General features: G+C 38.8%; 1 protein-coding gene and 1 long non-coding RNA gene across 2 annotated transcripts; one reads left to right on the top strand and one right to left on the bottom strand.

Annotated features, from left to right (window-relative positions):
• Positions 1-14,828: 14,828 nt before the first annotated feature.
• Positions 14,829-50,951, bottom strand: syndig1l (synapse differentiation inducing 1-like). Its single transcript, XM_044330043.1, has 4 exons — positions 50,520-50,951; positions 43,901-44,563; positions 25,790-25,927; positions 14,829-17,704 (listed from the first exon to the last, which is right to left on the bottom strand). The coding sequence occupies exons 2-4, from the start codon at positions 44,411-44,413 to the stop codon at positions 17,546-17,548; spliced, it is 810 nt and encodes a 269-aa protein (XP_044185978.1). The 5' UTR covers positions 44,414-44,563; positions 50,520-50,951; the 3' UTR covers positions 14,829-17,545.
• A 2,693-nt stretch (positions 50,952-53,644) lies between these two features.
• LOC122965389 lies at positions 53,645-61,329 on the top strand. The gene is made up of 3 exons (XR_006398218.1): positions 53,645-53,684; positions 58,725-58,852; positions 60,519-61,329. It is a non-coding gene; the product is annotated as an uncharacterized LOC122965389 (long non-coding RNA).
• The last annotated feature ends 10,760 nt before the right edge of the window (positions 61,330-72,089 follow it).

Raw genomic sequence — 72,089 nt, 5'->3', positions numbered from 1 at the left:
TGGGCATCCTTGGGTCCCCATTATGATACATGTTCATTTTAGAGAGCTTGTGTGATACAAAATAAAGTCTGACCTATTGTAGCTCTAGTTGATTACAGGCCCTCAGGTGGTGATTGCAGAAGGGGGTCATGGTGTTCCTTATAGGGCCAATGCGGGGGAAAGACTAACTACTTATGATTTGCTGTGCTAGCAAATATCATCAGTGCACTGTTTTTCTGTGGCAAAGCTTTAGATTTTGTTTTGGTTCATTAATATTTAATCGTGCACACACAAATTGCTTATGGCTGTGTGAGTATATGGACTTAAAATCAAAGCAAAATTTGTTTATATGTAGTTGTGTATGATATGCATGTTATGTGGATGTTCAATGTTATAATGGCTCCAGTTTGTATGTTTCATGGACCTCTGTCTCACAATATATTATAGCATATTCACTATGTATAGTATGAAGTTTTCAAAGGCTTTTGAAAGAGTCGCTTCTGAGAATTGTGGTGACTGAATATATAACTATCAATTTTATCCTGTATTGTCATAAAAAAGAACTTGCCCTTGATTTACTGTAATTGATCATCACAAGAAATATGGTTTGATCATATCGCCTCTGTTTCAAGGATGTGCAGTGTTATAGTGCTGCTCTTTATTAGATATGTGTAACAACTGGAGCAGGGGAGCAGACTTCTTCATTATTGTTCAACACTCAGTCAATTTCCATTAAAGAACTTCCCGCAGCATTAATAGATGAAACTCCTAGATTGTATCAAACCAATTATTTGAACAGAGTGTGGCTTTTAAAATAAATAAATCTACTTATTTTGCATTCAAATAAGTGCGAGATGCTGCGGGCTAGCCGGCAGACACATTGTAAACATTGAAACAAAACAGTGGTGACAGTGTGAGACAAAAACATAGGATTACGCATGTAAAAACAAAGCCTCTTAAATCGGGAAATGCTCAAAGCTTTTATCTCTACCACTTCTCCGAGTCCATATCTTTATTCCAACTGTTCCAAAAGGGCTTTCTGAACACTGTGAGAAGAGTTGGTGTTTGAGAGAAAATGAAAAGGAAATGGAAGAGAGCGAGAGAGAAAAGCAAATCCCACACCCCGCCCCCCCCCTTACCCTGATTAATTAGTTCCAGGTTATCCATGAAAGTAATACGCTGATAAGGCTTGGAACAAACAGAAGCCAATTACTAGCATTTCCCTGTGAGCTTAGAGCTCCTGCATACCAGCAGCACTGATGGAAAACATTTAAGGCTGGGTCTTGTGGGCTGACTGGACAGGTGTTGAGGGGTGTTTGCAACCACTTTCTATGCCTGGCAGCACACAGCGCGTCTTTTCATTATCGTGCCAAGTACACACCCTTATCAAGCTGTTTTCATCGATGATGGGAGATGAGACCTCGTATAAAAAAGCCATCTACAACAACAGCTGCGATTGAAGGAAACCTTGGGACCTAAGCTGTGCCTCAAGGACCACAAAAAGACTCACAGCACATAAAATACCACACACTCAAACATGCACACACTGTCTGGCTGAACATTTCCGCGTCTCTCTAATATCTTTATACTGCTGTGATCCTGCTGCTGCAACATCGTCAATACATCGATTCTGCTGCCACTATACTTCACAGGCACCCTTTGACCCGGGGTGAGAGTTTTTCTACAATATTGCTAACAGCTGGACAGCATGATTAAGAATTGATTATCAGCCGAGTGGTCTGCTAATGCATCATGTTCAATACCACAAAGTAGGGAGTTTTCAGCAGATCTCGTCTGTGTTTTTTTCTGTCCATTTCAGTTCTCTCAGAGTCTATAGAGTCTAAGAGTGTGCTTATTTTTTATTTAGAAACACCACAGCTATTTTAAATATCCATTATGTCCAACTTACATAACTCACTCAACACAGCTGGATGGTGCGCCTCCAAACACCGCATGACCTGACATTTTTTTAAAGAGCACATCCATTCTGGTCCTCCTTGCCATCATCATTATCCATTCATGCAAAACATAATAATCAAGTGCAATCACCCACCCTGCAATCAGCCTCTTTTACTCATTTAAAAGCAGCTTTTCTTTCTCTTGCAGTGCAGGTGTGTAGGCGTATATCTTCCCTGGGCTTCACTCATATGTTTTTTTCCATAATGGGGCTTTTTCCCTGATTTTTGGTGGGAAAAGGAAGGATGTCGACAAGCAGGATTGATTTGTCACCAGAGTCGAGGCGCGTAAACTTGGCCGTGCCCCGGGGATGTCAACAAAGCCTTCACGCAGACTGGCTCACCATTGGATGGGGCTGTCATCGGGAGATAATTGACTGTCAATTAGGGACAGAGACAACAACGTGAGAGTCGGCAGGAAGGGAGTAAATCACTACCTGTTTGTCAGACGGCCTTGGCTGCCCTGGTCTCATCTTCATTCGCTTCACTCTCTGTCTCCTTTTCTCTCTTATACGTAGTATCCCTCTCTTGCTCTTCCACTTCCTATTGTCTCATGCTGCTCACCCTGATGATATTTGCAGTACATACGGCGCCATTCTGTTTCTCCTCGCAACCTTTCCGAGGAGAGATCACTCCATTCACCAGGTCAAGACAACTGAGTGAGTGATCCTCATTTTAAAGGTCTCCCCCTGCCACCAGCTGATTGTAGCCACTCACATCTTGCTTTGCTTAAAGGCCAAACAGTCCCAGTAACATTCCCCAGGTTACACACATCGACTCATGTACTGTATGTTGCTAACCCCCCTTTTATCTCGTCATTGTGAGATCTAAGTGCACTCGTGGCACTGAAGCGGCCTTTATCCTGGTAAGCTCCATTGAGTGCTGGCTTTTGTCTGTGCTTACAAGCACAAACACAATGCTGTGAAGCAGTCAATAAGTTAAAGAGGCATTTAAATAAACCTGTTTATCCGCTTCAGGTGTAGCAACCACTCAAACACCTACAGTACAGGATGTCTCCCAGTTTGACCAGAATGAAGCTTGCTTTTGCACACAAAGCAGTGAATTCTTCCGTTTTTTTGTGCCGTATGAGTCCTAAATTACACCCAAGCAATTAGCCTCAAGCATAATCAGAGTGTTGATTCCAGCTAGAATATTGAGCATTGAGAGCAACCTCCTGCAAACAGTCTGTTTCCTGAGTTATGAGCTGCTAGAACAAGTCTACCTACATATTAATAAAAAGAAGAAATCTCAAACCTGAAACTAATCTTAAGAGTGTGACTGTACTGGTTCACCAGCACAGGATGAGCTGATAGAGTTGGCCATCTGAAACTTGCCAACACTACAGGGACACTCATGTTCCAAAGAGGAAACTATGACTCGAGAGTAGGAACAGGAGAAGTTGCAAGCGGTGGCAGCAGGGGGCATTCCTACAGAGCCGGGTGTATTGTTAAAGATAATGACAGCAGCAAGTGTGTGGGGGGCTGGTGCCATTATTCAAAGTGTTACTGTTTCCATTTCATGTTACCTATAGCTGCATGGCACTGTAGGCCTCATCTAGCCTGCAGAGAGAAACTGTAATGAAACTCCTGCCGAGATGCTGTTAACTCAATCAAGCGTGAGCACACCGAAGACAAGGAGATCCAAGGTTCATCTGAAATGCATCTTTTAGAAATCATTAATGTGACAGCTATCTGGCTGGAGTTACAGGAAGTGGACACATGAGAGCTTTGCATGTCACAATTCTTACCATTTAGTGACATTTTATGACTACCTTATTATAGAGATGAGAATCTCTAGCATGATCTCTTATCTGATTGGCTCACACACCACACTTAGAGCAATGTGTGAAAGTCATGTGAGAAAAGCAACAAAATAATTGACTTGTCTTCACTCAGTTGGGAATCGTATTCTGATAACCTTGGCATTTGAAAGTCAGTTTTGCCTCGTAGACATTCAGTTGCTCTCAATTAACGCAAATTGGCACTATACAGTCATAAAAGCAATGGATGCCCATATTTCCCCTGCAGTATATCGCTGCTTGAGGCAAACCTGCTGGTTTTGATTAGCAGCAGCTCTGTCATAACTCTGCCACTGTGAAAGGTCTAAGCCCTCTTAACCACTGTGCTAATTCCTTTTGTTTCAGTTAATGAAATAGCATTTTAATTCAACTTGTGAAACATCGAGGCTGGTGTGTCTATCACCCATGCTGGCATGACCGGCATTAATTTTGTGGACAGAAGGAAGAATCTAAATTCTGCCCACTTTATCACCAATGTGAAAGAGAAATAGGAGCTTTTGAAGGTTCATTAGGACTGGCATCTGTCACCAGACACCCACAGGTTTAGGTTCTTTTGAGTCATCCATTTTATTACGTTTCATCCGTACCCTGCTCCTCTTTGTCCTGAGGAGGATAGCTTTTGAATTTCATAGACTGTCATAACTCTGCTTGGAGCGAAAATGTTTATTAGGCAGACAACCCTGAACACACACAAAAGCCAATATGGAGGGAAAAAGAGATTAGTTTTCGCTCCTGCTAAAACATGAACTGATGTGCTTTTGCTACAGGCAACAGATTTAAATGTCTGTGTGTGTTTTGCCAGCTTGCATGTGTGAACAACAGTGTCAGAATGTAAATCAGTTGTATTTTAGATATAAATGATCTGACAATGTTAAAGTCTGTATTTTGTAGCATCTTTAGACTTTTTACTTACACTATATACAAGGGTACAGATTCATAAGGGAGGAGGACTGCACATGCGCAGACATGATAAGAAAAAGTTGTTCACAAGGTCGGAGGAAAAAGTAAATCTATCAAGTTAATACCAAATAATTCTGTGCTAAAATCAGTCTGATGTCTGTATACACTATGACTGATAAAGGAGACTGCTCCACACGGCGAGAGGAGAAAAGCTGAAAACAGCAACATCAACACCATTTTTGCAGAACTCAGGTTGCACAGTGATGAGTTTAAGATTCTTAAATCACAGTACCTCACTCAAGATTAATGGGCTGCAAATCTCCCTCGAAAAACTTTTGGACTATAAAGTGAAAAGTCTTGAGCGACTTATTGCTGAAAACCAAGAGGGGCTGAGAGCTGAGATGGACAATAAATTCAAGATAACCTTGATTTGGATATTGGACAGCTTTCTGCAACAATAGATAGGATGGAGGCAAAACTAGATGAGGCAAAGCGCCTGGCTTTCAAATTCCAGTTTTACTGTGAGACTTCTGTTTGTTGAAGAAATCCCTTTGGAGAGATTGAATTCTTTACTGTCTGAGGGGTAACATTATGATTCTATGCCAGTGATCGTTAATGTGGAGCAGATGAGGCCAAGGGACGGGGGCCAGGTGTAATCAAGGGGGAACTTTGAACCCAGCAAGACAAAGTGACTGTACTTTGTCTTAAGCAGAGTTTGAGGGATAATGAAAGATTCATTTTCATTCACTCTGCAAAGTCACACACGGAGAGGCTGATCAACTTATACTTAAGAACTCTTCTTAGTGAACTCCCATTTGGAAAGGAGATTTTCCTGACTGGTAGTGGGAGATTGTTGAGGAATGATCAGCTGGAGCGAGCGAACAGTGCCAGCCTGTAGCACAAGGACCCGTGGGTCGAGGAGAGTGAATCTGCAAAAACTGATCAGTAACTGCCCCACCAATCTTACTGTGTCGAATGTTGACAAAGTCACATTAGCACACTGGAACATAAACGGTTGGACCGTCTGGAACTGTGAACTCAGAAAAAAAACAAACTACTTGACCATAACTCTGATATTATTTCACTTAATGAAATGCATTTAATGTAGTTAACCTGTTAACTTAGGTTTGGGAGCAGAACCACGCCTCAACCACACCTCTAATCACCTGCCAAGCCTACTTATGCCGGGTCAACCCATCCTCCCCTGCTTGTCTCAGATTTCTCGACCCACCCTCCCCTTCCCTTCATCCATCAATCCTCCTACCTCATCCCTACCGTCATCCCTTCATCCCCTCATCCCTTCATCCCTTCCTTCCTATTCAATCCGGTGCATACCTCTCTCATGTCTCATTCCAGGCACTGTCTGGGGGCCAGTGATCAGCTCAGGTGGATATATATGCCTGAGACGGAACCCCCACACTGAGTCTCCCTCCACCCAGTCTTCAATACATTCTCCCAGACCAGCCTAACAGATGACATCTCCCTCTACCTCACCTACATCCATTCATCTATTCACAACATACAATAACTCCTGTATTCCATTAAACCTTTAAACGACATATCGTTGCGGCGTGGTTCTTGCTAGTGAAAAATGTAATAAAGCCATTGACTTACAGGCTTATACCTTGTTTGGTCACAACCGAACAACACACATAAAGGCAGTTAAAGGATCTGTAGGAGTTGGTTTTCTAGTTAACGACAAACTGTTTGAGTTTTATGAAGTTAAAGTAAAGGACAAATCAGTGGAAGGGATACTGGTTCATTGTTATTTTCACCTGCTATTTACCTCCAGAAGGATCCACAAGAACAACTAATTCTCATTCCTTTCTGGGGGTTTTAACAGCTCAAATGTTTAGTCTGTCTGATGTGGATGCTGTTTATCTATGTGGAGATTTCAATAATCGTATTGGTTATCTTGATGATTGTATAAATGATGTGGATAATGTTCTTACCAGAATTAATTTAGACAGCTCTGTTAATAACTGTGGGGAAATATTAATGGAGTTTTTGTAAAATGTTGTGTGCTCAGTGGTAGAATACCTTTGGGCAATGATAACTTCACTTAAGTTTCAGTTGAAGGAAAAGCGGTAGTAGAGTATATTATTGTTGCTCATGAAGGCTTAAATAATTGTGTTAGGTTCTGTGTTTTCATCCTTAATGAGTTCATTGAGAGATTAGGAAGAGAGAGCTTCTCATTACTGGGTGATAGATATAAATTACCTGACCATTCTTTACTGATGTTAAAGGTTCAAGTAAGAACTTATCTTGTTAAAGAGGATTCACATTTACAGTATACTAGAAAAAACTGTACCACAAAGGCAACTCCCAGATTCATTTTTGTCCTCTAGCCAATGTAACACCATATTGTTGGACTTTGCTGAGTAATTGGGATGTATTAAAAATAGCCAAAGGGATTTGGATGCTTAGTATGATAGATTGAGTGGCTGTGTCTATACAGCATTAAATAAATATGGTAAGAGGAAATGTAACTGCCATAAAGGTTTTAGAAAATCTTACAAACCCTACTGAAAAATCGAGATTTGCAGACTTTGTGGGACCATTTAAAAAACAGCAGAGAAAAAAATTCTAAGATGTAAAAACAAAAACTTGAGGGAAGGGCTGAAGATACAATTTCAGAAAATGCAAACCAAATTTGACAAGAGGTTACGCACTGTGAAATTCAATTTTAATAGAGGCCTTTCACTGCATATTGATTACTTACAAACTCATAATCCCCAACAGTTCTGGAAAGAAATTAATAGATTGGGTCCCAGAAAGTCTGGAGAAATACTGAGGTAAAACTAGAGAATGATGAATGTGGCTCTGTTTTAAGGGTTGCATTTGAAAAGTGTGGAAAAGGACTTTGCAGCTTTGTTTTCTGGTTGCAACAATCAAATTCATTTAATGAAGTTTTTTGAAGGAAATAACTAGTTTAAAAGACGCAATGGAAACTGAAATGAATGCTGATGTAAATAACTGTAACTGTTTTTGAATGCAAATTTTTCTATGAAAGAGGTAAATTTCCAATGAAGTCTTGAAGTTGCCGAAGTTGTTTAATGTGTTATTTGAATTGTTTCAGTCTTGTTCTGACAGTGGCATTATTCCTACACAGCGGCACAAGAGCGTTACTAAAGCTATTCCCAAAAAATGATCCCAAGCTACCACTCAGCTATAGGAATATAAGTCGTATTAGCTGTGTATATAAGTTGTATTCTTCACTTTTAAATTGCAGACTTGTAGACCACCTGGAGAGGACAGATTTGCTTTTAGGTGAGCGAAATGGATTCAGAAAAGCCAGAGCATGTATTGATCATTTATATGCAGTCACTTCCATTATACGTGCAAGAATTAAGGAGAATAGATCTACATTTGTTTATTTTATTGATTTTGAGAAGGCCTTTGACTGGATTAATAGGGAACTTCAATATAGGTTGTTCAATTCTGGTGCCAGTGGGAAGTTTTATTGTGCCATTAAGTCTCTTTATCAAGCTGTTGCCTGTGTTCAGGTTAATGAATGGTTTTCCCAACAGTTTGGTGTGAGCTAAGGAGATGTTTTGTCTCCAATGTTGTTTTTCATTGATGTTAAAGATTTAGCTCTTCAAATTAAAGCTTCTAGCTTTGGAGTTAAAGTTGATGATCAGATTGTGGGCATATTATATATGCGGATGACGTAGTCTTACTTGCTGAACATGAAAAAAATCTGCAGATTATGTTGAACATTGTTGCAGAATGGTGCGGGGAATGGAGACTAGTGGTAAATCAAGATAAATAGTACATTTACGACAAAAATCACTGGAGAGAAGTTCAGTTGTTTCTCATTTTGGTGCAATAGCGATACTGATCAGTATAAATATCTTGGCTTGAGGCTGGACGAGCACAAGACTTTTAAAGAAGCTGTCAGTGCTCTAGCTCAGTCAGCAGGTAGAGAGAGAAATAAGTTGAAATCCTTATTTTTTTGAACAAGTTGTCATTCATTTTCCAGAACAGGTTACTTTGTGATAATCAGGAGATTAGGAGTAAAATGTTTCTCATCTATAAAGAAAAATGGTCTGTTTTATGGTACAAACAAAAATTATGAACTTATGCAAAGTATTATTTAAACAGAAGACAAAAATCTTTTTGCCAATTATGTTCAGGAACATTACCATTACCCCTAGAAACTGGCAGGTTTAATGCCACTCCAGAGGAGGATAAACTTTGCTTATTGTATCAGGTGAAATTGAGAATGAGGTTGTTGTCCTGTCTACAAGGACATAAGGGATGTACTTCTTAGTAAAATGTCCTCCATTTATGTTGATTTCTTTGGGCTGGATGATTATGAAAAACTTGAGCTGTGCTTCAGGAAGGGAACCTATTTTGTAGCAGATTTTATTTGCTAGGCTTGGGAGAGAGGGCAGAATATTTTGTTTAAGGCCGAGTTGTATAATAATCTGCTACAAAATAGGTACATTTCATCACTGCAACTGTACTTTTGGTAATTTGTAAACCCATGAGGGTTGGGCACTTTGTGTGCATGACACGAAAATAAAAGAAAATTAAATCAATCAATCATAAAAAGTGTTCATTACTGTTGTATGTGTCTAAGGGCTAAATTTACTGAATGGCTGAATCAACCAGTATCACATTTAGTAGGCTAGAGCACCCAAGATTTGCAAACTGTGGGGAGACTACACATCTGTAAGACATTAGATTAAGCACTTTTTATTTGTACTAAATTTAATTTGATCATTATTGTTTGTCACACAGTGGTTAAAGAGGATGTATTATACACATTTACGGGTCTATATTTATATTCTGGGGATCTACTGGAATATCTTTGCATGATTTACAGTTCAAAAAACTCATTATCTATCTTATACTGACCCTTTACACGGCCCCTCAGTTCAGCCTTTGTCTGAAACAGGCCGTTTTAGCTCCTGTCTCTTTAAGACCCCCCTCCCGAGAAGCCCACTCTGATCTGATTGGTTAGCTTGTGGGAGTTGCGTCACAACCACTCGGGAGGCTAAGTCAACAATCTGAAACAAACTAAAGTAGTAGGATTTCACTACTTTGTCTTGTTCTTTACTTGAAATGTCAACTTCTGTAAAATGTTTGAGCCAAAATCTGATCTGAAATATGTAAGTGAACAACACAAACAACACAAATACCTTAGCAACAACCTTAGAAACCAAGGCTACGGAACGGACGGCCATTTATGGGCATGTGTGATGATCTGACATCAGCTTGTTGGCGGGGTAGAAAATCACAAAAAGCATAATATGGCCCCTTTAAGCATCAGATTAATGATGAACCTACAGAGAATTATCACACTTTGCAGCTCCCCTCGGCTTTACACAGCTTTATAGTAAGTTTCAGCTCATTATTTATCTGTCTGGCCTTCAACCATGCTGTTTTGGTTCACTCTCACCACTCCCGTAGCAACTGTAAACTACCTGCTCAGCACCAAACTCCAAACAGACACAGTTAGTGACTAGCTGATGAACACAGTGGAGCATTTATCAGCTAAAGATTCCCCTTAGGAGTTGATGGAGATCAAAAACAGAGCTAAAGGAGAGTGAATACTGGACTTACATTCACCAGGTGGTCAGAAACTCGACTCCAAATGACTGCTAATGTTGCTCTGTAACTGCTGGATGTGCAAATAAGCAACTGGTTGTTCAACATATCAATTTAAAGGGTGACTAAAAGGTGATGTTAAGTTATTTGCGTTCACAACTTGTTTTTTTCCGTTGCCCCCAAGTGGCCAAAAATCAGTTAATCCTGGTGTAAGGAATAGCTCGACATTTTGGAAAATATGTTTATAAATGTGAATTAGATGAGAAGATAAGAAAATATGAAGCTAAGCCAGCAGCTGGTTAGCTTTACTTATCATTAAGACTTGAAACAGACTTGAAATGCTTCTAAAGCTCATCATTAACAGTTGTTTAGGTGTTACAAATACAGAAGAGTAAAAACAACAAGCTGTGGTTTTCGATGTGGATTTTGTCACCTTTGGACAGAGCCAGGCTAGTTGTTTCCCCTTGTTTCTAGTCTTTATGCTGAGGTAAGCTAACCGGCTACTGGCTGCATCTATATATTTAGTGTACACACACAAGAGTTGTATTGATCTACTAATCTAAATCTGGGCAAGAAAGTGAATAAAGACTATTCAGACTATTCCTTGTAAAGCAAAGATGTCACAAATGTTTCTTTCTAAGCATAAACTGGCCCATAAAGCGGAATAATATGACTTGTAGTATAAAATTATCCACACTGATAACTGCTTAGTTCATGCTTTATTTGATCTTATCTTCCAAAAAGAAGACATATTTCCTCTAGCCACCCAGCTGCTTCCTGTGACAAACTTTGAATAGCTGTACATGCATAGACTCTTCTGTACAAGTTTACCCCTCTCCGACACCACTTCCCCTTGCTTGCTTTTGAGTTGATAAATAAATCTTTACAGAGGTATCTGGCTCTCTCCTGAGGGTTTCAAAATCCATAAAAATTAGTTCCATCTCTCCTCCTTTCTTCCCCTTGCTAACAGACAGACCGACAAGTGCAGAAGTGAGATAAAAGCTGGAGTTATGTGAAATCCTTCGCTTTCGCTGCATTTGAAAGGGCTTTCCTGGAAATGCACCGCCTATACTCTTACAGAGGTGTGCAGAGTCATGGATGGCGCACAGCAGAGCAGCAGCAGTAGGTTAAGGCTGTATCTTTCATAAAAGAGAGGTTTTTCTCAGTATGAGAGGTTCTTAGTCAGACCTGCATTATTCACTGGCTCTTCAACAGCACTAACATCCTGGATATCTGCCTGCATAAAGGGACAGCTGCTGCAAGGTAAACAATGATCCTGATGCTTCACTGAGAAATGAACAGTAAACATGTGCAAATAATTGCACAATTTAATTCAAGTGCTATTTCATGCCTCTCCTTTTGACTCAAACTGCCAAAGTTCATTTTTGTGCAGGCATACAGTAATAAGAAATCCCAGTCTAACAGTGAATAATTTCTCCTGGTGCCTGAAAACAAACTTACAGGTGTAATTTCTGGTTTTATCACTGTAACTGGGGATAGATTTCAGATTCTAAGTGTTTTGCTGACCTGAGAACAAAAAGCAGTACAAATTTTGCTGAGGTGTTTGCTAAACTGCTGCCAAACAAACTAGAGAGGATTTTTGATGCATGTCTCTCAATCTAGTGTAGCTATTTCTCATGAATAACTGACAAATACAGCACAGTCCTTTAATCAGTGTTGTTCTACAGGGACACAATTTTCTCCTCTCCATAGAGGTTTTCATATTGAAAGAGATAAGTAAAAGCAAATATATCCACAAGAATATCCAGTCTAAATATAGACACGAAGAATGTGGAGGGATAGGTAAAGCTCTACAGCAGTGTTCAGTGTGCAGATGGGAAAACGTTTGTACCAAAGGGTTTTTTCATGACCAGAATGCTTGTGTGATCTATAGCTATAACCTGAGGGACTGCTGTGGAAATGGAGCAGAAACAGCTTGGGGCTTGGCTAGTCCTGTCATCCAAGATGAGAACATTTAAAGTACCTAACATCTGCATGGCTTTTACATTTTTTTAATGGTTTGGAGCTTTTGAGACATTTACTTTCCTTTCAGCACCTTTCTTAGTCGCATCACAAATTCACAAGGTATGCTAAAAACCAGCACCTGTTCATTCTGCTATTTTTATCAAGTACATGAGTCATATAAGCTAAATGAGGCTCTTTGTCTGTGGCTGCAATCTGTCCACAAACCTTTTTAATGCCCCAATTCCTTTAAAAAACTGAAATTACATCTTTTTTCTCTTACTGTGAAGGAATTTTCCATATATCAGGTCAGCCAGCTGTCTTCTCTTCGGTCAGGTTGACCTCTCCTCATGGTTGTTCTCATGAGAACTGGTGCTGAAGTAAATAATCTTACAGCAAGGTCTCGGGTTATGTTTATGATTCAAGCTGAGGCTGTCTGGTAAATAAATCCTTATCTGGACTTTAACTAGGTGTTGCTCACCCTCTCCATTCAGACTTTGGGTAGCATCTCACAGTGTGCAATGACACTGTATTCAAATGTCTCCTTAAACAATTAAGTGTCAATAAATTATTTTGCTTTAGACATCCAAGGTTCCCTGGTACTTTCTGAATCACAGCTCCAGATTTCCATCACACTTACCAAATCAATAAAGAAAAACTAAGGCAACATCATGCATCAACTAACATCCAATAGGTTAACCAAGTATGGCTACCTGAAAAATGATTTGCATTGCTTCTTATGTTACAGCTTTGGGGAAACATTGCTTGGAGTGACTTCGGTGGGTGGAGGCTACTTGCTTGCTTTTCATTTTCCATTTTTCTCAACTTTCTCCCTAGTATGAAATCCTCAAAGGGTGCCCTGAAGGCACTTTATCTCCCCAAACAGAAATCAAAAACATTTAAGGGGAGTTTGAAACCTCTGGGTTACTATGTGTCACACACACCCTTTGGCAGCTTGGGAAAACAATATAATTTCCTGCAAAAAAAAAATCTATAACATTTGCATTCAAATTCAGTCTCTTTCCATTCCTGTCTCTTTCTTCCTGTTTCAAATGACTGTCACGTCACCTCTGCAGAAAAAAAAAAAAACAGAGTGAATGTTTACTGTGGTGAAAACAACGGTCAGAAATGAATCTGACTCAGAAAACAATCAATGAGGAACATGTGGCATGCAGGCTGTAATTAAAACACAAATTGTATCACAGTGTGTGGAAGCAGTTCCAGACCTCTTTTTGCCTAACCCACCTGTGAACAACATAACCGTAAAGCAATAAAACTCCAGTGACTTGCAGTTTCTGTCATGTGTGGGCAGGAGTGAGAGCTCATAAAGTGGAGGTTTCCAGGGTATTGCACCATCCTTGAGTGAAATACAATAACCAATCTCAAAAACTACACTTGCAGAAAAAGACCTGTAGTCTGGTGTTGCAGCTTCCAGTTAGAAACTTCACGTGAGCAAATAGAATCAGGCTCATTTCTTTCTCGTGATAATTTTTGGCATGATCCACCATTGCAGGCATGAAGAAGTAGTTGTTGACATTATTAGAACTGACTCATTCACAGATGAGAGGAGAAGACACCAAAAGCTAAAAATAAAACGCTCTATATTCTGATATGAAAAACTGTGATGATTCTATTTGTAACTTTATAATAACAGGGCCTTTTCCTGAAGAATATTTATAAATTCACAAATTATTTTTAAAGGGAGCATATGAAATCCCTCTTGCACAAATCAGACAGAACACCAGAAGATGAGCAAAATATTTTTCTTGCACACTGTCTTGTTTGCTCAGGCAAACTCACTGAACGCTGAGAAACACAACAGTCTTCTTTTGATCTGTAGTGCTTATTAATTCAATCTGCCTGAGTGGTGTTGAGCGTTGCCTGTTTAGCATATCCTGGTGGAAAAAAAAAAAGTGGAGCATGCTCTTTGTTTTGTTTTATAGGAGCATTTTTCACCCCTGATGACTAGGCAAGCATCTCTACACTGTCTATTGTGCTGCTGCTTGTTCACTGACAAAGACATCAGCATGTGACTCACTCCTTACTCACTCCTGTAATGAGAGCTCTTCTCCAGCTGGTGCTGCAGTCGCACCCCTTGCTGTTGCATGTACACCCCAGCTATGTTCAACCTACCTACCACACCTCAGAATTAACTCAGAGTTCACTTCCTTCATGGGAGGATTTTGTGAAGAGTGTTCAGTGTTTTGCAGATAATAGGCTGCATACCTGACAATCCGAGCACACTAAAACATAATCGCTGCTCTGTTAGACTGTGTGAATGCAGCTATCAGTATAATATTAAGGCACAGTGTGAAATGTCAGTTTGTCCTGTACTTTTATTGTTCAGTGTGACATGTAACGTTGAGCAGAGTGCAGCTCTACATTTATGCTCAATGACCATGATGGTGACAGCACAAAGAAAGGTGTACTTTGCTGCACGCAGCTATGAGAGCACCGCAGCTACAAATTTCTGAGCTGCTCCTCCGACTTTTTCTGGCAAAACCACCTACACTCCATGACTCAGTCTGTTTGCCTTTGCTTTAAGGACAACTCAAGCATCTCAATTACTCAGCTCATTCTCTCAGGCTGTGGAGATTTTTTTTTTTTTTTCAGATTTGAACCGTCATGTTATATAAACCACAGAGAAAAACAAATTTTGCTTTTAAGAAAGGCCATCCTTCCTTTCTGATTTATTTGTCATTACATTTGAACATGTCTTTATTTGCATTATGTACATGTTGCCTTCACACACACAAAAAAAATAATCCCAAAACAGAAATGTAAATTAAAAAAACAGAAGTCTTCTTCTTTAATTTCGGCTTAAGAGCACGACACAGAGAGAACACTATCACCCTGGCATTGAGGAACGCATCAGCAAATGTCTTTGTCGCGTGGATGTGTACATCAGCTCATCACAGTGAGGAAAAAAAAAAAAGCATTGAAAACCACATACTGTTGTGACACATCGCACAATACCAGGTTGCCAAAGAAGCCAGATAAAAATACATCATTTGAATGGCACGCTACATAACACAAAGCATGTTCATCATTATCAGCGATAAAACGTTCTCCAAGAGATGAAAGCAAACATACAGAGTCTTTTAGTTTAGTTACAGTGATGGTCATGATTTGTACGCACACTGTTGTGGAATCATGAGTTAACACTGGAACATGTGGTCAGAAGGGGTCAGCGTTTAAAAGGCCAAACATATACAGTGTAATAACCAGGAATAACGAGCTTTTCAGATGACCAGATACTCAATGAGGTGAATGTGATGGCTCCGAGCAAATGCCTAGAAATCAATCAGCGTTCAGCTCATTGAGGTCTTTATCTGACTGCCTTTAATCAAAAGACAACTGGATGTTTACTCACAAAGGCAGCAAAAAAAAAAAAGAAAGAAAAAAAGAAAAAAAAAGCTTGAAGTCGTAGCTGCAGTTTTTATTTAAGCAAAGCACACTTTGAAATGTCCCCTCGTGGAAAATATGGGCAATATTCACTCTTCATTAGCACAAGAGAACTGACTTACATGTTTATTTTAAAATGTTCACAGAGCTGGGGATGTGTAAATGGATTGTTTACTTGCAGGGTCTGACTGCAAGCGGTGATGCCAAAAGTGGGCTTATTAGTGAAATTAATGTGGTTGTGCTATTTTAGGGCTATGCTCCAGACAGTACACATTCCTTCAGAAAAAGCCATTACGGGGAGCTAATTGTGCACCATAAATGTCAGGTATGACTAATGCGGGACGTGTGCAGGGAAACCAAGTGTATAATGTCACCTCTTGAGGCTTCACTGCTTGAACTAGCATCTGCCTGGCTTTAATTTTACATTATTTAAAAGAAACACAAACCAAAACATCAGTAATCAATAAGCCCTTCATAGAAAGATTAAATGAATTTGTCTGCATGAGTGTCTGTTTCCAAACTTGCGTGGGAATTCTTGAAAAAGTGTGAGGAAACAAATAGAAATGTCTCAGCATTTTATTACTGTAGAATGCTATTTGTGTTAATAGCTGAATTGAGGAATGTTGGTTAAAATACTGCCCAAAATATGACCCCCTTCACAGCCTGATCAATTTTAATTGAAACTTTTTTTTTATGATCTGACAAAAACAAGTTCTAAATCCAATCAATCATGCGTAGCAGTATACTGCTGGCATAGCTAGAGTCATGCAAAGAATAACTGATCACAGCTAAATTCAAAGCTGTCAGATTGTAACACTTTTGTTTATATGTGCAGCCCCAGAGGATACGTAAGGCCTGCCTTTTAATGACATTATCTACCTGATTTATAACATTTATAACATCCTCGTTTGCTGCATCCAGAAACATGCAGCAAACGTGTGAGACGCTGGACACCGTTCCCCTGAATTTCTGACCATCTGGCCACTGCACATCTGTGCTTTACTTCAAAGGCTATAAATGAACATTACTTAAAGCGAGATTAATCAAGGTGCCTTTAGACAGCAGGGAGCGCAAAAAGACAAACGTAAAAACAAAACACATTTGTATTCATATAGGCAAACCCTGTCTGGTATGATTTTGTTAGATTTCAGGTCTTCAATGGTTGGATAGTAACGCCCTCTTAGAGGTAAAGCACAGGCTTGAGATTCTTGTAATTCATGCCACTGCATATTGTTCGATGAGAAAGAAACAGTCTCTGCAAATCTTATTTGATCATTTTTTTTCCACCTCTCAGAGTTTTATTCTTTAATGATAACATTATTGTCAGCACAGTAGTTCTGTACATTTTGAAAGTTTCTCTGGAAATGTAAGCACTCCTTTGTCAAGATGGATTAACGCGGTACGTTAAATACTGTCCTGGGAGGCAAACTGAGATGACGGGAAACAGGAGGAGACAGGACTCCACAGAGACGCTCTGGGTTTTACTGCAGACAACATACACGTGGTTTGAGTGTGATACTGTGTTGATTTCTAACTCTCTTCGACCTCTGCTAATTGCTCAAAAGTTTAAGGAACTAATATTGTCTCAGTTTTTTCTCCTCAAAGTCTCTGCAGGGGTCTTGGAAGTTAAAAAACAGCCAACCATAAGAAGATGAAGCCAACAGGGATTTATGTCAATGGGATGCAAACTGGGCTCCACCATGGAATACTTCCATTACTCAAACCCACTCCCTGCCTCAAAAAAAAAGAAAAAACTTAGTCTATCCCCAATTCCCCCTCTTCTCACCCTCCAGCTTGACCTCTCTCCAGTCACTGTGGCTAATCTCGGTTGACAGAGGGCCTGTGGGGAGAGAAGACTGGAAAGAAAGGAAGGTGGAGGGAAAAACTGTACATCTCCAAAAAACTTTCTTTGAAACCTGCAGGAGCAATGCCGTTCCCGAGAGGTTCTCTTCCTGGGCTCCCTGGAGTGTGTGGCGGGAAAGTGCGGCTGCTATATGTGTCCTGGTTTCGAAAGGTAGGCAATGAGAGCAACCACCACCCCCACATACACACCAGTGCCTATAGTGATGGAGAGGGCAGCTAGGAACAAAGCGCGTCGGGAGGCGATGTTGGCCAGTGGAAAGTCACCTTTGTGCACCGCCTTGGTGGTCTGGAAAAGAGAAAATGCAAGAAAAGAAGAAAGTCAGATAGAGATTGGGGTCCTCAGGAGAAAGAACTCATTTCTCAAAAGAACCACAGTTTCAGAAGCTGTTTATTATTTCTGTGGCAGTGTGAAAAAAAAAGGAAATGGAATTGGAGGATGGGAATATTGAACAAGCAGCTCAGTGTAACCCAGGAGAGCTCATCATGCATGGCAGGACTAAAAAATGACAATTAGTGTGAAAATGTCAAGGACTTGAGGTTACGGTCATATGACCTGCTAGCACTGAATGATAAATGGCACATGATTAAAGCAGATTTATCAAAATTTGTCATAAAAAAACTCAACAAAGAGCAGGAGAGATTATGCTACATCTTTCAAGACTCAAGTAAATGAGAAAAATTGTCAACAACTACTTTATATTCACAAGTAAAAGCTAAAAAAAAAAAAAAAATCTTGAAGTTGGTTATTTAATAAGCAGGTTCATTGTGTACTAACATTGCTTTTTTGCATGGAGAGGTTTTATTCTTCAACAACCCTTTTATCAGCATGACCCAGTTACTGTGTATTTAAAGTTATAGTGCATTTTTACAGCCCACTATAGGCACATATAGATCCTCTCTGTGTTGTTGTGTTAACTGTTCTGCTTATATAAGAATTGCTTTCGAACACTAGTATAAAACTGAAAGTCCTTCTTGTCACTGGAACACAGTATCACACATGACTGACAATCTTGCAATCAAAATGTTGAAATTGTGAATAATTTATTTTGTCCTGTGAAATGACTTTGTCAGCATGAAGTGCATTGCTGTTACAAATGTTTAACCTCTATTAAAACCATAACACTAAAACAAAACACTATCTGTTGTTTTTAATCACCTGCACCGTCTAAACTAAAAATCCCATCTCTAGAGAAATTGAATTGAGATTATGAACAAGACCAGAGTCACTATGTTTTTCTTCTCGGTTTTTTATGGAATTGGTCCTTCCTCTGATGACTCTTAGAAATGGTTTGGTGATTCAAAAAGGCACAGAGCCACAGCTGCACAAGCTTTCACAACATAATCAACCAGCACACTAAAAAAAACATTCACTAATAAATAATGAGGTACTTATTATTTAATATTGTGTTACATCATGAAATGGTTAATTCAATATTTGCATAGTCTAAGTAAAGTATTCATGATTAATAAACAAATTATTTTAAGTTTCACAGCCAGCACATCCAGCAGATACGAAGCAACATTAGCATTATTTTGGATTAATGTTTGTGTCCATCAGACAAATGTAATTCTAATATTCACTCTCATTATAACTCTGTTTATCTCTCTACCAATTCTTGAGGGAACTATCCAGCTCACACATTAATTGGAATTTTCTTTTGCCAATATTCTGGAAATAGGGTTTGGGGTTTAGGAGGTTTAGGAGTTTTAGGGTTAGGGGGATTAGGGTTAGGGTTGCTTAAAACTTATGAGCGACACCTTTCACATTACATGTAGTAATTTGATCCATTGCTGATGTAAATATATTGATTTGATCAGCTTTAATAATTTGTTACTTGAGTTAAAAACAAATTATTAAGTTGGAACTGATGTTCACAATGCAAAACAAGCAATCTTAAACAGAAATGAACAAAGCTTGTGACTACATTAAACAGTCTTTTTTTCTAGTATTTAATACTATTAAGACAATTAAATACAGCATCACTGGATGTCTCTGTTAATGAGCGAGACAAAGTAAACACGATCCTCCTGGACTGATGTTTATTAATTAGCCAGATGGTAACATCAACTATTTAACTGGTTATAAAAAGGGTATTTGCTTCTTATATCATTCCATACTGCCTGAAAATAATACAACAATGAATAGTGGTCGAATAGTGGTTTATCTTGTTTATCCTGGCCATTGTTGATGTGTTTACAGTGTGGCTTCTGCTGTGTATCCTCTTGCTATATTACTATTTGAATGGACTTGTTTGCCAGGGGGGAAATGGAAAGAAGAGAGACACCTATTTTGATTTGCTGTTTTCATTCACATCGCCAAATGGAGGTCAGCACTGAAGCAGAAACAACACACATGCAGACAAAAGTAGAATGTGTTACAGTGGCTGTCTCCATTATCTTCACCCAAACTTATTTCTCTTCTGTTTTGTTACAAACGCTGCCACATATTAATCTATTAATTTGTTTTCTCTTGTTGATGATTCATCGGTGCCAACAGATCAGCAACAGTTGCTGAATTGCAACCACAATTTATTGTCAGACTATTGTGCTGCATCTCTGCCAGCACAGTTTGAAATGCAGCATGTGAGTGTGTGAAATGACCTTCATTGTTTTGTTTAATCAATTCTAATAATGATGGAACTGATCTGTGATGTGTGTGAGTGAGATGAAGTATGTATCAGGGTTAGTACTCCCTACTCTAAGACCACAGTTTTCACATAATAAAAGTTTGGGAGTGAGCTGCTGCTCCAGGACGAGTTTATGGTTTTTTATTCATCATTGGGTCAAGAGGGATTGTGACACTGACTGCGAGTTAGGTGCACCATCTGCAATGATGCTGACTTTGTATGTAACTGTGTGTGAACAGAAAAATAAACCCCAAAGCATGGCTCCTCACAAATCCATGAGAACATGGATTTCACCTTTGCTCACAAGCTCTCAGACTGTGGATAAAAAGAGTTTTCTTTTCCTTTTTCTTCATAAAAGAGTGAGAATCTCATAAATCTGGGAGGACTTAGGAATCAAGCTACTGCTTTTCCTCATTGAGAAGACCTGCTTGGTTTTGGCACCTGAACTCATGGTGCCTTTCTTTTTTAAGAGGGCTTTATATGGCTAACTGAAGGGAGAGCCTGAGGCAAAAATACGCACTGAGACTAAAACTCCCAGCTGAAGCACATGGACATTCCCCAAGAGGAGCTAGAGGATGTAACACTTTTGGCATTGTGATCCTGAGCCAAATAAGCAGCTACAAAATAACAGTTGGACTGATAAGGAGGTGAATTTTAATTAACCAAATGCTTTTGTATTTCACAAACCTAGTGATAGTCAAACAGGAGTATAATAGTCAGGTAACACTGCAGTAAAAATCAGGTAGATTTCACAATAGTAATATCAAACAGATCAAAGGCTGCATGTCAAAGTTTTCCCCCTTTAAAGTTTGCATCACGTAGGGCTACACCTAATTTAACCTTTTGTAATTTTAAAAAAAAAAAAATCTATATGCCAGCCGTACCCTTTTCTTGGTATTCATACAGATGTTTTCCCCTTTTTTTTATAAATACTGAATGCTTACTGATGCCTTTTCATCTATACTTTGTATGTACAATTGTGAAAAATGCTCTATTATTCATAGTCTCTGCCTATTTATACCACATTCTAGTGGAATCAGCGTTGAAAAGTCAGTTCATTACGACAGATGCAAATGACAAAGTATGATGTGTTCAGTCTGTCATTAGCCTATAATATTGGAATAATAAGACATGCGGTGGCACATATATTATTGCTAAGCAAAGCGAATGATCTAATTAGTATCTGTCCTTCCTGCATTACCTTAGGAAGCATCATTGCATAATGGCTATTTACTCATTTCAAGTGGATTGTTATGTTCATTGTAGTGGAATGAAATGCAAGTTCTTGATTATGTTGTTTGTATTCCACCATATTAGAGTTGTCTTTAAGATGCTCTGAGTGCATCCAAAATGGAGATGTTTTTTAGCTAAAGATCTCTCAGCATCTGTAACTACAGTGCTTTCATCAACTGAATAATGAATAAATTCATAACCTAACTCCATTTACCTTTTATGAGTGACGGTTGTTACTACTGAAAGAAAACTATGAGTAGGGTCTTTCCGCTGTGCACAAAGTGTTTCATTAGTGCCAAAAAGGATTTTAGAAGACAATGTTTAATAGTCCAAGACAAAGACAGCCAGATGAGAGCCAGAAAGAAAGACTCCTTACACAAATGCCTCCAAAGGTCAAGAAGCAAATCTACAGTATACAAAGGACATGTATTCAAGACAGGGCCTTTAGCTTCCACGCTGTAATTATTGAAACAAAAGCACTGTTTTGAAGGCCTTATGGGAAATTAGGTTTGAGTTTTCTTTCAAAAAGAGACAGAGAACATTCTCTTTTTGAGGATGTATTACACCCCCCAGCAAGGTCTTTAAGTCTCTCTATAAACTGGCAGGAAACTGCAGTTGAAGGGCGTATGCTTGTCATTTCATTCCTCCAGTGAAAATAATGGTTAAACACACCTTGATTTATCCTTTTTTTCTCCACTTCACACAGATAATTAAATGAATGCATGTTTTGGGTCTCCCTGAGGAACAGGATTCTGAAAGACTAGATATAACTATGTGGAAAAACAGATGAGGGTAGTCGGTTGAAAGTGTGTGTGTGCTTATTCTCTCATTGAGCATCAGCTGTGTATAACCTATATGTCAATGTGTGGAAATTTTCCTTGAATATCCTTGAGAGGGAGATGGTTAGAAGCATTAAGGCATTATCTCTACAACCTTGACAAAATGATTGAAATGTGGTGTCATAGAAAAAAGATAACATCTCAGACTTAGCTACATTGAGGCTCATATTGCGATGCGCTATCGGAAGTCAATTCAGCACACCTCAACAGGTTTTTCTTCCAAATAAACGACACATAAAGCTCCCTTTCTCTTTCCCGCTCTCTGTGTCTGTCTCTCAACCTCCCTCACGCCGACACACACACTAATACATAAACTGTTCCACAATAATTAGCTCATTCATTTTCATCCATTATGACGACGTGTACGCCGTAAGATAACTTCAGGGGAGTCCTATTTGCATAATCGTGAAAGGAATCGCTGCGGCTTCTCAACTCTCTGCACTTGCCAGCGCAGATGTCTCAGAGCAGAGAGAAACATTTATCAGCATCTCCAAACAAAACACTCACCCTATTAGTGGCAATAATTGAAACTCAATTCCGCTTCCCAATCAAATGTTCAAAGCTAATTTTCCCCAGACATTCATGGTATTCTAGTCATTACCAGTTGTGTGTGTGTATGTGGGCGGTTAAGGCTGAATTCTGTGCAGCACTGTTTACCATGACGACATTACATTGAATGAAAGATGTAGTCTTTGGCAAATAGGATACACTCGATTTGAAGCAGTGCATGAATGCATGTCTGTTTTCTCTGTGTGTGTTCACTGACAATGATACACACATTCAACTCCTGTCCTTGAGAAGCCAGCAGCTCTCTGTTTGACTAGGCCTGACCTTCCAGTGGGACAAAAACACTATTGATCTGCCTTCCACAGACTCTGTTACAGTGGCTAACCTGTTTGCTTGTAAATGTCCTGGGAGTAAGTGGCGAAGTTGATGTGCTATCATTTCTAAACTCAGGGCTGCCAAGTTAGGACTTCAGCTTGGAGTGAGATTTGTTCCCCTGGGGGTCAGTGTGGGGGATTTGTCTCCCCCAGAAAAAAGATTGTAATTTAAAACAAATTTCCTGCATTTCTACACTACCTCAACTCTTCGATTAAGCCAATAAACATGCACCTGCACTAGTCTAGATTAGTTAGATTGAGGGTGCTATGAAAACCAAGAATGCATCAAGAACAATATAGAAGAGCTGCTGACTGAGATTACTCTGAGCAGCATGCATAAATGCATAAATTACAATAAAATAGATTTTATTTTAGATTAAATAAATTTCACCTTCTGTTTTTTCACATTTTTACACATTCCTAAGGCATATTCATTTTTTATATGATAAAACAAATGTCAAAAAGTTAGAATCTGACAAAAGTTGACCAAATAAGTAAGCCAGTTACTGTATTTTGGCATTTTTGTTAGGCAGTACATATCCCACTCTTCTCAGAGCAGCATAGAAATTTATACAGATAATCAAATTACAGCCCATGTTCTGCTAAAAATGTACAATATCCTCGCGCTAACTCCTACAGAATTCATTTGTTTAGTTTAGTGGCTTCCTGAGCGACTGAATGAAATGAAGACCAGTGAAGTGGGTTATTGAGCTATAAAATGAAGCAATCCCAGACTCCCACCATATCTTTTCCTGACAGCTCTTCTGGACTTCACCTTCTAAAGGAGGGAGATTGGCAGAAAAGCCATCCATCCCTAAACACAACCATCACTTTCCCATAATTACCCAGGAAGAATCAAATTAGCTCCTGACAAGATAATTCACTGACTGCCTTCATGTGTCTCGGACTACTTGTGCCCACAGATAAGACAGCTAAATGCTCAAGCTTTTGATAAGAATTTATAGTAAAAGGCGGAGCAATTTACAGAAAAGCTTCACAGTTGCCTGTCTCTAGCATGTGTGTGCATACAATGTGCATGTGCTTTTAAACATACACTGTATGTCTGTGTGTGCTCCAATATGCTCCTTGTATTGATGGTGCATCTAAGAGAGACAGAATTGATTAGTGGCAAGACAAGCGGCAATCCCTGTGCTCTTTGCTTGACTGACACATCATCATCGAAATTGTTTCCTACAGAATTGAAAAGACAGTGGGAGTCCAGTTGGAATCCATTACACAACCATTATGTGCAGTTTGTCAATGTTACCGGCTAAAAACATAGCCTTGTCATACACTGACAGAACTTCAAAATCACATGGGCTTGTTTTCTTTGGAAATTGCTGCTGTCTCTACACTTCAACAAACACTATACACATTGATTCCTGTTGTAAAAAGACCTCTTAGGATTTCTTCTACTACACCTTGGTGATTGCTGTCTGACAGATTTAAGGTGAGCAGAAGCAACATACAGTATATGAACCAAAACATGATGTGAATTTCAAATCATCAACACATCTGAAATATATGTCTATATGTCTATATGTGTCTACATAATAATGTGACATCACCTTTACATCAAAGTAAATACTGTATCTCTGGAAAGATAGTTTCCAAGAGCCTTATCTCGATTAATATACAATGTTGAATGCCAATCTATTACCTATCAAGGAATTTAACATGCAAGCTCTGAATATAAGGAATGATACTTTAACCATTAAAGCACTACCTCTGTTTTACTTCTCTGAATTTGTGCATGGAAGCCAGAAAGATAACTGAACCAGAAAGACAGCTCCTTTTTAGACCTACAATAGGGGAATTAGGGGGAAAATGGTTTTCAGAAGGCATACGCCAGATATTTAATATTGCACTTCCATAGAGCTGAAGACTTATGAGAGACAGTTTAAAAAAAGAATAGTCAGAACTTGCGAAGCAGAGGCCCAAATATCCTGACTTGTAGCCCCTAGTGTGCTCCAAAAATGCTGGATCCTGCATTTCCCATAATGCAACTCAGAAGCCTCTTTCTTTAGACACTCCCCTGATAACATTGTCAAGGTTATTTTCTCAGAGATTTTTAGACAGCTTCCTCCAAAGCCAAAGGAAACATTATACAGATGTTTTTGCAGGCTCAGTAGAGCCCCTCACACTGAGTAAACTGAACTTCATGTGTAAAATCGGTGAAGTGGCCCTTTAAAACAATGTCTTTAGTGTGGTTTCATGCATCTCTTCCCACAAATCATGCATTTCAAACATCAACTATATTGATCTGACAAAGCTGTTAAATGTTTCTGAGAGTTCATCACTTTTAATATGCCAGCACACCTGTAATTGGGTCCAAAATCATTTCCTCTGAAGACGCCACTAGTTCAAAGGCCCTCTCTCATCTTTGTATTTTGAACACTGAGCCTTGAAAGTGATTTATATAATCTTGAAAGCCGGCTTTCAACCTGTTTACAGAACATCAAGCAGCCATTACAGATTGGCCTTGAGTTATTGATGGGCAGCTCAGTAAAAAATGGCCTTGGATCGGCAGTAGGAGAGTCTGCTGACATTCCGTTTTTATGTGTGATAGCCCTTAATCTTCTGATGATGATGAGTCATACATACACCTGAGTGTGTTCAAGTGTGTTTGTGTGTTCCCATGTCTACTTATTTATGAAAATATGTGCGTATGTGTGGGTAGATGCACCTGTTTTATGTTACACCTCTACAAACAGATGCTGCATCATTCATGTGTGACAGACCACAACTTAGGAGGTATGTGCATTGCATGCTGTTGTGTTTGTGTCCTCACCCCCTGTGAGAAGTAAAATGCTGCAATTCCCAAGGGCCAGAAACAGCAGAGCATGGAGAAGATAGCCAGACCCAGGTGGTCTCGAGGAGGGACGACTATGAAGTTGTCCTCACTCTCACTGTCGCTGGAGCAGTCTGTCTGCACAGAGAACAACAACTCAGGTCAAAACATACACACATTTTGTTTCCTGTACATGGACAAAAGGTATAATTCATGACTAGTAATGTAGCAGTGACTACATTTATACAATGAACAATTAGAACAATCAATTTCAGCTTTCACATCTGACCTGTTGTTTTTCAAACCTGTTGGGAACTGTTGGGTGTGCTTGTCCATTTGCTTCATTTAGGCTGGTGTGAAAGCTGTCAATCGAACTATGGTGTTTACTATACAACTGCACTGAGACCACCTGAAAAAGTTTGCTTCCAAGCAAACTTTAGTACGTTTGTGATATGAAAGCAAAACGGACCAACTACAGGACTGAGTGACAGTAGATACAGTATGTGATTTTAATATGAATTCAAAAGCTAAATTACTTAAGGAAGTGATCTTTTGACCAATCTGGTTGTCATTATTCATAAAATGAGGTTTAGTTGAAGTCTCATAATCACGTATTTCTTCATGAGCCCTTTGGTACGCCAGTGTACATATATACACATGTAAGGTTCAATAAAATGCAGCATGACCTGGTGTCAGTCATCATAGTTTAATTTTCCACACAGTGCTGATGATACAGGACAAAACTGCTTAAGGAATGAGTTACCTGTCAGTCTGTAAAACTTCAGTCATTCATATAAAGCCTGTGTAAATGTGAATTGGACCAGAACTAACAGCAATCAATATATAATTTTTTTTGTTGGTCTGGACCTACTGAAAAATCAAAAGTGACCTCAATGTCAAACACCCTCATCCTATATAGTTTGGCAATTTGAGAGAATCATTGTTCTCCACAACCCTGAAATGTCACATCTAAGACTGTGACTAACAATTATTTTTACTGACTAATTGATTCATAAACTAATTGTTTATGAGTCACCAGTCACATCCCAATGAATAATAATATAATATAATATTCGCAGCGCCTCTTTGAGTCAATCAGTAATGAGTAAACTAAAGACTGATTGGTGCATCCATCTCCTGAAAGTTTGGGTTGAATTTTATAATTAGTAAAGTATATGTGCAGTAGCAGTGTGCCATATTGTATTGTTCACGATAATATCGGTATAATTTTTAATATGACATAAAAAATTCATATCATGATAATGGCAATATTTTGACTTGTTGACGTAATGACGTCATACAGTTACGCACAGCAACAACAAGCAGGGCTGAAAGTGAAAGTAACATCGCTACTGGCTCCACGGTAGAGGAGTTAGTTCTAAAAAGGGGGGCGACTTCAGTAATGTGGAAGTGGTTTAAGATCAGATAGACAACAAACCACGGTAATATGTAAGAAGTGCGATATCATTATCGCAGAAATACCTTGAAATATTGTGATATTTTACGGCCATATCATCCACCCTCAATGTGCAGACGGACTGGTAGGTTGAAGAAACTTTTAAAATAAAAGTTTTTCTTTGTACAGTACAACAACATGAACACAGGTAGAGGAGATTTTCAAGTCAACTGGGTGGGGAAAGAATCTGCATTCACTGAAAAAGAAAAAAGGCATTTGTGTAATGGGAAACAAAACACTGACGAGTCACTGCATGCAGGATCATTTGCTTCCACGTAATGCCACAGCTCGTATTCATGGACTTTTTGTGATGGCCCATTAGTTTCTCATTAGTTTTGAGATATGCAGATTCATTTTGGCATCTAAACAACAGATGGCATTAAAAAAAAGCTATGGTTGAACGTACTCTTCATTTCAGATGTGAAATAGTTATGAATCAAACACTCCTCCTCCCAAAAGCTTTGTGAAACTATTTCACGCTCTGTGCAACATTCCTCACATAGAACAGCAAGACCTTCAGCAAAAGAGAACAGACATACATCTGCATACTGTTTAGTTGTTAACAGATTCTCAGTCCACACCAGAAAATACCAGTGTGCATTACAATTTCAAATTTGGGTTTGTTATGACTGCATCTGGCCTAATAACCTATAACATCAATACACATTTACAGTACTGCATACAGCATCTTCCACACCAAAAAATAGTAAGACCAAGAACAGAGATTTATTTTCTACAGTGCCTGTAATAAAAAAGAAATCAAAGATTGAGGCCACGGTTTCTGTATGAGCCATTAAGCTGCATCCTTCACACATCATCCTGTTTGAAGGATGATCCAGCATGAGGGTGGAACACAATAAAATAAATGAAAAAAAAAATCAAGGCTAACAATATATCGTTGCGCCAAAGAAATTGTGTTCAATGTTACGATTAATATTTCAACCAAAGAGATAAGACTAAAATGTCAAATCATCACATTTAAGATGGTAATATGAAAAATAAAATGCCTGTAACAACATAAGGCTTTTCCTACATTTCCATTGAACAACTGGACATCTTGTCATGATGTAATCCTTATTTTTGTAAGCATTTTTAGGGGGTTTATATCTCTTAATCCGTGTTTTTGTGGTTGTGGTGTACCCAATGAATATGAATACAGCGTTTCTCCCACACCATAGTTTAATATCTTACCAAGGTAAGATGAAGCACCACTCTCTGTATTGTATTTTGAGTCAAGCTGCATCCCACCCTGATGTGTGCTGTGTTGGCCTCAGGCCTGCACCGGCCATGTCAATGTGAGATGGAGGTGCTGTTTTTTCTGGGGCTGGTGTTGTTGCTCTAAAAACAAGACACTTTCACCTGACTTGCATTGGGCTCAAGACTCCAGTTACTCATTTTTTTCAGACTTCTGTAGGTTAAATGTGTGCTGCAGAATCCCAACCAGTGAACAAGCTCAGTCACATGAAAGTACTAGTAGTCTGATCTTAAAATAAATCATCATTGTTCCAAACTGGTCTTGAATTTTGAGTGATACATTTGACTTGTTGAATTTAAAGGTGCATTTTAGGAAAAGTGCTACTAGAGGTAATTATAACTGGTCAGCTTCATACAAAGGCACAATTTTGTGAAGGACTATTTTGAATACAGACTACTCTCTTAAAAATGTAATTTTGTTGTATGAGTGTTTTATTACAATAAGTATGAGTTCAAATTACTGGTGTTTGCCTTGTATTACACATTAAATTACTGCAACTGAGACTGACTGAATATATTTGCTTTGTGGGGAGGGGTCGGGGGTGGGGGTGAAATGGTTTTCAATTCATTTTAATAACGTGCACCTCTTATAGTCATGTTGCCTGATTGATGATGGGGATTAGTAGGTGGGTGGTTGAGATTTGTGGGGCCCTGCCCACTAATGTTAGGGTGATTAATTTACTCCAAAAATAGACTCTATGGAAAACAAAACAAGTATATTAATCTCAAAAAGTGATAGAGCAAGCAAAACCTGCAAATGCAGACAATACCGCTCTGTGTCATCAAGCTGTACTTATGAACCTGTTAAAAGCAGTGAACACAGGCCCCCGCTGTGATGATCGATATATTTTTCATTCTCTTCATAACACAATGCTGAGGCAAAGAAAAAAAAAAAAGGTCATAATACATTAGCATAATGCAGCCTACATTTTGCATAATGTTATTCTGCCTTCATGGCCTTAAGCAAGCACTATAGAGCAATCTCTGCAGAGCCAGCCCTGCTCTGCTGTGCCTTAGAGCTCACTGACAATATCTGCACAGCCTTCTGGCTGTTTGGAGAATGAAAACACACATCATCCAGGGATCCTGGCTGTTTGGTCGGCTTAGGTTACCAGGGAAGAGAGAAAGAGAAGTTCAAAAGGCAGAGGAGGTCAGTCAAACAAGCAAACAATGAGGTTGTTGCTAGAGTCAGTACAGATTTGCAGACAGGTCTGCATGTACAGGAAGCCACAAGTAAGACTGGGCAATATACTGATATTATATCAACATCGTGATATGAGACTAGATATCATCTTAGATATTGAATATTGTAATATCATGATATGTGTTGTCTTTTCCTGGTTTTAAAGGCTGTGTTACAGTTAAGTGATGTAATTTTCTGAACTTATCAGACTGTTCTAACTGTTCTGTTATTTGTATTTACCCACTTAGTCGTTATATCCACATTACTGATGCTTATTTATCAAAAATCTCATTGTGTAAATATTTTGTGAATCACCACCAATAATCAACCCTACAACATTGTTGCATTATTGATATTGTTATATTTGATTTTGTCCGTAGCTGCAAGCAGACCTGTCTGGGTGTGCAGGCAGGTCATTATTCATGAGATCCAAAGCGGATGACAACAGGCCACCAATCCCTCTGCAAAGCTGTCTCATGGAGCAATTACCAGAGTGTGATTATACCATTATCTTTAATTTTTCCCATAAATCCATGTATGAATTCAAATGACACTCTCAATAACCTGTGAACTAAAAGTTACAGGTCATGAAACTGCTCAGTCACTGACAGGCTTTGAATTTACTGAGCTGAATTTCATTTTAAGTAAACAGAATTTTGTTTACCAATTTTTTATCTGACTTTTAATGAGCATGTGTGTGTCTGTGTTTGTCATTTGTTCGCCACCATCCCTATAGTAGAGAGTCATAATGACTATGCATGCCTGTGCTGCTAGCTGCGCTCAGATATGTCATGTGGGGCGTAAATCCTGTCAACATGAGGCAACAGGATGACAGGTAACAAAGAGCTAATGGATGGTTTCACCACTCTGCCATGACAGCATAACCAGGACGAGGGCTTGTATAATTTATCTGTTGCCAAATTGCCTCCACAGCAGACAGGAAATGTGCCCCTGTCCACTTTCTTACCCCTTGTTCTCCATTCTCCCAACCTTTGTTTTTTAAAATTTTCTTTATTCAGATTTTATATCAGTTACTGTAAATGTTTCATACCATGACTCCTGTGTGTACTTGGAAAGCAGGTAATCATATGAGGATGGCACTGCATGAATTTTGATGTATCTTTTAATTGAACTACTTTGTACAAAGTGTCTCACGGGTTGTCACAGCATTTATTTAATTTTCTTTTTTGTGTGCGGTGCTAATACAGTATGTGGCATGTCTACAAATTTCAACTAAGCAGTATGAGCAGGAGATGATCCCTGCACATAACTCATGGTAGTAAAATAAATAATTTAAAAAAGGCTTTGCACTCAGTCCACATGTTGCGGCTGGAGAAATGACACTGAGCAAATCTGGCTAGAGGTCACAGAGCTGTCAGAGCACATTTACAGCACATTTTGTAATTTTTTAGGCTACATCCAGGTTTAGAAGAACCCTGCATACAATCCTGGGGCCTCAATTATAACCGTTGTGCATGCACAAAATGGGACTTGCCCATGTCCAAGTATGCCACATCCCATGAAAAAGTTGTGATTTATAAAGACAAACTTAACAGAAGAATGAGCACATCTGTTCGGAAACTCTGACCCAAGCGTATGAACATTTTGGAGACAGGAGAAATTGGCGATACAGATAGCAAGCTGGTGAATTGAATCTAGATTGTATTATGATTCCTCTCACACATTTCATTTCACTTCATATCAAACGTTAATTATAAATCCACTTTATCATAAACACCCAAGCCAGCAGTGTTACATGTGTTTGTGCTTGTAGTGATCCATAATTATTCCATAAACACCTTTCAGTTTTAAAAGATACAAGCCGACTCAGATCTTAACCAATTACATCTCTAATTTATTAACAAACCCCCAGAGCACAGAGGAGAGGATCGGACTGTAAGGTACTCACGCTTACACTCGGTCAGTCAGTTGTGGAGCAGCACAGCATTGCTGAAATGTCGGGATGATGCCAGGATGTGGTCGGTAGCAGGATTCTGGAAAGTCTGGCTTGCCTTTCCCTGATATTAATCCTGAATATACTGATTCCTTTTCACCTCAACCACAATAATTAACTAATGAATTTATCATCCAAGAAAAATACATCAAACATCTTTAAAGAACTGGAGAACAGAGTGGCAGCTTTTCAATAAAATCTTCTGACAGTGTGCATATATCAACAAGCACGATTTTAATGAGTTTTTATATACTTGTTGTGTGTAAAATCGCTTCAGTGAACATGACCGTGCTGTTAGGCACACAGAGCGCACTAAACACACTTTGCCTTCGCCAGTCATCCCACCTGGCACATCTTCACCACCTGCACCGATATATGGACTAAGCAAATTAGAGAAACACCTGCATGCTGGATTTTGGAGTTAAATACAGTGTTTATTGTTTTTTATATACTGAGCATGTAGTCTCATCAGTCATGTACGTGTCTATATAGATGCTTAACAAATACCAAGCGTTGAGCTTCCATGTCCCACAAGTCAATTTGAAGTGAAGTTAATCCACTGACTGCATTAACAGCTGCTGCAACCATCAGCCTCTCAGACTTTCTTCTGTTTTCAACACTGCTGCCTCTCTCCACAGGAACAACAGGTACATCAATTTGTGAGGGCTTTTGCATTGAATCCATTTATGGTTAAATGTCAAGTTGATTTTGATTTATAAATGGGAAAAACGCATGCATTCATGCTTGCGCAGTTTTATAAATCTGATTATTTTTTGGCGTACGCCATTTTGGCTTTTGTGCACATGTACACTTTTGGTTTGGATCCTATATACTGTTTTATAAATGAAGCCCCTGGTGTCTTGACTTAATTCTGGATCTTTTTTTCTTTTCCTTCTTACATAAAACAGCAATGAAAATGTTTCTGAGGCTCACTGTCCTTGGCCACATATCAAAATGAAATATTCAGTTTTCTTTACACACATTTCTTTTATATGCTTTTGAATGCATTTCATGTTGTAAGAGCTGAATTTGGAAGTAACATGCCAAATCTCTACAAGAAAAAAGTGGCTATATTCTGTCCCATTGCCATGTTATACAATACATCCAACACAGTTGGTGAGTCCATAAACACGGTACAATAAAAGGTTGTACGCTGGGAAAAAACAGATCTGAGGAGTGGAATTGCTTCAATGTATACAAGAGGACTGTCGAGAAAGGAAATTATACACCACAAATACAGCACAAACAGAAGACAGAGACACTGACCAAACTGAATCAAATGAAAGCACCCACAGAAATTAATGTTGTCTTTTCAACCATTTTATAAAGCAAAAGTCAGCAGTTAAGATTACACAAATTAATTGCTTTACACAAAGGTAAAGTATAGTGAGAGGGTCTGGATGCAGAGAGACACTACTTCACAACCAAAGGGAATTCAATTACTTGGCTGAATGCATAAGGAAAGTTAATGAGCGAATGCCATTAAAGATGCTGCATAATGCCGCACAAAATCACATTTTCAGCACATTTCCAAACCTGATATAGAATATGTATTCATGAGAAATGACAAAAAATATGCATGATGCGATCTAATCTCAAGATCTCTTGCATTTGCAACTGTGTCCAAATCATGGGGAAAAACAGGCAGTTGAAGAGGGAGACGGCAGAAGTCATTAGGATTGGTGGCCCTTTAATAGTCTCTTCTCACTTAATTACATTTCAACAAAAGATGATGCATGTCACTTTGCATAAGAGTCATCAGCAGGTCATCTGGCCCCTTCCTGTCTGTCATAAGGCCAGTCAACATTCAGTCGCACCCTCTGCATCCTAATGCTGCATCACTGCAACACATACGCCTGGTCTTTACCCGTGCTCCAGATGGTCATGTTAAGTTATGCCGGGGCAGGAGCCTGTGGCCCCAGATGTGACTAGGGTGTCGTCTTAAGGGTTTATAATCTATCAGGCACTGTGATAGACTGCTACCGAAAGGGTTGGCTGGTAAAAAGAAATACAAGCTTTACCGTGCTGTTAATAAGACCTTGTGATTTATACAGTGACTGAGCTCAGCAGCCCTATGAGGTCCAACACACTCAGGAACCTCAGAGGGACACTCAGTCACAGAGTGTATGATCACAATGAGCAAGAATCACAAGAGCTTCATCATGATGCAGTCCTCTCAAACATGTATTAGAGTTGTTGGGGGGAAATGCTCTACCTGTGTTGAATTAATGAACAAAATATCTGTTTGTTTTGTTTTGTTTTTTTTTTCAATTACCCCGTGGCCTCTTGTTGACAGGTGTGCAATTTCAGATGGTGTAATGAGACTACAATGGAGAAACACTACAAATCACGTTCAGTATTCACATCGTGCTCTGTAAGCAGGTTGAGCTGCACTATAAAGACTGTGCCGAGAAGCAAAGAAATCAGTAATGTGATAGGACAAAAATTACAACAAATTCTCGCCATATGAGGCCACAATACCTTTTGTATATTCCATGTTATTTTAAAAACATGTGTTCTTTGAAAATGGTAAAAAAGCTTTTTGTCTCTTTTAATCCAAATAAGGTCAACACAGAAATCAGGTTAAAAAAGTATTAAGCTCAATAAATTACAAATTCAAGTAAAACGTACTGGTTGCAGAATCAAATGCAGATAAAACACAGTAGACAAGGAGCAGCATGATGCAATATGCAATAAAAAAGCAGCTTAGCTAACACTTGACCTACAAGCTACAGTAAAGAATGGACTGGATTAAATGACTGGATCTAAATATTAGTAAAATCTACAATTTTGAGATGGAACATACTCATGCAATCATCCCTCCACACAGCAGATCCAAAGATCCAAAATCCAAAGATTTCAAAAACAGTATAACAGAAACATTTTCTTTCTTGTTGTTTCTTTCCTGGACTGAGATTGCAGCTGCTTTAGAGTGAAGTGGCTGACATCTATAATTTAGCAGGTTTTTGATCGGCCTTTGCCTATAGCCGTTTAATATGGGATATGACAAGGCTGTATTTCATATTCACACTCAATGAGAAGGTGTCGAATCAGACCTGCTAGACTAACAGAGGGACAGAATGTACAGTATAAGGCTGAGAACACGGTATTGTAACTGACCACCGATTATACATTGCAAAAACAGCCTTGTTCTTAGTTTATTTTTGAATTTAAGAAAATCTAAATCCAACAGACTGGTGGACAATCATTACATGTCTGTCCCCTAAAAAACTGCTCAGATTTGTAACATGTAATGCCCCAAAGGGCTGATATTACTCAAAACTCAATGCATTACAGAAGCCTCTTTCTCATTATTCACTTTTTAATACTCTGAGCTGCCATTCAGGCAAGGATTAAAGAAACACCAGTGAAGTTTGGCAGGGAGATAATACTGTGCTGCTTTATTCCTCTTTCAGGAACTTTATTCCAAACCAAGAATAAGGAAATTCCTCTAGTTTCTACCAATAATTAAATGTCAGAAACATGTCTTACATACATCGTGTTCTCTCTGTAAACTATCGGGGCAGTTATTCAGATAGCTAGTTTGGCATTCAAATTTGAAACAAAGTTCATATATGGTTAAAAATATGCAGATAAAAAAAAAAACATAAGAATGTAGTTTCATAAATGTACAGCTAGAGAACCACATCCATGATTCGTGCTCCAAAATACAGAGTAAATGCAGATTTATTTTGGATTCAACAAACAGTGTGTATAGTATTGCGCATGGGCCAGCATTGCAACCAAGTGGCAAGCTCCTGAAGGTCCACAAGGTCTGAAAAGTTAAGCTAACGTGGAAGTGCCTTAAACCTGTATTCTTTCTAATGGCCAGCAGGGGGTGACTCCATTGGCTCCAAAAAGAAGTCCGATTGTATGGAGGTCTATGAGAAAATTACCCTACTTCTCACTTAATTTATTACCTCAGTAAACATTTTCCTAATGAGTTTATGGTCTCAATCACTAATTTGAAGTCTTCATAAATACAGCATGATGTTCATTTAGTAAATTATGGTCCTATTTAGAGTAAAATAGATAAAGCAGGGTATGCTTTAGGGCACAGTTATGTTGTGATTGACAGGTCGCTACCATGGTGACTTGTCAATCATAAGATAACGCTGGTTACGTACGTTACATATCATAACCCCAGATTAGAATAGGAGTATTGGCATGGCTGTTGCTGTTTTAGTGTGTTTTCAGTTCATGAGAGTTAATTGTAACATTTTGATCGTCTAAAAAAAGTTTTGTTCAGTGTTTGGTACATTTTACATTTTGTTTTAAGCCTGTCTTTCGCTATCCAAAATTAGCATTAGCATTATTAACTATAGACAGTAAATGCACCGTGCCAATCAAGCTAGCAGGGTCAGCTCCATCCTCTCGTCCAAATATAGTCTCTTCTGGCTCAAAAAATCCAAGATGACAATGGTCAAAATGCCGAACTCGAGGCTTCAAAACAGGAGTGATGTCATGGTGACTACATTATTTATTTTTTTTTACAGTCTATGATTGCAACACAACATTCTATATACACTGTGTCCAAATTTAGGGGTTGTATCCTCTGAAGGACACAACCTAGAGGACCTGAAGGCTGATTGTTCTAGACACAGAGACCAAAACTTGCTCATATGTGGACCTTAAACTGTCAGACACCTCTTTGCACCTTTATTGTGGACCAAATCTCAAGAGAATTTTCAAAAATTCCCCCACCACTAAAAAATGTGGTTTGCTTCTTGTTCCTACAGATGTTTGAGCTTCACTGTGCACAACTAGAAGGCTGTTGTCATCTGCCAAAAGGGAAAAATTAAAATCTGAGTTCAAGGGGTGGGCCCACAAACAGGATTTGTGACAACTAGTTTGGAGCCAGTCGTGGTCCAGTATGGAACTTAGACGAGTGTGGAAACTTGAAATCTCCAGTGCACAAACACTGAGAATGGACATTACAGTAAAGTGGGAGACATTTGTGCCCAGCACTTTTGAAATCAACAATATTTACATATTCTGAGATTTTATATGAGGGAGAACGAGGAGACGATGTTTGAAGGATTTTAAGGAGGTATTTGAACTTTTGTGGCGGAAAAAACATATCAGAAAACAATTTATTATTTAGAGTAGAGTATTTTTATATGCCTTACAACATGTCTGGGTTGGCTCTTTAAATAGAGTTCTTTGTGCTCAACCCATTTAGGGCTTAGGGAGAGAATGGACAAATGTGGTCATTTGAAGGACATATTTGCCAAAGATGCATTGTGTGTCTTTCATAATTTCCTCTGTGCAAGTAAAGAATGTCCAAGTAAACACTGTTTAAAGTTTAAGGACTTATTTATGAAAATAACTCTCAATTAATTACTTTTCTGAGTAGCTTTAATAATCATTTATTATTCTCAATTATCAGAACTCCTCAAGGGCAAGTCTGTTTCATTTTCTCCTTCCCTTGGACCCAGCCCCCTCGCTTTGCAAGAGGCCGCTTGCGTGACGTATGGTGCTATGTGTTACCACGTGCCAAGGAGAAGTGAAGGAGGGCACATCAAATGATTATTGAAATGCACTGACTCAGACTGAATGGCCCTTTCATTACTGTTCCATCCCAGTGAGCAATAGAGATATCAGCAGACTGCCAGCTGAGATGGTTGGCATACCTACACTGGGCATGTCTTCATCTAGCGTTGGACAGCACATCACAGGCTGTTATAATGGTGTGATACTGTAGGACTTTTGGTATTAATGTAGTTGTGGGTGCACAACAACTGTCTACATTAGCAGCATTAGCATGGAGAAGAATTTCGGTGTTTGCTGAGCTTGCACAGAGATATCATCAGCTTTTGCAAGAATATTTTTGGTGCTTTATATCATATTTGACATCTTTAACAACAAAGAGTGAAAATTTTTTAAGGAGGATAGTAGAATTTTAAGATCCTTTACATAATTTCATTTCATTTTTTTTTTTAAAGCAGCTGAAATTAAAATTTAGAGAATAATATGTAATTTTGGCTGGAGTTTCACTAAGGCTGCCTGTGGAAAATCTTTGACATTTCATACATGACTGAATATGTAAGAGTAGGTTAGCAATATGAGCGCAAGTGTAATGTTGAGATTCCTCTGACAAAAAAATAATCTAATTATTCATTTTAATTAAGTTTTTTTCTGTTTTTGAGAAGAGTGACAGAATTGATTAAAGAGCGCTTACCTAATCTTCAATTAAAGGTATTTGTGCTTGTTTGATGCTTGTGCTTTAGTTTGATTAGATGTCTGAGTTTGATTTGATGATACTGATTTATGTGATCCAGACACGACAGTAAAGGACTTATTTCTTCTTTTTACAGCATTTATTCAGCAATAAAGTGATATCTTCTGACATGTCATAATTTCCATTACGTTTCCAGAGTCACAGAGTGCAGCTGACGATTTCTGTATCTCAGATAGACACACCAAACCATGGGACAAATATCCCCTGTTAACAGAGGGGAGCCAGCTTTCAAAATCCATTGGACAGACTCGCTTACTGCTGAATTGAAATGATCCAAGAGATCGGTTTGTCATTTACTGCTAAATGAGAAATGGGATGTCTCTGAAAGATTTCACTAGAATATATGACACAGGCTCATATTGAGTGCTGGACCCTTCAGAAAAGGAACAATATATGTGCACTGAACTGGAGCATGACTACATTTTAGATTTAATGAAGGCATAAGCGCTCATGTCCCCTTCCAATCAAACCTGGTTTGATCTAAAATGCTGCAGAGGTGAGGCAGCGGGCAGTTGGAAATATATTTATTTTAAAACTGATCTCTCTATTGATTTCACACCCACGGCTGTGATTTTAATGCTCCCGTGCTGGAAATGAGCATAAAATCAGAAAAGGTGAGAGGAAGCCATTTTTATTGAAATGTTGCACAGGGGCAAGACTACCACATGTTCAAATTATTTGCATATGAAATGTACTGATAAATGCAAATTTCATGCACTGGAGATGGTGTAACAGATGGCAGACAAATAGAAATGGTGGGTCTTATCCCTAGATCAAGTGTTATTTTTTATCCAGGTGAAAATACATGAAAGTTTTAATGGACCAAGATATCCAGGGACACCACAGCTGAGGAGCACTGTCCTTAATGTTATAATCCTTACATTTATTCTGCAATAGCCATTACATGTATTTACACACATTAGTTAACGTCTCTATATAGTAGTTTGGATTGTCAGTGGTGGAGTCTGCAAATGCCACGCTGGATTCAAATGGTGTGCACATGCACAAGGGACTCAGTAAACGTTTCATGCACGTACTGGAAAGAATTTGAAAGACAAGAGCTGACGCTTGTGCATATTGCATGTAATTTGTGCACATGTGACTATATTACATAATTACATAATGATTTAATCCCAAAGAGTTGAACTGCTGGTCAGAAGCTGAAACATATTTGGGTTGGAAAAACTATACCTACAGCTATTTACAGTATAAAGAACACAAGTTGCCATCAAGTAGTCATCTTCTTCTGTTGTATTTCTGACAGAGTCAGACTCATCAATAAAAGTGTCATTTCAAACAGAACTTTGGGACTTAGCATTACTACTAGTAACCACAGGTGTCGCTAAATCAACCATAAGTGAAATCGTAAGGATTGTCACTTTAAAGTGAGCTAACAACAAACATGTCTTCATGACACCGAAAAAACGGCACTGGAGCCAGGTTAAGAACAAGGTAAGCCAGTTCTTGCTGGTTCAACCACATCATTTTGATCTGAAATCTGAGTGTGCCACCATTACTTGCAGGAATGAGTGTTTTAAACTAATATCCAGACCTTGGCCTGTCTTGTTCTACCACATTATATTTCCTGGAACAACACTCTTACAAATCAATTAATTAATCCATAAATAAATAGAATAAAAGTAATTAATTATTTGATATTTTAATGGACAATAAAAAGAGCCACTTACAGGGGTGGGGCCTCTGAGGGAGACTGATTTGCTTTGTTTTAGCATGAAAGTCTAAATGACTCAACAAATCCAATAGCTAATAGGAAAAGGAAAAGCAGCGGGGAAATGCAAATGAATAAATGAATGCACAATTAAAAGCTACATTCTTAATTCAGTTCAGTTTGCGAATTCACTTCTTTATTTTTCTTTTTAAAACTGCATTTTCAAATAGATTTTGAAATTCCATTATTTATATAGGAATTAATTAATGTACTTTTAAATGATGTACTAATGTATTGACTATTTTAAAGTTGTTTTTGTTAATCCCTTTGTAATTTGAACAATTTATTGATGGATAATTACTTCATTTGTAAATTCATTTCATAATTCCTCTTTTTATTGCCCATGAAAATATCAAAAAATGAATTACTTTGTAATCTAGTCTATTTATTTAAAGATTAATTAATTGATTTGTAAACTAATTTATTTATTCTTGTTTTTAATTGTACAATTAATCATTAATTAAAGAAATGCTTTATTACTATTTCCGTGACCCTTGTGGTCCTCCACAAGTTTCAGGCCAATGCCACACTAAGTGGTAATAAATCTGAAAACACTGTATATTATGAAAATCTCCACACTAGCATGTTTAGGTTAGGCTTCTGTTGTCAGACAACTAAACAAGAATAAAGTAGTGATTTGACCACGGCTCATACCTGTTAGCCAACAATACTTCCAGCACCGAGAATATTGATCAAATCACTATTTCATGCTTGCAAAAGTCTGGCAGCATAAATTTAAACACAGGTTTACTTCAGATCTGCTATGCTGGCATTTAAAATGATGGATCACAGTGTAGACGAGAGCCGGCTTATGTAATTTGGTTAAAACATGGATGCTTTTTCAAATATTCACCTGCCAGTGAGCAGAGAGACCAGGAGGGAGCCGGAGACACAGGGAGGTCATCTTGGCAAACCTCCAGTACTTACTGTACACTTGTTAGGGTTGGAGTTGATAAGGAGACGGATGTGATTTTCATGGTTGTCCAGCAACAGAGGCCTCGATCATGGACAAACTCTGCTTTCGTGTGTGCTTTGTTGACCTCTGAAGGCAAAATTCTCTTTTCTTTAATCTTCTACATGGATATTAGAGTGCAGAACTGCGACCTTGCAGCTGGGAGCAATTCAATGCTCTCTTTAAGGGCACTTCAGCAGGGCTTCTACATGTCTGCTAACTAACAGCACCATTGTATTTCCAATACTTTGCTCAAAGAGAATAAAAATAAGGTAATAAAAAAGAGGAAGTGAGAGGCTAAAGGTGGTTGAGAATATACAGATATTGTAAGTCTCTTGTGATTTAAGGAAATCAGAGGAAAAACTAATAAAGGGAACAGCTGCGGTGATGTAAGACACTTGACACCAAGAATACATCTAGTAGACACAATTTTGCTGTCTCTTAACAGGAACTGATAATTGGATGTTTTGGTTTGTTTATTTTGAATATACAGCTAGTCCTGAGCTCTAAATGTGTTTTGGAGAAACAATGCGAGGTTAAATCACAATGGGAATGCACATTTTTTCAAGTAATATCATTAACTATTATAGTACATTAGAAGTTGGGTTGAAGGTGGGGAAATCAAAACAAGAGAAATTTGAATTTAAATCTATCTAATGAAATTTCTCTCCCACTTTACTGATCCTCCTCAGAGGCTACCTGATATTTATCCATACACTTCAATAATTCGAGAGTTTGTGCTTTATTTAATAAAGCTGCTTAAAAATAAAATACAAAACTTTATTCCATGGCAGTAGTTTCTCTCTTTTCTCTTTGTATTACGAGTTCTTTAAACACCTTGCTTTTGATAACTGCAAGTTAAAGGGAAACCAAAATGAGCACATTTTGTGCTGTCTGGAGTTAATGACCTTTTTATGAATTGGTGAGGATTTGCGGTTAATTACACAGTTTCCCATATTGTCTGCAACACCTGGTGAGCAGTGGCATTTCCCACAATACTAAAAATGTTTATGTCACTTCCTCAAGCTGAGTCTTCCTCCAGTTCTTAACTGATCTCTTCAATCACAGAAAGCATCTTTGTGTCACAGGTATTGTTATGTGATTAGTAATATTATACTGAATTGACATATTTGCTGCTCTATCAGCATGTGAGGGAAATATTTGCTTTAGTTGTTTACTGAGCTTCTGGAAAGCTACCGTACATAATCAGATTTATTTTCACTATTTTCTCTCATCTAACTGCAAAGTGCTGATTTTCAGATAGGATGCAATAATATGCATTTGCAACAGCTATATTGTTGCACATCGCAGGATTATGATGCTTATGGATTAGACATTATATAAGATGCAGATTCAGTTGAGCAACGTGATTGGTGAAAGACATCATTTTTAGGGACACTAAGTCTTCTCTTGCTCAATACCGTTGAGCTGAATCAGGCAAAAGCAATTACACCTTTCTGATTCTTTTATTAAATCAATACAACTCACTGAGCAGGAGCTGCATATAAAGAGAAACAGACAAGAAAATGTCTACACAGTTGAGATGTAGATTGTGAAGAAGGAGCAGGGCTTAAATCTCTGAAAGAATTCCCAATTATTTTGTATATTGCTACAGTATTTTGACAAAAACAGCAGTGTACATGCAGTGATAACAACATACAATCTTTAACGTTTGTGATTCGTCACCACCACACACACACAATACTAGCAAATGTCGCCATCTCGGGTATCATTGCTCTCAAGCTGACACTGAATCATGATGTTGCACCAACCCAAATTACTGTCATACTGTACCTTATAATCAAAGCAAAAGCATGAAGTATCACTGCTGTGCAACAACCACCTTTTTCTTCAAAAGCAGAACTTCCTCCACACAACCGTACAGAACTGAGACTGTACTAGAAAACCACTTTTTCTCTATATGGAAAAAAAACTCACTTGACTTTTCAAGTGAAGGTTTCTCGGGAGGTAAATATAGTATTCTGCACAGATGTATTTTAAACATTTCATAGGAACAATTATGGTGAAATACAGTATGTTAACTAAACAAATCCATCTCTGAGTCTGCACACAGGGGTGATGGTTTTTCTGAAAACTACTGAACTACTGAAAACTATACTTCATCCTCAACCCCTCAGGAGCAAAAAACAAAAAACAACAACAAAATACATGATGAACTGGTAAATAAGGAAAAATGAATAATGACTCAGACTCAGGTTACAAAATACATGTACATCTTGTATGGTACTGTCTTGTTAAATGTTGAACAGTTAGAACACCAACAAGTCTGTGCATGTCAGTGGATGGCATTTCTTCTCTCAGGTCTTTACATTGTATCAGACTGTTGGCAGGGCGGTAGAGACCACACTTAGTGGCATCAGTGGTCTACTGCTGGGAGGCTACATAATGAGTCCCACTGTGCATTTTTCTCTTTACATCTCGAAACTGTCTGTGAAGCCTGGTGATGTTTTTTTTTGTGCCTGTTCATTTTGGAACAGGAATCGTGTGGAGAGATATGAACAATATGGTAATGTGTTGACTTAACCTGTGAACACCTAAGAGGAGCTTCCAGTCTAACTCTTGTTTTCTTTTGAATGCAGCTTAGTTTACAAGTGAAAAAGATTTTAACAAAACTTCAATTTTTCTGAGTGGAGCTGAGGAAGTTCTTTTCACCCATGACTATTTCTGTATCCGCAATATGAAATGCACTCTGTCTTTCTGCAGAGTGAGCCCCCTAGCTATGTGTACCCGTGTCACGTTGCATTTCAGCAGCTACATGTTTATCACAGGAATCCAGGTTAATTCTAGTGGACTCGCGGGCGTGTGGCTCTCAGTCCATTAGCTCCTGCGGGACACTGGTCAAACTCAACACCCTATTCTGCCTGTCCAATTCCCTAAATCCTTTGGAGGGCTTTGTGCTATTGGCCGTGCTGGTTGAGAGTGAAAATACTGTAGTTAATGCTGTAGTGCTGTAGCACCTAATATCCCTGGGCGAGGCAGGCATGGCTGATTTATTATTATCTAACAATGTATTTTAGTTGGGAATTGAGGCCAAGGTCAGTGGATCTAACGGGATTTGTGTTTGGTAAAATGTCACTCTGATCCAGGCATTGAGCCCAATCCTTTGGTGTGACGATACAAGTGTACACACACCACAGGAATACAAGCGTGCTGCCTCTTTCTCTTGTTTAACACAAACACACTACAGGTGGCTTGTGTTAGATGGATATATCAGCCTGACTAAATATCACAAAATCTGGCTGTCTGCAGCTGATCTCAATTAAAAATCCATTCAGGCCACAAGTTTCTTCCTTTATTCTACACATGCATTTTCTTTCTTACCTCGTACTCCACATACTCTTCCTCCTCCACCTCATAGGAAACTGTTTGGATCTTGATGTGTTCGCCATCCTCCAGCAGCTTCGCCTGGGGGTCCTCCGTGCCAGGCGCATCCGGCCCCGCTGTGTTCGACGCTTCCTTCGCCTTCTTCTCTGTGAAGGTGGTCTCGCAACACTCACTTTTGTATTCCTTAGCCTTGATGCTGCCGCTGTCCTCCTTGTACAGGATGAAGTTGGGCCTGTAGAAGGCCTCCACTGCCAGATGCAGTGAGGTGGCATCCAAAAGCTGCTGAGACTTCATCTTTCCGTTGGTATTGTAACCTCCTCCACTCACAACATTGCCATTACTCACCTTTCCACCTCCTCCTCCGCCCTCACCTCCACCTCCGCCTCCGGCAAAGTAATTAATAATGTTCTCCTGGTACTGGTTATTAGGGAAGTCTCCCCCATAACCGTTGACCATGTGCTTACTGTTTTTGTCCAACAGCGGGTTCTGGAGCTCACTGAGATTCTCCATAGCAGCAGGGGTCAAAAGGTGAGCGAGTGGAGCTTCTCAGTGATTTTTAGCTCTAGCGAGGAATTGGAAGAGTGACTGGTGAAACAGGATCCTCAATGTACAGATGTCAGTGAAGATAGTAATGGCATTCAGCATTCAGCACTCTTAGATCTACAGAGGAAAGAAAAGCAATGCAAAGAGGGAGAGTTTTTAGCTTCAGTTTAAAAACTAGAAGGAAATTTTTATTTGATATCTACCATCAGGTAAGAGCTTCCCAAACACTTTCTCACATCAGATCAAAGTTCAGCTGTCATTCCCTCAGCAGCAACAACTTTTATGGCATCCCGCTTGTCAAGAGCTGCACCCTGCAGATGATTCAATTAAGTTTAATTTGCTTCCTCGCTCCAGACACATAATGTAACGCACACACGCATATACACATCCCAGAGTAGTAACAGTTACTACTCTACATCAAAGCATTGCCATCCAGCTTAGCATATTATCCTTCACCATCTCCATGTGTGTGTGTGTGTGTGTGCGTGTGTGTGTTTTGTGCCCTTAATGTGATCGTTATCGCTCCATTGTTTGGGTCTTATTAGATGTCATCAAGGTGGCATCAGCCTCACTGTCTGAAATGGATCAGCTGAGGCCTCCTACACATGCTATAAAACTCAGAGGGCTGTAATCGTCCACATCTGAGTAAATCAATGGCTGTCATTTATGCTTAAATTAGTTTGACACCGTTTGCAAATATTCGTTACAATATAAATATATGATAAAAGTTCAAAAAGATTAAGAGATTAAAAAATCTTTGCAAATAAACATCATACCCCTTAAAGGTGCAGTGTGTGATTTAGTGGCATCTAGCTGTGAGGTTGCAGATTGCAATAAACTGAATACCTCTTCCGCTCCCCTCCCAACCTTCCAAGCATGTATGGAGAATCTATGGTGGCTGCAAAAATCACGAAAGGCCCTCTCTAGAGCTAGTGTTTGGTTTGTCCATTCTGGGCAACTGTACAAACATGGCGGTGCAACATGGTGGGCTCCATGTTAGAGGACCCGCTCCCTATGTAGATATTAAAGGGCTCATTCTAAGCTAACGGAAACATAACAATATCTTCAGGTGATTATACACTAACTAAAACATATTTATGAATATTATATTCCATTTCTGCCAAGTCCGTTCTGCTAGATGCCACTAAATTCTACACACTGCACCTTAAATTATGTTGAGTCTGCCCTTTGTACCCCTCCAAAACATAATAAATATACAAACATCATAAATATGGCTGGTTACAGCTTTTACAAGCTGCATCAGTAAGCTGTTATCGATCGACATGTTTATAATACTGATGCCATCAATACAGTAGAGTGCTAATATTTTCTTTGGGTGTTGCTACCACAGAGGACAGACTGAGCGCTCGCCACCAGATTAATAGGCCTCAACTGTCAATGTAAGATGAAGCATCTACTCTGCATTTAACTATCAAAAGTATCAAAATCAAATTATACACGTCTTGCCTTCCTGGCTATTTCAACTCTGCAAAAATAACCCAGAATCCTCTGCTTCTCAGATGTCACCCTTAACCTTTGTCTGATTAATCTGCTTTTAAAGTAGAAATGCCAAAAGCAGATTAATTCTTGGGGTCCTGATCCCAATTGTGTATGGCTGGCTTACTGCAGCATTTCCAAATGTGTAAAGAAAAGGTATTTCCAATTGAAAACAAGATTACACATGAATCAAATTGGCATTGCAGCAATGGGATATGGATAATAGCCTGCTGATTCACCATTTAATAACTTGCACACTAGTGGCTCATGTATTTACCTCTCATAATTCACAATCAGCAAACAAAATATTAATATTTATTTTTTCTTAACCTTTACATTCTGTGACATGCATTTACTTGAAACAAATAAACATTCGGTATACATTAAGGATGTACAGAGAGCCCAGTATTTGTATTTGTATCTGTATTTGTTGAGGCAGTACATTTATTTGTATTTGTATTTGAATAAAAGTGGAAATAGGTGTAACAATCCTGTTTTTGTTTTTACAACACTTCTAATTTTAGGATATTAGAGTGTTAAAATAAATGTTCTTCAATAAACTATTTGGCAAAGGAGCGTTCCCACTCTGGGTCTCCCAGACCATGGACGACCGTGCTGGCCACTCAGCCATAGCTCAGCTCCACCAGCCATACAGACCTGCAGGAGAGAGACGGAGACAGCAATGTAACCTTGCTACGCTACAAGTCCCGACTTGCACATCGTTATTTGACATGTTTTTTTTTCTTCCTGAAAACAATTTAAAATATTTGTACAAAATAAATATTCGTAAAAACCCACTATTTGCGCTATCATATTCGGATTCGGCCCCACCCCTAGTATACATGGCCTTCCACAGGAGGCTTAAGAGTGTATTGTAACTTTTTATTTATGCACTAATACTCTGTCCTATAAAAGACCTCAGTGTTAATCTTTCTTTTACAAACATATCGTTTCTTACTCTATTTAGGTTGCAGTTTTTTGAGTCTCTCTAAATCTTTCTTTCCCTCATTTACCTCAATGTAGATTTTTTTGTTTGCATAACTCTATGTTTTCTGCCCCATGAATAAAATACAAGCCCCGCGCTCCCAGGCTTCCTGAAGCTCAGTAAGCACCGGACAGCCAACAAAGTTTTCATGGTTCCTCCCTCTTGGACATCCTCCGTCTGAATACGCTGACATTGTTGTTACACACCAGCTCACCCTTTGGTCCGTGTATAGCTCCGGGGATCATAGACTCATGCAGTTCTTCAGTAAAACTGTGAGTATTTTGATTATGATCAAATTCTCATGAAAAACAAAAAATGAGCTGCTGTGCTGTGGTTGTTATCTGTTTAAGATACTACTGCAGTGTGTTTATAAACTGCTGCTATCCTGGGTCAGGACAATTGCTGACCCAGGTTCAAGCCCCATGGCACGCCCATAGTGTCCTTCAGCAAAATACTGCACCTCTGCCAACTCCAGGGGTGACCATTCGATGCTGAAAATTAGCAATGACCTCAAAAGTGGGGGTGAATGAATAATCCAAACTGATTTAAATGTGGACATGTACATCTATTTTTTTCAAATTTGTACTGCTCTCTACAGTATTTGTTCCAATTGGTGTCAAAGACAACTTTTACATAACACATGCTTGTGTCCTTGAGTTTTTAAAATGTCAGAAAGAATTTACTTTCAAAGGATATCCACTTAAAGTAATTAAAGGGGCTACAAATAGCATTTTAACATCAATAAATCACTGCTGCATTAATACTGAAGCAGCGCTTTGATTGCCATAATCATGTGAGACAGACTGTAAGAGGATAAGCAACTTCTACAACTTCTTAGATTTGATGATGTAGGTTTGCAGGAAATCTGCTGAGTTGCTTTTAAAGTTTTAAGGGATATTGGTTAACAACACAAAAAAGGATGATAATCTTCCAAAAAGCTAAAAGAAGCTTAAGATTTCAGAGTTTCTCTTAATGTCAGAGCCTGAGGTTTTTCAAAAACACTAATGGATCAGGTATTGCAAACAGATCAATGCTAATGAACTGAAATTCACTCCGACATCGTTTGAGGAAGCTGATACAGTGGCTATCATGCATATAGGCATAATAAGTATCCTTCTAAGTGCTTTCCCTGCTTTTACCAATGTAACACTCCTACTCTGTACATAATGCTACAAGCTGACAGTGGATTACTTTTCGTGTCATTTCTTGGGGACACACTGAGAAATCTTTTTGGTGTTGACATGCTCCCAAATACATTGCAGCTGTGTTGTGCTGTGCAGTGCAGAGTAGGCTTTTTTTGGCAAATGGGAGTTTAAGTGTGAATAAGCTATTTCAGTGCAAGCTGAGCAATGTAGGACACCTCAGAATCAGTGGTGATGAATGTCATAGAAATAACCATGGTTCTGTGTTTTTGTACACATTTGTTTGTGGGCGTTTGTGTTTTAAGCATGAACAGCTGCAAGTAACTATACATGTATATGAGTGGGTGGATGTGTTTAGAAGAGTAAGGGAGAGTAACAAAGAGACAGAAGGAGAAAAAGGGGAAAGAAAGAGAGAGATCATACTTATATGTGATTCTTTGGCTGAGTGCATTTGGGCATGTTGGTTGACAGCAGCAGCTGGGAGGTATAAAGAGCTGGGAGGTACGGCTGAAAGCGAATGAGGCAGAGCAACGCTGTGGTGAGGAAAACAATTCAGTAAGACAGAGATGGCACCGGTACAGGCCTGTGTGCCGTGCTGCAGTGCTGCTTTGTAAGAGAGCCCAGAGGTGTCAGACAAGGGGCTAATAGATTAGTGAACAACCTGTAAGCATCCAGGTGCGGGAGGGTAAGAATGAGAGCATGGCATTGCTAACATGCCAGCCACGCTGATACGTCTGTGTGCTTCAACCCCATTAGACTCCAGTCAGCACACTCTATTTCCCTGTGTCAGCCCATTGCCAATCAACCTCAGACCTCTGACCCTGAAGCTGAGAGCTGGTATTATCAGCCAGGCCCCGAGGCCAGCGTGGCGAGATGCAGCTGAATACCAATGTGTCTTATCTGTCGCCCATGTTTACCAACCCATTCCATCCAGGTTGTGTCTCTCACAGCTTTTCCTGGATACCACATGTGGAGATTTGTTCACTGGATTCGACAACAACAACTTCATCTTTCTGTAATTTAATTTTGGGAGCAGTGGCTGGCGTATAATATGCATAATAAGGTAACAGCAGGTAGTTATTGATGATCACAGGTCGGGATAATGCATGAGGACTCATAGCAGAAAATGCAAATAGATCCCAAACCACATTTGTCAGTGAACCTTACCCCTGGCCTCAGCACATGAAAGTCCACTGACAGATTAAGCAACAGAAAAGGATGAAGTGAGTAATGGGCTTAACACTGTATTGACTGATCCTTTTATGAACTATTATCATCAAAGCAGACTGTGTAAAATGTCATAATCCACTTGAAATTAATCTGAATCCTATTCCTGTGTCAGCAGCCACCACTGATAGTCTGTCCCTTCTGTCTAAACGTCTATCTGTGGAGCTGATAAAACATTAAACCCTTAGCAAGGAACCTTCCACAGGAGTCAGGACTCCTCTGGAGTCTTGTCTCCTCTCGTGTAGCACTGCACTCTTATCACTTGGCTTAGTGTTTTCCACACCTCCGTCAGATGATTTAAAGTGTTCCTTGATGTGTAAATCCTCCATTGAAAATCCCAGCCATGTGTGTTTGAATAATTCAGTGGGAGGGTGCTGTCAATAGCAGCCATGTACACCACCGCTGGAGTGGCGAGAGACAGGCTCTGGCTAACTTGTCTTCATTGCCAATTGATTATGGTAGCTGATGGCAAGACACCAGAATTTTGATTATGTTTTGTCTCTTGCATTCATTTCTGAAAGTGCTTGTTATTCTGTTTGGAGAGAGGGTAGAAGTGGTATAAGGTCTGTGCTGCATGCCTCTTTATTTTGCCCGAGCTACTTAATCTTTAATGAAACAATTATCTTTGATATCACTTTAAACAATTACTTATTTCATGCCTATAAGATAAATTAAAGGAGATAATATAATATCCTGAATGCAGACGCTAAACCAATCCAGTTTTTATGCTCTTTCCTCATATTATTTAAAAAAAAAAAATTTATTTAGTGGGTAAAAATATTCTTGAATGCACTCTTTGCTCAAGTGGTTTGCCTTTTCTACACACAGAAAAAGGTACAATTTCAGAGCCCAAAGAGCGACTTGATGACTACCTCAGTCATAACACACACAAAGACAAGGGATGAGATTCATGCTCCAGCAGTCGCAGGTGGAAACTGTGTGCAGAGTTCTTTATCAACAACATCCTCCACCTCCTCCATCACCACAGACACATTGCAATGCGACACTTTAACACTTATTTCTATTTATCACGGCATTACAACATTACTGTAGCACCCCACAAAAACATGGTAATTTAGTAGCCAGTATGTGACAATTATCAAATGTTTTGCAGCTTTAAAACAGAGCAAACACGCGCTGTTAAACTGTGAACAAACATAACAATTCAAAACGACTCAGGTAAAATGCAGTTTTACCTCTATTGGATAAATTATTTCCCTACCTTTGAGTTCTTGGCAATCCAAGTATTGTTTGGAGGATGCAAACACTCGCTTGTTTCCGCCTGTACATTATGGCTGGGTTGCTGACGGTGTCGCCCAGAGAAAAATACATTTCTCAGACTTTCTCATTTGTGGAAATAGCCAATCATTTCGGGCGAACAGGTTTCCGCTCGGCATTACCACCGCCGTCACAGTATCGTAATCTCTCTCCTCTGTAAAAATGAAGGTCTCTCTACCCAATAAACCGTTTGCCTTGAAAGTCGGTTGAAATGTTGTCGCCTTTCGGAAAGTTAAAACAGCTTCTTGTGAGAGGGGGAGATGAGTCCTGGTGTGGGGAGGTTTCAGAGAGACAGACGCGGAGGGTGAGGATGAGGAGGAGGAGGATGAGGAGGAGAGGAGTCCAAGGGGCTTCGCAGTGCGCGCAGAGCGAGAAAACAGCGTCCACCCCCCACCCATGAATGCATGCGTTTACTTTCAGTGTACTTCAATGTGTGAAAGAGATTAATCTTCTCCTAGAGCTGCTGGTTATAATGATCAACAGACAGCATCAGCATCATGAAAAACAGGACAATTATAGGCTATATTTACATCATTTATTGAAAGCTTAGGATATGAGTACCCTTTGTCTACCTGGTGCCAAGTCTGTGAATTATTTAATGTTGTGCAAGTGATCGTAAAGTAAGCAAGTACCATATAGTTGACATTAAACTGCATCATCTGGCATGTTGAAGTGTTTCAGGGCCGATATAGTGGCTACTAAAGCACCTTTCTTAAACAGCCATTACCATACTGTGAGTGGACCAGTGATGTCTGCAGCGAGCCTCGTTACTCAAGTAGTTTAAGTGGATTACAATAATGTCAGAGATGGCACACTCAAATCACTTTAACTTTCTTCAGTTTCAAAATAGATCTGAGTCAAAATATATAGTCCATTTTAAAGACCCTTATTTTCTCACTGGTTTGAAGTGGGCGAGGCCCAGTTGGATAAAGGTGATGTCACATACTTCCATGCCACAATTAGACATTTGAATCGAAATCTGTTCACAGTTTTGGAGTTGTTTGCTGATGTTGCTAGGCAACTGTCAAGCAAATCTGATGAAATCACAATTGTACAGTCCTGTGAGATGAGGATTAGCTGTTTTTTTGTTTGAGTGTTTATGAGTAGGTCTACATCCTTGTCACTTGTACCCTATTCCAGTCACTTGAAGCACATTAATGCCCCTTTAAGAGATTCACTGTGTAGGTACCTGTGTTGTTGCTGGCAAGGCTGCTGATTTTTGACTTTGACCTTTGATGATGAGAATAAGAATAATAAAAATGAGAATGAGAATAATAAAATGTTCATAATAAAATTAACATTATTCCTAGTAAATTGACCCACTTGACTTCTCCCTGGCCTTATGAACCAACACGTTTTTCAGAAAGACTTTTTCTTTGTTTATTGGGTAGCATTTTTGATATACACTTCAGATATTACACATATTTTTATTCAAAGCATAGGATAAGAGAGATCTGTGCTCCTCACCAAGTCACTCCCATCATCCGACACGCTCCACTTCAGTCATTCAGGTCTATCCAAACAGAAATAATATCTGAATAAATTATCAGCCTAATACAGACTCAGAACCAGTTTAGCGGATCTCTGACAAACCACAGCTACTCAATCTGAATGAAGAATTAATGGTGTAGATAAAAATCAATTTATAATCCAACCAGATGTGATCAGGTTTTAAATGTGTAGTTCAACATTAGCCATATGTCCTAATCAATCAGTGTGTTTACATCAGTGGAGGCTGGTGCATAGAGGCAGAGGAGGTTGCTCCTCTATTTTTTGAGAGGCACGAGGGATATCAAAATATAAAAAAGAATATTTGGTTGAAATAAACCATTACCAAGTCTCAGTATTATTTGTAAAATATTTTTTCTTTCTTTTTTTTTTTCATTATTGAAATTCTGATTAAAATGCTTCAAGAGCGACACCTGCAGGGCAGGAGGGCAGCGTGTGTGAAGCGTTGGTGGGGGGCAGTGGGGGAAAATGAGGGTGAGTGGAGGGCAGAGGAGGACCATAGACTGTATAAAAATATGGTCGTAGTTACCGTGACGTCACTCGTTGGTTTCTGAAGAGCGATTTTGAAGCTCAAAGTGAGCCACTCCGGCTGTCGCCATCTTGGCAGTACATGACTCTACCTAACCCTCAGACAATTAAAAATGGGCAAAGAGGCGGGCCGAATGGCTGAAACAAGCCACCTAGCGGCTGGCGGACCTGTCACTCAAAGCAGCCATGTCCTTCATTATGCATAACTTTACGGCTTAATAAAATTTAAACGGGTGAGTTATAAAAAAATTCATCCCCCGTACAGTTGTCATGAAAGGGGAAATTAGCTATAGAGACCAAAACCGTTTTTTGTACCAGGCTGTAAACATGTTTATTTCTGCTGTAAAGTTGGGCATTTTAACATGGGGGTCTATGGGGATTGACTCGCTTTTGGAGCCAGCCTCAAGTGGCCATTCAAGGAACTGCAGTTTTTGGCACTTCCGCATTGGCTTCATTTTTCAGCCCCAGAGGTTGCCGCTTGAGGAGGACGGGTGCCTGCTGTCCTCCGCAGGGTGGGCTCTCTTACATCAATTTAATGTACTTCATTTTTTTCATGCTTATCTATGATTGGCCAAGACACGTAAAATGACGCTCCAAGGGAGGCTGTCCTCTCTTACCAATCAACAACCAGAATGCAATATTGACATCATGTTGGTCCAATGACAGTTTTCAGATTTCATCTTCAATTCTCTCAACGGTAAGGCAGAGTAGCAGCAGTAGATAGCTCCTTGCGTTAGCCAACACAATAGTTAGCTTGTTGTAGCAGCCTGAAGGACTCTTTATACATCCATGGAAGGACTGTTAAGGACTGTTGTTAAGCTAACAGGAGAATAGATTTGCACTGGGCAGCGCAGCAGCGGCAGGACGCCACCGGGGAGGCTGGAGAGAGAAGCAACCAGAGAAACAACCAGGAGAGTTAGCTTGTTTGTCATTGATGCTGATGATATCAGACTGATTAACCAACAGCCATAAAGTTCTGTTTACTATCAAACAAGATGACCAACAGCCACAAATGATCATTATGACATGGATACTTAATCTCCATGATAGAAAGAAGAAGACATCAGATAACGTGAGTCAGATACAGCTTCTCTCTCTCTGTCTCTTTGGTCACTAATTTCATCTCTGATGGATATCTCCTTATCAAGAATGCAGCAGAGGTCATATAATGTGCTCTAGGTAGTTTGCTTGTTGAAGTTACAGTGAGCTGTCTGGACTCACTCATGCATTTGGAATTGATCCCGTTTTTAATTGAGTGGTTGTTCAGTCACCTGTTGATGTTGTGTGATTTGTGAATGAATGTGCAGGTCTGGCTGCTTGTTGTGACATTTTCTTCAGTTCATTTTTAAGCTGAGTCGTATATTGAGTAATAAGCTTAAGGTAACTAGAATAAGAAGTGTTAATATGTCAGCTTTGTAGACTATAGGCCTATTTTTTATATAGATAAGAGTGTGTAAGTCATGTATTTGAAACATGCATTAATACTTTCTGATGTCAATCTACACTTTTAGATCTATGAATGTTTTTAGTGTTCAATCTTTTTATTATTCAGCACTGATCTGTAGGCTACCTGTATCAGATTGTAAGCTTTGTGGTACTTTATATTATTTCTGTATACTAAGAAAATGCACAGGAAACACATGTAAATCATGCGATATCCTGTCTGTTTTTGATGAGAACATAAATCTGTTGTCACAATAGAACAATACTATAAATTTGAATTTAACTTTATTGGTAAAATGACACATTCTGAACCACTCCACGGCTAAAATTAGCACTTCTTCTTCTTATGTATATGCTAAATGTCTTTACAGAAGCAGCCTTTTCACCACTCAGGCTTTTTGTTTTTGAAAGCAAATTGTTTTATTGGCATATAAAATTGTCTCCCACCCCTCCAATTTCACCAGGAGGGGGACAATAATATAGTTTGATGCGGTTTGTTGTAAGATTCCATGTTGGTTTTCCTCCTGTCCTCCCCAATTTTTTGAGTCACCAGCGGCCACTGGTTTACATTCACAGTAGTAACCTGGTTACTGTAAATCCTTGTGTATACATGCAGCAGGTCAGTAATCAGATTTCTCCACTAAACCCAACCTTATTCTGAAAGAGTGGCTCACTGATTTGAACTGTGTTAATGATAGAAGTCAAAAAGTCAGTAAGCAGCATGCTTACTGACTTTTTGTTTTGTGTTTTTGGTGTGAGAGTTTGTGTTGGAGCAGACTGGCAGCACAGTGAACAGAGCACGGCTTTTCCTCACAATGTGAAAGTGTCTAAATTTAACAAATATTTAAATCTTCAGCGCTGGAAACCAACTTATTTAGACTTCTACAGGCGGCTTTGTGTTAGCTTCAGTGTTAGTCAGACTTTAGATGGAATTATGGAAATACGAGGCTGCATTGCTTCATGTTATGATCTCTGCTTTCATCCAGCTGCTCCGCTGTTACTTTCTGTCTACAGTCTTTTATCCTGCACATGCTCAAATGCAAGCCGATACATGACAGAGAAATCAGAGTTCTCTGGGAGGAAAGTGCTGTTTTAACCTTGTTACGCTCTGCACCTCAGCACATCTGAAGCTCAAAAAATACTGCTGTTTGCTTTTTCTTTTGCTAACGAAAAGTTAGCATGAGAAAAGGCATGTATGTCAATTGCATGAGTCTCATACTCAATGCGTGAGAGTTGGCAGCCCCGGTAACTGGGCTGGCGGCTCTACCACAAGAGGCTTTCCTATTGTGTGTGTGTCTTTGGAAAGTGCCAGTATATAGTCATAACCCTGCTGTTTATCGTGGTTAAGTTAATATTACTGTTGGTCAAGAATCTTGTTAAGCGCTGTACAGTTGGGGGGAGGGGGCAGGTTGTACACACAATATGTGTATTGTAGGAAAAATCACCTGTTTTAACATAATATCTTTACAAGAAGCTCTGTGATTATATGTACATTGTAAAATAAATAAATAAATAGTGTGGAGATCCTCTTTAAGGTCTCAATAAATAGACAGAGAATGCAATATTTTCCAAACTTTAACTTTGACCGTTGCATTTACTTTTATCAAGAAAACCTTTTTCCTCCTAGGCATATAATGTGAGATATTATAAATAAGGCAAGACACAATGATTAACTGTTGAAAAGAACAAAAATCCACAAATGTCACAGAAACAATTTAGACTGACAGGGAATTCTATTAATATTGTGTGGAAATGAAAACTAAGAGGGCAGCAGTTTCCTGCTGTTGACTCACGGCTGTGTTGAAGGACTCTTTTCCATAAATGTTGTGTCATCCTCACTGGTGTAATTTTACTTGTATTTCTATATTTAGAAATGTGATATGATTATAAAAAGCTACTTCAGTCATCAATGCAGTGTTATGAAGATAAAGTCAATGTAGATGAACGCATACGTCTTAATATGTTGAAAATGTATGTTAATACACATGTAAAATATATATATAGTTTATGATATACATATTATAACTCTTTTTAGGTATGGTTTATGTTCCTGCTGTTTAATAAAGACTGTTATTTAAAGTTCAAGACAGCTTCAGTGGGGTTAATGCAAAGTTCAAGTAGCTCATTTAAGTGAGTGAACTTCAAAGGTAGTCAGGCACCAGGTCTGAAATCCCATATGATTATCTGGGATCTAAATCTTCCTTAACAGCACATAAGTGGAGTCCTGACTACAATCTTGTCATTTTGATCTTTAAAGAAAAAGCTCCTCCGTTTGCAGCGAGGGATTTTCGCTATTGACACCTCCTTCCTTTCATGTACATTTTATTGTGAGTTTGGCATTTGAACCTGTGCACAGCAGAGCTAGGCAAAAAAAGGTCACAAAATAGCCAGAAAGTGAGAGGATCAAATACTGTCTTGTAACTGCACTGATCATTGCCGAGGATGACTAGGAGACGGACAACAGGGGGAGAGAAAAGAGGGCAAGCGCAAAGGGAGGTGGCTCTGACAGGCTGTGTAATAGCCTCAGTGTTCTGAAACACTGATCACACCGCTATTTCAACATTTTTCCTAAACCACCCTCTGTTCTTAGTCTGCACAGTTATTTCTCTTTCATATTGTCACCCACTATCTTCTTTTTTCCCCTTAGCTCAATATCACTGCAATCATACCTGACAAAAAGATTCAGATCCACTGGCCATCTGCACTTAAGACCTCATCAGAAACCTATCAGTCATAGATATCATACACAGCTTTTCTCCCTTTATTCACTCTTCTTATTTTGAACCCAGTTTGACCACTAGACCACTTGCACATCAGAGAATTCAGCCATATCCTCCTCTGCTCTTTGGAGATGGTCATTCAGCTCACTGCCATACCTGCAGGCATGCCTTGCATTGCAGATGAGCTGCAAGATCCAATTTGTTTGTGTTGAGATGACTCCAATTTCTTTGCCACAGAACATTAGGGCTGCAAATTAATATCCCTGGGCTCAGCGGCTCACAGTTCTGTTTCGAGACAGGAGACAGGCACACTGGGATAATGGCAGGTGCATGGAGAGAATTCTTTAAGACCTGAGGTACCTTGTCTTTATAAACCCTTGTTCTCGCCACCCATCTTTTTCTTTCTTTTCCCCTCATGGTTTCATCTGTCACCTTTAGAGACCTTTTCCTAAATGAGTTTAGAAGGTACAGGGCTCATCTACACTGGCGTGCTCAGAGTTACAACATATACAGTCACTCTTACCTCTCAGCAGACATTCACAGAGAGAAGCAGCAGGGAATACAAATGAGCAACAATGTGAAAAAAAAGTTTTGAGAAGCCCTATACTTCTACACAGGTGATCTTGATGTTTACATATGTTGGCTGCTCACTGCTGTATATCATCGTACATTATACATATTCTATGTATTGTATGTTTAATATGTATGCATGGTATTCCTGCTTGTCATTTCTTCACTGTAAAATCCATACATTTGTGATGACACATATCACTTAAGATTATGAAATAGATGTATTATATTTGTCATAATCAAGTTAAGTCTCAGAACTTTCCTGCTGGCATTACTGGTGAGATCTGCCATCCGTTCCTGAATCTTAAAATTGATAATACATTCTTACCATAAGGTGCTTGTATTGAATAGAGGCACTGTTGGGCTTGGGGGGGGGGGGGGGGGGCAATCGCCCCTCCTAGTGCCCCCGAGGACAAAATAATTACGCGAAAGTGCCCTCTAAGGTGCCCACACAAAGGAGAAAATATACCAAAATTCTGTAATCGCTGTCTTAGTTATGGGTAAATCAGGATGAAGTGCCCTCATGGGTGCCCTTTCAATGGAAGAAAATGTAATAGTGCCCTTTAAAGAACCCCCACAAGATGTAATGCAGTGCCCTATGAGTTGCTGTTGTAATGGGGTGAGCTGGAGGTTCTGTATGGCTGCCCTTCTAGTGAAAAAAAAAGTGGAAAAAGAGCAATTTAGGGTTCCCCTAAGTCTAACATACAGAAGTACAGAATTGCGTGCCCTTTCAGTGAAAGAAAAAACATGGTGAAGTGCCCTTCCAGTGAAGAACATGAGATATTGTGCCCTATAAGATGCCTTTACAATGGAGTTAACTGGCCATTATAGTAGAAATGAAAGCATCCTTTATGTAGGCTGATCATTAGGAAAATAAAGCACCCTTAAAAACATTAGTTGTTGTAGCTGACATTATTCCATTGCATTGATTTTGGTACAGTACTGCTCACTAGTTTGCTCAGTCACACCCCCTTTAGATTGTGTGGGTCAGTGCACTGTAAGCTATAACCTTGATTCTATGACAATTTGTGAGGTATAGGTCACATATCAAGGCTTTTTTGCAATTAAAACAAGTGTATGGATTAAATTTTATTAAGGATGCATTACTCATGTATGTAAACTCTATGTTCTAAGTTGGTTTTATATGTAGGACTGTCCAAGGCCTACATATAAATGTGCTATAACATGCTAAACAATAAGCTAGATTCATAGTAGCTAGCTAGCTAGATATGTACTTAGCCATCTCTATATTAAATATTTGGCACAAACTGGAAATCAGCCTTGTAGTGTAGTAAAACCTTAAAAGGAAGTATTCTTTATTCAAAATGCATTTACAAAGATTTAGGTTGGATTAACTTGTACTTCTTGGCAAATTACAGAATGCCAAGAAGAGACAGAAAATTGGCGACAATACAAAGGGATCTGCAAAATGCAGCTGGAGGCAGTTCTTCATTCAAAGATTGGATCCACAGCTGCAAAAGCAAGGGAGGAGATGAGAGAGATAAAAGTACATTTGCATTAGCCATTAGCAATTAGATGGGATGCCCAGTAGAACTTAAACCTCTGGCTAGGCATGTTAAAAAGTATAAATTATCCTATCATGAAACTGTCTGGAAGAGAACCTTTTGAGTAGACCTGCTAACAGACAAAACTCCTCAAAATATATGCACAGCATGTATTCTCCTCTCCTCTCCGATCTTGTTTTTCACTTCTCTGAAAAGACTGCTCATAACAGCTAATTCTCAAAATGTTAATAGTTCATGTTTTTACTACAGATGTGTTTGAGAAATAAACATATAAAATGTTTCCCATTCCCTGTACTTTGTTACAGAGAGTGTACTAGAGCTTTTTATAATACTTCAGCTACATACATAAAAGTACATTAAAAGAGGTGTTTGATATTTTTGGGGGAATACATTAATTCTCCTTCTTGTCAAGACTTAGATCAGAAGATCAATACCACTCTCATATCTTTACAAAAAATATAGCTGAAGCCAGCAGCTGGTTAGCTTAGCTTAGCACAAAGACTGGAAACTGTAGAGAAACAGCTCCTACTGCCTACCAACATCTTCTACCAGTACCAATATAACATAATTACAAGTCTCAACTCTAAATTAAACGACCAAATATGTTGTTTCACAAACGAAATAATGGTGCGTTTTCTAAAAGCGCTTTTCTAAAAGCGCTTTTCTAAGAGCGCTTTCCAAAACTGTTACAAATCACTGTTAAAAAATAATGATGTTCTATGATGTGATGGTTAAGGTCTGGTTAGGTTTAGGCACAAAAACCATGATTGTTTTGTTAAGGTTAGAGAAACATGTGGCGTGGGTTAAAGTTACTACTTCCTTAAAGTGAGGTGACCTTTGTCATCATGGCTACAATAATAACCATGGGGTTAAGGTTAGGGGATGATCGTAGTTCTGATTTTTAAAAAACTGTCCTGACTCATGGATGGAAATATAACAAACAGCGATCTCCTGTGGCAAAGTCCACTGTTGGTTTGTAGCCTACATCCAACCAACCTCCACCACTACATCATATTATATTCACCCAACGTTTTTGGCTATCTTGTCTGAGTCAAGCTGGTTCCCTGGGATACACTTCATTGATCTGTCGTGTGACCAATAAATCACTGTAAATACCACGTAGCAACTGCCCCCAACCGAGAAATAGTCAGGCACATAAGAGGCACATACGGTGGGTGGAATTACCTTATGACAGAGTCAAGCTAGCTGTTTCCCCCATTTCTTTATGCTAAGCTAAGCTCACTCTAGCTCCATATTTATTGTATAGATATGAGAATATTATTGATCTTCATCTCATCTAACTCTTGACAAGGAAGTGAATAAGAATTCGAAAATGCCAAACTATTCCTTTAACACACAACACACAAAGGAGACCCTATAGTGGAGCAGTAAAGCAACTAACAACAGTAATATTCAGCAATAATCTCTCTGTGTTATATTCATGTGATATATTAATTTTGCACTGTGCACATATAAGCATCAAGAACAATTCTTTGTGGTAGAGTTACACAAAATATACTGAAAAAGTTATGTGAAATTTTACAAGAATGTATTCACGAGCCTCAGGCCAAAGTGTTGTCTCGTGATAATAGCTGCAAGGTGGGTAAAGTCTAACCTTTGTTTGTGTGTTCAATGTGCCCATTTCAGAAAAGCTGGAGGTTTGCATGCGGCATACTAAACACAACCACCTCGAGGTAAACAAAAAAGGTGTTTTTGTGGGCTTCTTATACTTTTAAGCCCTCTGCTGACAGTAAGATCAGAAGGTAAGAACATCAGTCACATATACTAAACGATACAGCATAGAGCCTACACACTGGTGCACTCTAAGAGACAATTTTACGCCTTGAAGAGAGACCGAACTGTTGCCTACTCGCTATCAACACACAATTGTCATCACTCTGAACACAGTGCACAAAGAAAGTGTTGAGTATTTTTTAATTGCTGTTTAATCCTTTGACTTCAAGTCAGTTTCATTGTAAGGCCCTTTCTTCGGGGCTTCAAATAAAATCCCAATTATTTTTTGAGGTTTTTCTAACTTCGTTTACACATTCATGGGATTTTGCAATCGGAATGAGAGCAGATCACAGTACGCTTCTCAGACAAAGCTTTGTGCTCGTCACCAAACAAAACAGAGAACAAAAAAGGTCCGGAAATAATCAAGCCAGAAGTGGACCCCTCCTTGGTGCTGAACACACACTGGTCTAAAAGGACTTTGAAGATCTTTCATAAATTTTGTTTTTGTCTGAATATGAAGAGAGCAGTCATACCAGATTATTGAAGAAAGCACTGAGGCTGTCAAGCCAGGCAGTGTCTAGACATATCTCTCCACTCCAGCTATGTCTTTAATGTACATTCACAGCCACAGTTTGATTTAGAGGCAAGTCTTCAATAACGCTCCTCAAATGTGCTTTCTTTGCCCACCCCCATGTCAAACATTAATTGTTTTTATGCTTGTAATCACCGTTCTGTTTATAGCAGCTGGCCTTTTCCTAATAGGCTTCACTGGGAATCCATCAAGCCTCTCATTTTAATAGTTTCTTGGTTCCTTGTTGAGACTGACATTTTGCCCACTTGCTGCCTTTAAAAATCATTCAGCAATAATTCATTTTTCTACCAGGGATCAATTTGTTCTGTTAGATTGCTGTTGAAAATGAAAGAAAAAAAAACTCTTCATTGTTCTGTCTGCAGAGTAAAATAACACATTAACATATTTAATCTTTATTGTTCATATAAAAAGGGTTAATACTCAATAATGTGCTTCAACACTAGCTTCCCATGTTAGCCACAAACACAGTATAAGTAGGTTATTCAAATTTTGATGTCTTTTTTCAGAACTGTTGAGATTAATGAATTCTGGTGCAAGTATAAAACAAGAAAAAGGAGTTAATTCAACCATATACTGCAGACCGACTCAGACTGAGATTAATTCCTCACCACAAAGTCACTTGTCAGAGCCAAGTGAACATGTGTTACACTACGTTCAACTGTGCATAGTAATTTTTCACTCACTTGTTATAATGAGTAGTTTTTTTTAAGAAAAAAGGATTAAGTAATCACAGATTTCTTCAGTCGATGGATGGGGCTAATAGTGTTATGACTGATTAGTGCCAAGTAGACAGTCATTTGAAACCATGGCCATTATGTTTGCTCAGGAAGATGAACAGTTGGCATAAAGGAAGTCCCTTGATAGAAAACAAGAGGAAAAATAGGGTGGGGTTGGCTTTTAGGTGAACCTATGAAGCTCCGGGCATGGCTCGAGGCTTTCCCTGACGTGTATGCGTGCATATATGTGTTGGCACATATGCACCTCTGAAAAAGATATATAATAATGTATTTAAAAGCACTTCAGATCTCCTCCTGCGTGGAGACTTAACTGTATGCATGAGTACCACTGAATGGTATTTTGCGTTCATTTTGCATTCATACACTAGATCCAGTGTAAAATATTACGACGGTTCTTTGGGACTGATGACTGCTCTCAGCTCATCCTCCTCTTTGATCAGGGCCCTCTCCATCTCTGTTGCATCATTGCCAGCCTTTGGGTGTCCTTTTAAGCATCTCTCTCTCTCTCTCTGATTCTGTGATTCCACCACCTGCCTGTGCTTGTTATGCTGTGCCTGGCCTTGACTGTTTTAGCCACCTAGCCATGAGCATATCTGCTGTGTGTGACCACAGATAACTCCTAATGACTGTTTTACAATAACACGACCCACCCGCCAGTGAATACTGAACAACAAACTGAGCCATCGATGTTTGAAAAGGAATCTCAGCAAAATGCTCTAGTGTGCATTATAATGATGTAGCAGCAGAGGCTCCTTGGCAATTAATTAAACTGTAAATTTAATTATCTTAATGGAAGTATATTGCAGAAACAGTTGCGCAGCTAGGTAGATCGTGCCTCTATTATTATTACTTTGTAAGGACTCTTTCATCCACAGATTACTGATATATATTAGCTTTCAACTTCTTTTGAGGGAAGGAAAACCTGCCTCTTGAGGGATTAAGAAACAGCACAGAAGCAAAATTAAGCTCAAACCATATATATTTGCATCTCTCAGCCGGCATCATAAAAGAAGGGTGCCTATCAGAAAACCAGGCCTAATTTCACCGTCCCTCATGCTCAGCCAAGCCTCCTGTGGCTGTCTCTGGCTTGTGTGAAGATCCTGGATATGTGATTGGCAACTGTTTAATGAGGGCCTGTGTACCTTTGATTACTCAGCCCCACTAATGAACAGCATGTCAGTTTTGCCCTATTAGCAGGGAATACTGTCCTGGCTATCCTGGGTAGAGCAGCGCATCCAAATGCCAGTCAAAGGGCACAATTGATATTTAATGCAGCTCCCTGTGGAAAATTCTAATAGTCATCGATTCAAACTTTTAGATATTATTTCTCTGGGCTGATGTCATCTGCTCTGAATTAGTGTTTGGAACATAAATTTACAGACACTCTGATACTATGATTGTATTTACTGATGCTCTCCCGATATCCATCCCACAGTACAACGACCATGATGACTTTATTGGTTTTATTTTCTCTTCTCAGGAGTGACATGCACATATGTTCTCAGCTTGCATTGGGAAACAGGGAGAGACTGCAGCTCTGGCAGAGTTGGGAACATCATTCCAATGGAAGTCATGAGGGAGAATAGTCTGAGTGGTCTGGGCAGGGTAATTGCAAGGTTGCTATAGGGAACAGTTGCAAGAATTTTAGCGGGGTAGGAGAAACGGATGTCAAGAATCTCACACACATTTTCGTAGATGACACAGGTGTTGCTGTGGTTTTGTCAAAGTGTTTTATTTGTATTTATTTTCCATCCTTTCCCCCATCCGCACTTGGAACTCCACCCAATATTCTGCCCTAGTCGAGTAAGAGTATTTAAATTCAGGGTACTTTTTGCCTCTAAAATTGCTGTTATGAAACAACTCATTTAATAAGCTAACTCCAGATTCAGACTATCTTGCCAACAGTTAGTAGCTTACCAATTACTTGATAACCTTGCTTCTATTAGCCTTTCTGAGTCTTTTCAGAGGGGTCAAACCAAAACTGCCTGGAACTGCAATAATCATCAAATATCAGTATTTTCCTTAATCAACTTGAATTTAATAAGCATCTGCAACCTAACATTCTTGCGATTTCAGTCCCACCTGACAGTACTTTTCTACACTGATGTGCAGTAATTTCATTTGCATCTTTGGCATACATTTCCACTCACATGCTACGTTGCCATTGGTCCTAATGATCTCTTAGAGCTGTGTGACCTGCATGCTCTGGTTTGTCCCTCCGTGCTTCAAGGACTTTCTGCTACTTTTCTCTCTTTGGCTGCTTAATGGCTAAAGCGCAAAATGTTTTTTTTTCACATTTTAATACAATTTGCAGTGCAAACACATAATAGGTTGACCACACAATTGTTTTATTTATGTATTTATTTAGAGAGACTCTGGTGTATAATCACAGACTCATTTGCATTTCTTTCCCATTTTGTTCTCTCCCTTTTCTTCTACTGCATAAGCCTTTTTGGGCTGTCAACATTCAATTACTAAAAAGCTATGGTAAAAGTCTCCTTTTGTAGTAGGAAACAAAACATTTTGGCAATGAAAACAAAAAATCCAGGGGAGTTTGGGAGTTGGGAGTTTGTTTCAGGCAATATTAGTTAAGATTTACAGCCACAAGTCTTCATTGTATGTCATTTGAGCTTACAATGACAACTGGTATTGAGTTGACATCAACAAAATCATCAAATTTGTGGGGTTTGGTACAAACAAGCAAGACCCTCCTAACTGGCAATGTAAACCTGCCTTGTGCAGAAAGGTGGTTATTTCAGTCACCTTCATTGTGGCCAGACATCTGAAGAAATCTCTAGATGAGTCAGAATGCACAATGAGGGACTGCAGAAGAAATATTCACAGCTGAGTGCTGAAGGAGGCAAGGGAGTCTAATCACCAGCCAAAGCTCACTTCTCAATCATACACAAAGACACACAGACACACACACCTGGAGAGAACAAAATTACTACAAAACAAGGCACAGAATAAGAACCATGCTTCACTGGTTTCTAACTCAAGCTGTCTCTAGCTCTGAGCTTATTTTGACATTAATACAAAATTTGTGAAACTTTACTTTACTTGTGTAACATTTTTGTTATTTAAGAAAAAATAATATTTTCCATAGGGAACATCTGAGGCAACATCTGCAATTATTGATTTGTGTGATTGTCATCTGTAGTTCATAATGAGGATTTGCTGACAAAAAATAAATTTGGTGTTTTCCTTAATAGAAAATGACTTTTTCCATAGCAGAGGGGGGTATAACAGTATTTGCATGTTAATTGTGAGTTATCACTGTGATTCTTATTCAAATATAGGCACCCATTCATTTATATTGTGGCACATTTACATCTCTTTACTGCACTGTGATTTTGTGGTCCACAGAGCACCCACAGTTATAACAGCACGTAATCGTGACTGAATTACATCAAATATGGGGTTGATAGGAACAACTACATTTGTGGACATATGGGTCTCGTTAATGCCTCAATTCAATTACAGCCTCATTTAGCATGTCTTATATAGCCTAATCTCTTTGTAAAAGATATGGACGACCAAAGGAGGTTATGTATGGAGCAATAAATCTCCTCTCACTTTGAAGAAAGTGATGACACCCTCCAGCCACTGAAATTATGACTGAATGACTCAGTCGGAGGTGGATATTGGAAATAAAACTTAACTTGGAGTTACTATACCATGTTCGGAGAATCTGGCTGTCAAGGGTTTTTCTCTGTAAATTAAATTAAAATGTCAGACTTTGTGTTGGTCCATGCATAACGCTGGGGAGTATTATATATTTTCTGAGATAGGGTAGCACAGAGAGCTGCTAGGGAGGTCGGGCAGTCGAGTGGTTGCCTTGTGAGCACAGTAAATCATATTTTCCTATAAAACAGTTTGCAACAAGTCACTCAGAAATATGGAAAAGCTGCCAGGAAGTTCAGTGAAAGTTTGGTTGACTTCACAATGTGCTGAACCTTTACAATGTAACAGTTGTCCTTTGGAGAGTGCATTCAAAAATGTGCACAAGACACACCTTAGTATTCTGATTGTCTTTGTTGTAGGTTATCCCATCTGTTATTTACTGTAAAGTCAGTATACGTTTGTCATTCGCTGCAGTCAGTAAGATAACTGCATATAAAATTATCTGTGTAATTCTAAGCAATAATATAGTCATAAATTCTGATAGGAGAGAGATGACACACGGATTGTAACTCACAGCATGCTTACTTACTTAGCTTTATTATTTTCACGCTGCCTGGTGGTAGGTCAATATCATGACTAAGTAGACAACACATGAAAGTGAATTTATACAAGGTAACTAATCAATAATGAGGAAGTCTGCAAGTTGTGTACAAAACCAAATCAATTGCAATTTTTTACATATCATCTTCGCTTCAGCAGACAGAGAGAGGCAAAGCGCAGCTCCGTGTGAATATTATGAATCTTCCATTTTTTACAGATGAGGATTGATTAATTCAACTGCTGAACCATTAGTCCTGTCATGGGGGAGATTTATTCATCCATATTGTTTTTTTCATGTTTCATAACTGTCAGAGGTTATCAGTATTCCAACACCACCTTTTTCCAGGTATGTCTTAGATAATCACTGAAATGATGTTGAGTGCTCCAACATCATTTCTGACAACAAGTACAGGGCTGGCTCAGATTCAGATTCATTTGGTGTATGAGAGAGCAGGATATAAAAGGTCTAAAACCCCTCTGTGGGTCCTAGAGGCAGTGCATTGGATACATGTCTTATTCATTACAAAAACGTATTGACAATTTTGCTATTATTTGAGCCTTCCCAGCATATTGGAGATAAAAGGTCTAATTTGTCTCAGGTTTGAGGCAATGGGGTCATTAAAAACAAAACTGTTTATCACCTTGAGCATGAATATGCTACACAAATTTCATGGCACGCTGCCAATTCCATTATGATGAATATGAAGCTGCCATTTTGATCTGAGGAGGTCAAAAATGCCAAAATGGAAAGGGTTCATCCTCTAGGAAGCATGGATGTGTGCAGTAAATTTACATTAGATTTTTAGATTTTATATTACATGTCATGTAAAATTTAAATGCACCCTTCCAAACAGACAACTAAAATTCTGCACAGTGCTACAGTACAAATGCTTAGAGGTATTTCTTCTTCCTTTTCTTATTTTAGGAAATAATAAATTAGTAATTGCTGATGTAGCATATTTCTTGCGAGCAACTGGAAATTTTGACCAGGTCATTGCTGAAAACATTAGGATTTATTCTCCAAGGAACAGAAGTATCTACAACAACAGATTTCATGAAAATCCAACAATCCACTTCTGAGATATGTTGTCATTGGTGACATTTTAGACAAAAGGTCATGGAGTCATATTGAGATTCATCATCTGGGGACCATGAACACCAAATCGCATGTTAGTCTGGCCAGTAGTAGGGAAAATACAATATCTTGCTTTTGACCAGTGTGGTCAGATTGACAGACAGTGGATGGCAGACTTTAGAGAGAAAAAAGCATGCATTTAAACATGAGAAGCAACACCGCCAGAGCTACAAATTCATGTAATTTCCAATATTTTCTTTCCAGTGGTTGAGACTGTGGCAGCGAGGAAGATTTTTTGATGCCACATGTATTACACGTGCCCTCCATTTACAGTGTCTCTTGGCATCTTGAGTAAAACGATTTGGGATCAGTTGCCAAAAAAGTGAGCCAGGCTTTTCATCTACACGCAGTGCTGCATATCATATACAGCTGTTTTACCACACTGAGCTGTTTTTGTGCAATGCTTGCGATATGCTTGGGCTTAAGCTTTAGTGTGTGTATGTGTATGTGGAGGTTCATATTTTTCAGACACCAGAGTTTTCTGTAGTATTTTCCCTAATCAGCACAATATTGATATTGAGAAATATGGCCAAAAATAGCATGATGTTTGTTTGTCTATGTCAACACCCAGTCTGCTCCTGCCTTCCAAAAATCCTCATCCCTGAGCAGGGACAGGCAATTTTCGATCCATTATGTTCTGAAAAGCTGAACAGGCTAAATGAACAAGCCCAGAACAAGCCAAGCCAAGCCATTTAAATGGCTTTCCATGTAAGGCTATTTTTAAAACAGCAGAACATTGTCAACCAAATTGGGTGTTTAAATCTGCTTGTTGTCTTTTCACTCTGTATTTCACCAGTGGCTGCAAATGCACACAAGGATAAGAGACCACCTTTAGCTCAAATGCTTTTTTCTTGCTCTCACTCAAATAATCACAATAAAGCCTGTAAAAAGCACATGCATTTTTGTATTTCTGGGTGATAGATAGAGATTGACAGTGTCTTTTAGAATCTGGTTTGAATAGGCTGAAGAGGCAGCATTTTTTTTTTTGGCATAAGAGTTTGATTTGTTTTGTTTTCTTGTCTATCTTTCCGGTCTGGGTCCTTGTGTCTTTGCAGAGTCTGCTTTTTCTTGAGATGCTTTTTCATTACAAACAGACATTTCTCAGAGGAATTGCTACAGATGCAAGCTATGCGCACAGTCATTCACCTGACAGTTATGTCACGTCTTCTTTGTCTTTGCCTTTGCCTTGTTCTCAACAGTAATCTGCATCATTGCATGCTTATTGTAGATACATGATGCAGGGCAAGTATAAGTACATAAAGGAATCAATGAGTTAAAATGGTGTTAAATGATTTTGTTGGGGTTTTTATTACTGAAAACTTTTGGTGCACTGATACCAACAGAGTATATCAACTATTGAACAATATAGATTTGTTGGTATGAAACAAGAGTGTTGAATGCACAGTAATCAGGAGAAATTTTGTAATTCTTGCATTAAATCAACGGATAATTGCTGACATAAAACCTCTATTTCACTGCAGATACGTTTAGTTGTCAAAAGACTGAAAATGGATGCAGAGTGTGTATGATCTGTCATCTTAAAGGAAACACCATTCATTCTAATTACCACATTTACTTTCCTATAAAACACATGTTCTGTTTACTTTGAATATGATTCAGAAAATCACAAGTCTTTCACAGGATCATTATAATGTAGATTCATTTGCATTATATTTGCCTTGTATGCTAAACCATATTTTTGCTTCTCAAAGGAAACATTTTCCAGTCAAGTCCTTCACAGTCTGGTTGGACACAGGATGACTGAGGAAGTGTTTAAGTTCCATTTTAATTTTCTTCTCCTGACAAGTCTATGATTAAAACAACGGAGGCGTTTCAACAATACCTTTGCCATTACTTGACATTTCAACTAAGTCATAGGGGGCATGTTATAGGAACTGACAGACTTCTGCAGAAATGAATGAGCCTCCAGTGTTCTGTGTCTGGAACAAGAGGCGGGAGTCTCTGTGCTGAGAGATAAATTTAGGAGAGAAAATGTCAACTTCTGTTGTGTGCTAGATTTGAAATGCACCGGAGATGTGAAGGTGAGGTTGGAGCAACGTCTCTTGGTTAAGCATGCACATATACACCCACGCACGCACGCACACAACACACAACACATACACACACACACACATACACACAAGATGTGTCTAAGACACACAAGCAACCATCTAAAGTTTTTTCAGTGTTAAACTCTTCCAGCAGTGTTGTAAAAAAGAACCACACTCAGATTAATTTTTCAGACCATTTATCCCAAATCCATTCCCGTTCCTTTAAGAGATTTGACCTATTAAATTAATTATTTTTTTTAGAGAATTGTTAATCTAAAAGGTTTTTTTTTTTAATTAACTGCACTTTCTGTGAGGTGACGATAAAGACTATTGGATGACAACTAACTAATTTAATTGGTAACACCTCACAATACGGTACACAAAATTGTGCGTAATTACTAAGGAACAAGTAAGGAATGAATCAGGAACAATCGTTAACTTCCCTAATAAGATACTGACGACCTCATACTAATACTGATATCATGCTGCCTTGCGGTTTGTAACTGGTTCAAGTGTATGTACACACATCAGTGTAACTTATATGAAATGGTTCAATGGACTTCACAGTGTTTAAGGAGAAAAACCCATATGTTATTTTTTATCGCAAAAGCTTTACGGGGTAAACTACCACAGTACATATCCAGTTTACTGAAATATTACTCCAGTAGCTATAACACTAAATCATCAGAGAAAATTCTACTCATGGTCCCAAACACTCGAACAGAGCTGAGTAAATCTGCCTTTTCCTTTCACACCCCGCAACCTTGGAATAAGCTGCAAGGCGTACTTAACTTGGAATCTTTACCCTCTCTTGACATGTTTAAAAATATGTTAAAATAAGTTTTTACAGAACAATGTTATTGCTTTTAACAACTGCCATTATTTGCTATGAAAATTCATAGCTCCTGATCACTGTATGGTTTGTATCTGTTTGTTTTGTTTTGGTATGTTTTTTTGTGATGTTATTTGTCCTGGTATGTACTTCTATACAAAACCTTTTTATTTTTTCTGCTGCCATCTTGACCAGGACTCCCTGGCAGAAGAGATATTGTATCTCAATGGGACCTTTCTGTTTAAATAAATGAAAATAAAAAAATAAAATGATCTTACGATTACTTAGCCTTTTTGTGCCCCCTCAACTAAAGTGGCACGTAATACTTAGTTACTAGGTAGTCCTTACTTCAAGCCATCACTTACCCCCAATGTAAAGTATAAAAATTAGCAAGAAGCTACTGGGTTTTTAATGGGGGACCCACAATTAGTTTAGTAACTGACCAGAAACCAGCAGGATTCTCATAAAAAAAGATTTTAATCATCATATTCAGGGTGCATAGCCTACATTAATATTCACATCCACATGTCATATCACATCCACATTGCTTATACTATCGGCTATATTTACACTAAATGCTAAGCTTACTTGTAGGCGTATTATGATATATTAATACACATATTTCTTATTTATGATCGGATGAGAACATTCAATAGATCTTATTCCCCATCGGTGACACCATGGGCAGCTGCTGGTCCTTCAGTCAGTCCTCCCTCCTTGACCACTAGTTCAGCATATAACCTCTGTGTACCATTTCTCTATGAGTCAAAATGCATTTATTATTTTGCTGGATGTTCTTTTTAAATATATAAATACTAAACACAGTGAAAGAAGTTTGTGTTGAGTGTTATTGCCTTTCCACACAGCTCCATGATAAAATCTTTTAGCCTAGCCTAATTAAACCGTTACACATTCTGTTTATTATAATAATTTTAAGGCATCATCTTCACCAATGCTACAGAATATGACTTGGATGTGGATATTAATGTATAATAAAACACTTGTTAAGAATCCTGCTCTTTCTGTATTATGTACCACTTTACATGGGGGTGCACAAAAACAGTGACTGATGTCTAAGTAATTAGTAATGAACAAGTTTTTATTAGTTTTGTGCCAGTCAGCAGCTGTTTCAGAGTTAATCAGGAATGACTCTTGTAGAAAGTGGTCAGTATGATCAATTCACAGATATTCATGAACTAATCATTACCTTATGATTCATTAATATAGGATATCTCAGTTGGTTCTCTATTAACCCATCAGTATCTACTATACAGCCCTCCGTTAGGAATTATTGGGGAAGTGCTTGTTAACGATTCATCAATTATTTCGTTCCCTAATAAATATGCACAATTTTGTGCACCATATTGTAAAGTGTTACCAATGATTTAATTGAATTTAAATGATGAGGGATACTGATTAGCTTATCAATCAATTAGCACGTTGTATAACAACTTTTGCTAATTGTTACGACAAAGGGACAGGGAGTTACATCTAACATATTAGAAACATATCTATATTAGCCACAAATGAGGTGAGATATGCTAGTCACTATAGCAACATGGTGTGACAGGAGTTATTTTCATACCAGCAGTCAGCGTGCACATAATACAGCACACTGATTAGTTTAATGGTATATTAGCATACAGATGGTGGCAATGTCCCTGGATGAAATTACTGGCGTGACACACTGGCCAAATATGTTTTCCTCAATGAAACGGTAAGAGTCTCACTGGTGGCATAAAGCTATTAAAGGCAAGTATTATGATTAACATTTGTTTTAGCATAGCACAAAAGGATTATTTATGAGAGACTGGGCTGAAGATCAAGGAATACCATTCCTTTTGATGGTCATGCGCTTGCACAGCTCCCAAGAATGGACATTGTTGTATCTCTGCATGTACTCCAGCCTTTCA

This window comes from Thunnus albacares, chromosome 16 (assembly GCF_914725855.1).
Source record: "Thunnus albacares chromosome 16, fThuAlb1.1, whole genome shotgun sequence".
Taxonomy (NCBI): Eukaryota; Metazoa; Chordata; class Actinopteri; order Scombriformes; family Scombridae; genus Thunnus; species Thunnus albacares.
Note: the sequence above shows the minus strand (reverse complement) of the source record. Positions and strands in the feature narration are given on the sequence as shown.

What these genes read in the sequence shown, in the direction of transcription:
- syndig1l (XM_044330043.1), bottom strand. Translation starts at nt 44,413, where the DNA reads ATGGAGAATCTCAGTGAGCTCCAGAACCCGCTGTTGGACAAAAACAGT. An exon ending in AAGAGTATGTGGAGTACGAG is followed by an intron (nt 25,928 to 43,900) that starts GTAAGAAAGAAA and finishes TTCTCTGTGCAG; the next exon opens with ACAGACTGCTCCAGCGACAG. An exon ending in CATTTTACTTCTCACAGGGG is followed by an intron (nt 17,705 to 25,789) that starts GTGAGGACACAA and finishes TCTCTTTTCCAG; the next exon opens with ACCACCAAGGCGGTGCACAA.